Genomic DNA, 72,089 nt, shown 5'->3' with positions numbered 1-72,089 from the left:
ATATATATATATATATATATATATATATATATATATAATTTTGTAGCCGACAATGAATAAAATTTGTAAGGATGTCAAACATATAAAGGACGTCAAATTAACAGGGATCAGCACACACTTGATCATGAGTGAGGTGGATTATTCCTACACGTCTGTCAGAGTCTGAAGATGGCGTAGTAAAACGCTGAAACTGGTTGTCCAATAAAATAAGGTTGAAAATTGACGGCTGAAAGGCGTTTAATTTGACATCCTCTATCAAACAGCCGACTCCTGCAACCACCGCTAAAAAGATGGACATACAGAGACCAAATGAATAAAAACTTTTGTTATTTTGCATGATTCTTAATAAATAAAATTTATTCAACATAGTTCTTGTCTACTTAGTGAGAACTCAATATACCGAGGCCGTTCTCCACTACATTCCCCTTAACAGATACGTAACACATTCACGGAATTTTCTGAACAAATCTGTCTTCGAGGAAACACTGAGAAGTAGAAAGTAGGAGTTGGCACGTAAGAGGAGTCTAATAGCACAAATGGTAGCGCAATGCCCCTGAAGGCCGGGGCTCCGGTTTCGAGCTCCGTTCCGACACTCACTTTCATCACAGATATATCTTTAATTCGTCATCGCAGCTACTTATTTTACCCGTTCGTTCCACTTCATATCGTTTCATGAACGTCACGATGTATCATTTTCCAGGAAACTACATCTGATGTCGTAAATTTCTTTTTATCTCGTTTATGAGGAGTTTGTCACTTTCTAGGAGAGCTTCAACTCAAAACACCACGTGAGGTTATAACATGGAACACAATGTCTTTTTTTACACCTATTTCCTCACTGCGATTAAAGAGCATCAGCTTTAGAAAACTTTATATGTAATTGAAAAAAATATTTACAGATTTAAAATGTTTACTGTAACGGTCTCGGTTACAAATAGTCACAGTTGATAACTGTCTTCACATCTGATTAATCACGCCTTGTGGAAAGTTAAAGCTCTTTTTAAAAAACATAAAATTTAAACTTTTCTAAACACGTGCTTAATTAGATCTGAATAACATCATGAAATAGAGTGGTTTCCAAGTCTTACTATTTGCAGGTAAGACTGTTGCAAAAACTATTTTCTGATATCTCTCGTGAGAATATATAGGAACTGAATTCGTTCGTGAAGTGATACAACGTAATAGCTGAGAGGAAATATAAATTACGAAATTAGTAGGAACGGTAAAAAAGGGAGAGATGAGAAAAAAAATTATCTGATAGGAAGAAATGATGCAGTATGATGTTGTTTCACGACTAGTTTCGATAGCGCTTATAATCACCTGGTCGAACGTAACTGAGTCAGACTATTGTTTTAGCAGCTGGTGATACTGCTGTCGAAGCAGTTGAATGTAGTTGTATTGTACCTTCCTGTTGACCATGTATCACATTTTCAAATGTAAAGAGGGCCCGAGTAAATCTAACCTCTGAGTATGTGTAGAAATGTCAGCAGTATGCAGTAAGCATCGGAGAGAGGTATTGTATTCCGGAGGTCATTTAGCCCTGTTGGTGTGAACGGAGAGAACACAAACTGCATCCAGCCGAACGCCTAACGAAATGGAAACACGAAAGCAAGTCGCGTCAGACTTCGTCGAGGTCAAAGGGTCCAGTATCAGTATGTGATTGAGATCAAGGGGGCAGGATGATCGGTAAACAGGAACTGAGTTTGTCACAATGTAACATTTCTGTTTGTACGGTGCTTAACTACACTGTACGTGGATGACCGCAGTCTTGCCTGTAAAATGTAACGGACCGTACAGCTCAGTTCACAGTACTGGAAATTTGTGAGAGTCGTGCTCCTGACTGTGTCGATACTTCCATGACATCTGGTGCGGTGTGGAATGGTGGCACGTATGCAGTTGCTTCGTCCCGAAACAACAAATCCCACATACTGCAATGGGTACGGTGACAGCATCGCTGGTTACATGGGTGACAAAACACTGTGTGTTCAAGCGAGTTCCCCTTCAGCAGAGTTGGCAGCGTAATGTTAAACGGTACCATGGTGACTGAAATATTCCAGCTTGCATTGTTTTACATGCTCACATATAGTTTTCGAACCACTCTGAAGTGTGTGGAACAGGGTACTTTTCATGCTACATACATTAATCTTTCTTCTCAGTCCGTCCAGAGAGGGGTCTTGAGAACTGGGGAAGGATGAGAGCTCGTACATCAATGTGCGAGCTATTGTTAGTGAAATTTTATCTTCATTGTCTCTACGGAATCAATATGAAGGGAGTTTGTTAGCGCAATGTTAGCGAATATGTAGATACCTCACTAACGAGATTTCTCTTTCGGATCGTCAAAATTTAGCATAAGGACTAACTGACAAATTACAGGGTCCACATTTGTCCCTAAGAATGACAATTTATCCCAATAAGAGCATGGTTAAATTTTAAGTCAAATTTATACGCTATTAGCAAGTGGAAATTTTGAAGCAGGAAGTGTTCCAGGTCTAAGGTTCACTATCCATTGGCGTAAGAAGGGTGCGCCACTCAGGGGGCGTGCCTGAGGCTCCAATTCCGTGGGTGCCATGTTTTGTAACTCGCGAAAAGAATTACGAGTGGCAACAGAAAATGTGGGTGTGAGGACGAAGTAGGGTTACGGGGAAGAAGAAGAAGAAAATGATGATAATGATGCCGATGGTGATGATGAAGTAGAAGAAGAAACGAAAGGACTGGAAGACATTAAAATAAGAAGAGGTAGAGTTGTATTAAAGGAAATGAGGAGGACATTGTGTTTGGACTCTACTGAACATCACTCCCATAAGATCTATCTTTCCCTCGTATGGAGGTACTTGTTTATTTTTTTCGGTTACTATATGGAGAAGAAAGAGGTGATGAAATAGAAGAAGAAGAGGGAAATGAATTGGAGGACACTAAAAAGGGAAGGGAGGAGAGATGTATGAAAGGAAGTGATGAGGTCTTTGGGATTGGACTGTGTTGAGCAACAGTTCCGTTAAGACTTATCGCACCCTCTTACAAAGACACCTGTCCCTTCTTTTCGGTTACTAGATGTTGAGCCGAAGTCATGGTTTTGCATTTATCTGCAGTGAACCAATGATGTATTTGCGTTATTGATGGAATCACAGCAACTTACGACTGTGTTCGTCCTTGTTTTGAACTGAATCATACAACCAAGATTTATCGTGTGATGTCAGTAACCGAATGTTGGCTGTTGGCAGGGAAAGGCTAGGATTAGGGTGGTGTGGTTGGGGTGGGGGGGGGGGGGAGTGCAAAGTCGAAGTTTACCCAGACGCCAGTTATCGAAGTTAGGCCACTGTCAATGTGTTTTCGGTTTTCGAACTTATTACGAAAACACCAGTCAATTTTTCCAGTCATGTCATAGTGGCGCACACTAACTTTATACGCCGCAAAGTGATTTTTTTTGTGTAAGTCCATAACCGAAGACGTGAATTGTTCTATCAAATCGCTTAACGTGATTTCGGAATTCTGAATAAATCACTCTGGTTCTCAAAATTTTGTAGTAAAAAGCCAAATATTGCTTGACAGTCACTTTATTGTCGTTTCTGGCGTGCACCTCGGGAACAAATTTTGGATAAATTCTGACACTTAAAATGGCTGACATCATCGGGAATATAAAACTTCCTCTAATGTCAACATTTACGGAATACTCGCAGGTTCATTACACATCAGTTATGTGTGGAGTCCATACCGTACTAATTCACTTTACAAAATTTTCTTCTGACGCCACCACTAGACTCACTTCCAGGGATAATTCCAGGTTGCGCGGAGCCCACAGGACTAAATGAACAGCGGGGTCCCCCATGAGCAACACGTGCTTTTATTTATTTTTTCATTACCCTAGCTAATCTGTAGCTACAGTTATATCCAGACCAGAGTTGTCAAAACAAGTAATTAAAAACCTTGTATCAATTTGCAAAAGATAAAATACGGTTTATTGAATTACAGGTTGATCCAAAGATGTGGAAAAACCCTTCTAAAACAGGAGCAGGTGGATAAAGTTCAACATAGTGTGAGATGTGAAAGGGCAGAAGGGAGACTTGTGAGGCTGTGTCATCAAGTATGTGGCGACATTGGAAGGCGTCATTTTTTATGCAACTCGTAATTCTCAAGTGGAAGATGGGTCAGCTGACATATTGAACACATAGAGAAGTAAGATTAATGATGTCTCTGATTTGAGTATAGCTTCATCAGTCCTCGACTAATATCGCATTTTGTACAGAACTAGACAAATGCTGTTGGTAACACATAAATTGTCATTTAACGTGTCTTGCCAATGTGACAAAAACACTCCTAGACAAAAAAAACAACGACGCATCATCTACATCTACATCTACATCTACATTTATACTCCGCAAGCCACCCAACGGTGTGTGGCGGAGGGCACATTACGTGCCACTGTCATTACCTCCCTTTCCTGTTCCAGTCGCGTATGGTTCGCGGGAAGAACGACTGTCTGAAAGCCCCCGTGCGCACTCGAATCTCTCTAATTCTTCATTCGTGATCTCCTCGGGAGGTATAAGTAGGGGGAAGCAATATATTCGATACCTCATCCAGAAACGCACCCTCTCGAAACCTGGACAGCAAGCTACACCGCGATGCAGAGCGCCTCTCTTGCAGAGTCTGCCACTTGAGTTTATTAAATATCTCCGTAACGCTATCACGGTTACCAAATAACCCTGCGATGAAACGCGCCGCTCTTCTTTGGATCTTCTCTATCTCCTCCGTCAACCCGATCTGGTACGGATCCCACACTGATGAGCAATACTCAAGTATAGGTCGAACGAGTGTTTTGTAAGCCACCTCCTTTGTTGATGGACTACATTTTCTAAGGACTCTCCCAATGAATCTCAACATGGTACCCGCCCTACCAACAATTAATTTTATATGATCATTCCACTTCAAATCGTTCCGCACGCATACTCCCAGATATTTTACAGAAGTAACTGCTACCAGTGTTTGTTCCGCTATCATATAATCATACAATAAAGGATCCTTCTTTCTATGTATTCGCAATACATTACATTTGTCTATGTTAAGGGACAGTTGCCACTCCCTGCACCAAGTGCCTATCCGCTGCAGATCTTCCTGCATTTCACTACAATTTTCTAATGCTGCAACTTCTCTGTATACTACAGCATCATCCGCGAAAAGCCGCATGGAACTTCCGACACTATCTACTAGGTCATTTATATATATTGTGAAAAGCAATGGTCCCATAACACTCCCCTGTGGCACGCCAGAGGTTACTTTAACGTCTGTAGACGTCTCTCCATTGATAACAACATGCTGTGTTCTGTTTGCTAAAAACTCTTCAATCCAGCCACACAGCTGGTCTGATATTCCGTAGGCTCTTACTTTGTTTATCAGGCGACAGTGCGGAACTGTATCGAACGCCTTCCGGAAGTCAAGAAAAATAGCATCTACCTGGGAGCCAGTATCTAATATTTTCTGGGTCTCGTGAATAAATAAAGCGAGTTGGGTCTCACAGATCGCTGTTTACGGAATCCATGTTGATTCCTACAGAGTAGATTCTGGGTTTCCAAAAACGACATGATACTCGAGCAAAAACATGTTCTAAAATTCTACAACAGATCGTCGTCAGAGATATAGGTCTATAGTTTTGCGCATCTGCTCGACGACCCTTCTTGAAAACTGGGACTACCTGTGCTCTTTTCCAATCATTTGGAACCCTCCGTTCCTCTAGAGACTTGCGGTACACGGCTGTTAGAAGGGGGGCAAGTTCTTTCGCGTACTCTGTGTAGAATCGAATTGGTATCCCGTCAGGTCCAGTGGACTTTCCTCTGTTGAGTGATTCCAGTTGCTTTTCTATTCCTTGGACACTTATTTCGATTGAGTTATGATTGAGTTATGCAAATTGGCCACAAATTAATATTCATACAGGGATCGATGGAACGTGCCAAACTGTAGTGGATGAATGTGTGACGTTGCAGCGCAAATTCACTGTGCCGTTGGCAAGGATAGTAAACAGGGCATAAAGTCTTTGCGAATTTCATTTCATGCCCTCATTTAGACCATACATATGCCTCACAGACAGGCGCGTCAACAATACACGCAGATTTCTGCGTGTGAGAGAGGACGTGTCTCAAAGAACCCATTTGGAGTAATCGGCAAACCGTTCTGACATTTGAACAGGAGTGATGCCACCATTCTACGATAATGACAGGAAAGGGGTGAACGATGACCAAACACGTCCCTGCGAAGGAAGAGGTCGATCTCGAGAGCCGACAGAACGTAATGACGCAGTAATCGTTAGAGAGGAACTCATTACCTCGGATTCATCATCAGCGATCCGATGTGCAACCGGTGCTGCAGTGACTACAAGGACCTTTCTTTAATAGGCGGCTCCCAGAAAGGGGGCTGAGCTCACAGCGCCGACTACCGTTGATTTCTGTACACCAACACGCCCGTCTGCAGTTGTGTCTGCTACATTCGGCCTGCAGTGCCATTGAATGGAGTCGAATTGTCTTCGGTGATGAGTCGTACTTCGTACAGAGCGACGATAGCCAACGAAGACGTGTGCGGAGATTCCCAACACAGTGACGGGACACCAACATGAATGTCACTCCTCGTACGGCTTGGTAGCCAGGAGTGATTCTCTGGGTGTTGTTTATTTTCGTAGCAGGGCCACTTTGGTTGTCATTCGTGGCACCCTTACAGCACAACTGTAAGTCGACGAAATTCTGTGTTCCGTTTTGTTGTCCTTCACTGCAAGCCAGCCTGGGCTTACATTACAAAAAATGGTTCAAATGGCTCTGAGCACTATGGGACTTAACATCTATGGTCATCAGTCCCCTAGAACTTAGAACTACTTAAACCTAACTAACCTAAGGACAGCACACAACACCCAGTCATCACGAGGCAGAGAAAATCCCTGACCCCACCGGGAATCGAACCCGGGAACCCGAGCGTGGGAAGCGAGAACGCTACCACACAACCACGAGCTGCGGACAATTTTTTTTTCAGAAAATATAATAATTCTCTTGTCTGTATATGTACATCACATCTACCAATTATAGTCCCATTCGGATAATTCCTACGTGCTGCGTCCCTTTATTTTCTTGTCTCAGAGTGTAACTTGACAAGGCAAACGTTCATTATTTAAAGAAAAGGGATAAACATAAAATTGGAGTCGAATCTTTCAACGCTCGTGACAATATTGCTTATCGCGCGTTTCAGATATCAGAAGTTTTCAATAGGTACTACGGAACATCACACACACATCAGAAAAAGGTTTTCATCACCCCGGTTCCCAGAACTCCTGAAGACAGTCGTTGACTGTGGATATTGTATCACAGACACAGTCCCTTTCACTGTTCAGAGATGTCACTAAACCCGTCCAAAGATATAAATAACCATGCATGAACAGCGAGTATTAGATGGAGGGGGTCCGACAGCCGATCAGTTCCAGTCATTCCACCAAGAAGGAGGCACACGCCTTGTGTTGTCTGTAGTTGAACCGTGCCAAGACGGTCAATACTGCGGTTGGGATTGCGACCGCATTGTTACTTTGTGCCAGGAAGGGCTCTCAGCAAGAGAAGTGTCCAGGCGTCTCGGAGTGAACAAAAGCGATACAGAGAGACAGCAACTGTCGATGACATGCCTCGCTCAGGCTGCCCAAGGGCTACTTCCGTAATGGATGACCGCCACCTACGGATTACGGCTAGGAGGAAACCTGCAGCCACAGGACGTCGTGTTACGACTCAAACTGTGCGCAATAGGCTGCATGATGCGCAACTTCACCCCCGACGTCCATGGCGAGGTCAATCTTTACAACCACGACACTATGTAGCGCTGTACAGATGGGCCCCAAAACATGCCGAATGGACTGTTCAGGATTGGAATCACGTTCTATTCACCGATGAGTGTCGCATATGCCTTCAACCACACAACCGTTGGAGACGTGTTTGGAGGCAACCTGGTCAGCCTGAATGCCTTAAATACACTGTCCAGTGAGTGCAGCAAGGTGGAGGTTCCCTGCTGTTTTGGGGTGGCATTATGTGGGGCCGGCGTACGCCGCTGGTGGTCGTGGAAGGCGCCGGTAACGGCTGTGGGATACTGAATGCCATCCTCCGACCAATAGGATGGCATATTGTCGAGGCATCCGTCTTCATGAACAACAATTCGGGTCCCCATTGTGAATGACTTCCTTCAGACATAAACACTATCCAACAGACCTGGGATGGATTGGAAAGGGCTGTTTATGGACGACATAACCCACCAAACCAGTCTGAGGGACCTACGCCAGATCGCCGTTGAGGAGTGTGACAATCTGGATCAACAGTGCCTTGGTGAACTTGTGGATATTACGCCACAAAGACTACAGGCATGCGTCAGTGCAAGAGGACGTGCTACTGGCTATTAGGGGTACCAGTGTCTACAGCAATCTGGACCACCACCTGTGAAGATCTCGTTGTATGGTGGTACAACATTCAATGCATGGTTTTCATGAGCAATAAAAAGGGCGGAAATGATGTTTATGTTGACCTCTAATCCAAATTTCTGTGCAGGTTCCGGAACCCTCGGAACCGTGGTGATGCAAAACTTTTTTTTTATGTGTGTATTTTCTTGGCCTTGGCGATACATGTGAAAGTCGTCTCAAGTTTAAAAAAAATGTAATATGTTAGCTCTATTTTGTATGCAACAATATGCGATCTAAAATTCATTAAACGCAAACTTATAGTGACTTCCATTTCATTTCAAACTATTCGAATTTCGTAGAGTACCTTTCTAATATAGACATATCACAGGAAGTAGGCAGTTCATTATGAAGCTGACGAATGAGGCTGTGAGGTACAACCACTCTCTTAATTGAGAACAATATTATCAGGCTTATTCTCATATAGGGGAGATTTGATCAATAATATCGGAATCAATTAATAACGTTAAAAAGTTTAATTAAAACTGTTGATATATAATCTATCATCAGAATAAATCCCGCAGCAAGTCAACGCTTCAGGGAAATCAAAGAGGGTTTAACGCGACTACGTTTGTTTCTAAATTTTACTATATAAACTGTGCAGGGGTATTGTTAGTTCTCTTGCCTTGTTTTCTGCGCTTTGAACGATTTTATTCTTATTAAATGTTGTTAATAAAAAACTAAAGTGATTTCCACACTAGCCCGCATCTCGTGGTCGTGCGGTAGCGTTCTCGCTTCCCACGCCCGGGTTCCCGGGTTCGATTCCCGGCGGGGTCAGGGATTTTCTCTGCCTCGTGATGGCTGGGTGTTGTGTGCTGTCCTTAGGTTAGTTAGGTTTAAGTAGTTCTAAGTTCTAGGGGACTTATGTCCACAGCAGTTGAGTCCCATAGTGCTCAGAGCCATTTGAACCATTTTTGATTTCCACACTAGCGTGTGTATTAGTAAATAATAACTAACATCCAAAAACGTTATTAGCTATCTTGTCTCCGGTCGCCGTTGCAGTGAAGATGTTAAACCACTAACATCTTAGGTGTAGATATAACGAAAAGTCGGGAATATACAGTAGATAACATCAATAGAGGGTCTATACAAGGGCGATGTACTTGAGGAGAATATTATGAAAATGGAAGAGGATGTAGATGAAAATGAAATGGGAGATATGATACTGCGTGAAGAGTTTGACAGAGCACTGAAAGACCTGAGTCGAAACAAGGCCCCGGGAGTAGACAACATTCCATTAGAACTACTGACAGCCTTGGGAGAGCCAGTCCTGACTAAACTCTACAATCTGGTGAGCAAGATGTATGAAACACGCGAAATACCCTCAGACTTCAAGAAGAATATAATAATTCCAATCCCAAAAAAAGCAGGTGTTGACAGATGTGAAAATTACCGAACTATCAGTTTAATAAGCCACAGCTGCAAAATACTAACGCGAATTATTTACAGATTAATGGAAAAACTGGTAGAAGCGGACCTCGGGGAAGATCAGTTTGGATTCCGTAGAAATATTGGAACACGTGAGGCAATACTGACCCTACGGCTTATCTTAGAAGCTAGATTCAGGAAAGGCAAACCTACGTTTCTAGCATTTGTAGACTTAGAGAAAGCTTTCGACAATGGTGACTGGAATACTCTCTTACAGATTCTGAAGGTGGCAGGGGTAAAATACAGGGCGAGAAAGGCTATTTACAATTTGTATAGAAACCAAATGGCAGATATAAGAGTTGAGGGGCATGAAAGGGAAGCAGTGGTTGAGAAGGGAGTGAGACAGGGTTGTAGCCTCTCCCCGATGTTATTCAATCTGTATATTGAGCAAGCAGTAAAGGAAACTAAAGAAAAATTCGGAGAAGGTATTAAAATCCAATGAGAAGAAATAAAAACTTTAAGGTTCGCCGATGACATTGTAATTCTGTCAGAGACAGCAAAGGACTTGGAAGAGCAGTTGAACGGAATGGATAGTGTCTTGAAAGGAGGATATAAGATGAACATCAACAAAAGCAAAACGAGGATAATGGAATGTAGTCGAATTAAGTCTGGTGATGCTGAGGGTATTAGATTAGGAAATGAGACACTTAAAGTAGTAAAGGGGTTTTGCTATTTGGGGAGCAAAATAACTGATGATGGTCGAAGTAGAGAGGATATAAAATGTAGACTGGCAATTGGTAGGAAAGCGTTTCTGAAGAAGAGAAATTTGTTAACATCGAATATAGATTTAAGTGTCAGGAAGTCGTTTCTGAAAGTATTCGTATGGAGTGTAGCCATGTATGGAAGTGAAACATGGACGATAAATAGTTTAGACAAGAAGAGAATAGAAGCCTTCGAAATGTGGTACTACAGAAGAATGCTGAAGATTAGATGGGTAGATCACATAACTAATGAGGAGGTGTTGAATAGGATTGGGGAGAAGAGAAGTTTGTGGCACAACTTGACTAGAAGAAGGAATCGGTTGGTAGGACATGTTCTGAGGCATCAAGGGATCACCAATTTAGTACTGGAGGGCAGCGTAGAGGGTAAAAATCGTAGAGGGAGACCAAGAGATGAATACACCAAGCAGATTCAGAAGGATGTACGTTGCAGTAGGTACTGGGAGATGAAGAAGCTTGCACAGGATAGAGTAGCATGGAGAGCTGCATCAAACCAGTCTCAGGACTGAAGACCACAACAACAACAACAACAACAACATCAATACTTTACGTCAGAGAAGGCGACTACAGCAGACCGACGGAGAGCGGCTACAGTGGTTTGAGAATCTAATTTTATTTTTTTATTTTTACTGAAAAGTTTTTTGTTTTGTTTTAAATCATTTGAGATATGTTACAGTCAAATGCCGTACACACCAGAGACGCGCACGTAGACCCAGCCGTGGGCTGCGGCCACACTCGGCTACAACGGTCTCGGACAAAGCGAGCTCTTGACGTCACCGCGGGGGCGAGCACTGCCGTGCACTAACAGCGGAGTACCACGGGCTCAGGAGAGTCGCGCATAGAACAGAGGCGCAGCCCGCGGGCAGCGGCAATACTGCTTCGCTCTGAGAGAGCCCATGACGTCATACCACCTGCTGGCGAGGCCCACGAGAAAGACAGGCCGCGGCGCGTACGTCGCGAAGGTAGTAGGCCTGAACTCGCTCGCTATTATTGCTATTTATCGGCATGTTCTTCCCGTTTCGTGGTGGAATACTACTAACCACCTCTGTTTAAAAGTGCTGTTTGTACCTCTACAAACCATTGTATACAAACACACTTGTGTTTCCTTTGAGCTCCCCAGGTAATGACTGACATCGAAGGAAGCAACAAACAACAGATATATGAACACTGACACTGTTGCCAACATTTGTCCCAATACTTTTGAAATGCAGAGTTTCATATCTCGAAGTAATAAATGGGTCTTGTTCGTGATTGCCCTTTTCATTGCCCATAATTGCATGTACAACTTGCAGACGTACACTCTTAGACATAAAAACTGGCCGCCACAGAGACTAAGTCCGAGTCGTTTACTTAAGGTGGCCAATAAAACTGACCGCCCCCGACAACTCTAAGCCCGGCCATCTGCACACTCTGGCAACACTGTAAGATGCGGAAGTGTTAGGACGAAGTGTTGTCTATTTCCGAGTTGATACGGATGGAGTGAGCCCGTGGCCTTGCGGTAATCGTCGTACATTCTAAACTTAGAGTCTCATGTTCGCATCCAACAGCTTTTTTTTTCTTTTTTTTAACACATTTCGGTCTAAAGTTATGAGTCTGATTGAACATCTAAGACAATTCGCTTCACATTCTACCCACCCGCAATAATAAGTATTCCAGAAACAATTCCGCAGGACAGCTCGTGGCTGCGTCGCGATCATAACAGCTTACGCTCGAGCGTTTCCTCGCGCTGTAGCGGCTACCGCCCACCGGCCAGACGCCACCCGCCGCCTGAAATCCGGCGCCGCCCATGTGAAGGCGGCGCCACACTGTCAGTGTATGTATCATTGCCATTTTCGAATTTGAAGTTCTAGTTATCTTCTTGGAGTTAAGCATTGGATTTTGCATACCTGAAAATCATGAACTACAGTTAAGCATTGTTAAATTTAGTCGCAAGTGGAAAAAGATGGAACATCTGCAACACAACTTTTACTTTTGCTATAACAGAGGGGTGAATGTAGAGGAGGCAGCTAGAAAGATTTGAACCGTGCGTGGAACGAGTGCTTTTGGGAAAAATACGCTAGAAAAAGATATTCTTGTTTCAACAAAGATCGTTCTGGCATGAATGATTTTCCACATTAAGGAAGTCTCGACTACTGATATATGTGACATTTTACCATTTTACCATCATGCTGCATTTGCATTCAACAGGCAAAGTTCAGAAGTGACTATTATTGAACGTCATCAGGTCGCTCATTGAGCATTCCTTTGCAGTACTGTTACTGGTGACGTGTTATGATGCCTTTATCGTTAACTTCCTAAGAAAAGCTAAGCCCCACCAAAAGACGCTCACTAGAGCAAAGAGTAGTGTGAACATAGTATTTTACATTTGATAGCTCCATAAGTGCGATTTGGACTACGAATTCTGCCCCAAGGAGTGTGTGCTACACAGCTGGAATTTGTTGTCAACAACTGAGAGCAACAAAACTACATCACCTGTGCTACTGCATGATAACTCACTCTGTTGATTTGAGAATCAAAACTATCCACGAGATTGATAGGAAAGTCGTCTCTCAGACACTTGTATTGATAGGGAAGTCCTCTCTCAAGCACTGGTCCCTCTCGTCACATATTCGTAAAAATTTACCTTTCCCGCTCTTGATCGATCAACCGTCAAGGCAATTCACTTCTAGACGAAAATACTTTTGAAACTACACTGGTTTAATGACATCGTGAGAATCAGTGGTTTTCTACAAACGTAGAATTTGCAAACAACTTTAGCATAATTAGATTGTTGTAGATATCGTGAAAGAAAATTCAGCTGCAGATTAATTTCTCTTTGATGATTAATGTTGCGATCAGAAAACTAATGAAAATGCAATTAAAATATTCACTGTGCCAATACAAATTAAATTCAGCTTACTACAGAAACATCAAAAAATGGCTCTGAGCACTATGGGACTCAACTGCTGAGGTCATTAGTCCCCTAGAACTTAGAACTAGTTAAACCTAACTAACCTAAGGACATCACGAACATCCATGCCCGAGGCAGGATTCGAACCTGCGACCGTAGCGGTCTTGCGGTTCCAGACTGCAGCGCCTTTAACCGCACGGCCACTTCGGCCGGCACAGAAACATCACGACGGCAATCTATCTTAATAAAGCATTATGTGTCTGTAAGACGATTGAGCCTATTTTAACACGAATTGGCAGAATATTACCGACTTTTGACTTCGAAAAGATCTGTATTTACTTCATTTCCTGTATCATTCGCAAGTATTATGAAAATGTGGCATTTCATAGATAAAATTATGTATTCACAACAACAAAAAATGTGTCGGCAGAAAACAAAGTGGTATTATGAAATTGGCAGTACCGTAAGGTTTCCGATCTGACACTAAGGGTTACTGTAAGTAGCAAGCCGAATTTTGCTCGAGCGTTATCTTACGATTCCCTTACTGAGTTTGTATCTGCCTGCCCTTAGCTCAGCTACAAAAGAATTAAAAATCTGGCATTCAGTGAGTCTCGAAAGGCGAACGAAAGGAGCTTGCACCTGGTAGTAAAGCATGTTCCCCCGGTAACTGTTTTTTTCTAAAGTGGGAAGACATCCTTTTGTAGTTGAATTGTTGGCAAATGTCAGTCAGACGTGTGCCGTTGGTCTAAGCGTTTCGGTATGTTGGATTTGTACCAATGATTTTTCTACAGGTTTTTTCTGTTCCAAATAGAGAGTTTTAGTCTCCCTTTAGTATTTTCACATCATCTTGGTGAATTTTTCTCATAGTATTTTCGAGTATGTTCCAGAAGTTTTCGACATTTTTGGTGTTTGTCTTATTTTCGATGTTGGTGGGAGCATGTGCATTGATGAGTGTATATTTTTTACTGGCGCTCTGAATGAGCACAGTCATAAGTCGATTGTTGATGGGTGTGATTTCTTTGACAGAGTTGATGATAGATCTGTGTTCGAGAAAAGCAATGCCGAAGATTGGTACGCCTTTCGCTACCTTTTGTTGTATTTTGCTCTTGAAGATGCAATGGTTTTGAAACGGCCCCTTTAGAACAATTATACATGACTGTGCTTAAACTGATACACAATATGTTATTTCGATTCTTTTGTAAAGCCTGCATTACCACTAATGTTATCTGTATTGTTATGTTCTTTAATGATGTATTTTGTACCTTTGTAATTGTATTCTTATGTTATAAAATTGTAATTGAGACCAGTTCATCGTATTATTAACTTGTAAGTTACATTTCACTGCACACGTTTCTGTTGGTCATAGTATATGGACAATATGTGAGAAGTAGGGACTGTTAGTGTTTGCACGTGTGTTGATATTTCAGCAAGGGACTGGATAACAGCATTACTGGGTCTAAGGACATTCCAAATACTTCGTGCATGCACAAGTGGTGGTTTATGGACTTGCTATATTCTCCGCAAGACTCTTCGATGGTGATAGTGCACCTGCACAGTCGCAACAGATGGCTGCTGGCCGTCTCTACAAGGACTACAGTGGGTCTGCATCTTTGATGGCCCACCAATACCATTATTTCTACAAGGACTGCACTGGGTCTGCACCTCTGGTGGCCCACCAATACCGTAATCTCTACCAGGACTACAGTGGATCTACTCTGTGATGACTTACCTACCAATATTCTTCAAAACTTCGACTGACTCTGCTGTGGGTTTGCTCTGTTGTGGCCCATTACCTGTCTGCATGTCAAGAGTCAGCACTGTCTTTCCGCTAGAAGGACAACACTACTTCTTCAAGACTGCATGGAAATCCACTATTTCCGTGTGCATTTTCTTTTACTGCTCAGACTTTGAGAAAAACACTGCTATTTTACTGTGATGAACGATCAGGACTGTCTTTATGGACTGTGAGAAAATTTTAGCTTTTGACCAACATTGTATCAATCACTGTGTGCATTTGATATCTTTGTTATTGTAATTATGAAAAATTTTATCAAATCATTACTGGCCACTGCCCAAAACAATTTGTAAAATTTTTTGTGGGGAGCATGGGGGCTATGTAAGTAGGCTGTTTAGGTTTTTTTATTGGTAACGCCACGTAGCGCTCTGTATGAAAATCACTGGCTGTGCTGTGTGCAGTCTGTGGCTGGTTTGCATTGTTGTTGGCTATTGTAGTGTTGGGCAGTTGGAGGTGAGCCGCCAGCAGTAGTGGATGTGGGGAAAGAGATGGCGGAGTTTTGAAATTTGTAAGACTGGATGTCATGAACTGCTATATATATTATGACTATTAAGGTAAATACATTGTTTGTTCTCTATTAAAATCTTTCATTTGCTAACTATGCCTATCAGTAGTTAGTGCCTTCCATAGTTTGAATCTTTTATTTAGCTGGCAGTAGTGGCGCTCGCTGTATTGCAGTAGTTCGAGTAACGAAGATTTTTGTGAGGTAAGTGATTTGTGAAAGGTATAGGTTAATGTTAGTCAGGGCCATTCTTTTGTAGGGATTATTGAAAGTCAGATTGCGTTGCGCTAAAAAATATTGTGTGTCAGTTTAAGCACAGTCATGTATAATTGTTCTAAAGGGACGTCATATGAAACGTCCCCTTAGAACAATTATACGAGGGCGGTTCAGAAAGTAACCTCCGATTGGTCACAGTGCGGGTTGTGGGGGGAGTAGCGACGCCATCTGTGCGTCCATGCACTCAACAGGTCAGTCGGCATCAAGCCGTGGTCGAGTGAACGTCGTACCTGCGCTAGTTTAGTTTTTGTGGCAGTTTGAAATGTGTGCTGCAATAGAAAACCCCGCCAAATGTGAAGTCCGTGCTGTCATAAGGTTTTTTACAGCCAAAGGATATTCTGCAGCAGCTATTCATCGTGAGCCGTGTACGGACCAAGAGTGAAGGAGTTGTCAGTGAATGGGTACGTTTATTTAAAAGTGGACGAGAAAACGTTCATGATGAAGAGAGGAGTGGTAGACCATCATTGGTGACTGACGAACTCGTTCAGACAGTTGATGCAAAAGTTCGTGAAAATCGACGTTTCTCAATGTCGGAGTTGTCTACTGGTTTTCCACAGATTTCTAAGACTCTCTTGTACGAGATAATGACAGCACGATTGGGTTACCGTAAGTTCTGTGCACGATGGGTGCCCAAAATTCTTACCGACCACCACAAAACTCAAAGAATGGCCTCTGCATTAGACTTTCTGTCACGTTATGAGGACGAAGGAGAACCATTGTTAAACAGAATCGTGACCGGTGACGAAACCTGGATTAAGTACGTGAACCCTGAGACAAAAGAACAATCAAAGATGTGGGCACATTCAAATTCGCCTACCAAACCAAGAAAAGCCTCGCAAGATTTTTCTGCCAGAAAACTGATGGCAACGGTGTTTTGGGATGCCAAAGGGGTGTTGTTGGTTGAATTCATGGAACGTGGTACGACCATTAATCAAGACGTGTACTGTGAAACAAAAAGTTACGACGGGCTATACAGAACAAACGCCGTGGTATGCTGACTTCCGGTATCGTTTTTTTGCACGATAACGCCCGTCCTCACTCTGCTCGCAGAACAACGGCCCTTCTTGAGTCCTTCAAGTGGGACGTTATCAACCATCCACCTTACAGCCCAGACCTGGCGCCAAGTGATTATCACCTGTTCATGCATTTGAAGAAATGGCTCGGGTCACAGCGGTTTGATGACGACGAAGAGCTCAAAGATGCGGTCACAGGCTGGCTCCAGGCACAAGCGGGTGATTTTTATGCAGAAGGAATTTTAAAGCTTGTGAAGAGATACGATAAGTGCCTCAATCACTATGGAGACTATGTAGAAAAATAGTGCAAAGATGTAGTTGTAAGATGTACATATTAAAATATTTTTATTTAACTTGGTGTATTTTTTTAAATCAACCGGAGGTTACTTTCTGAACGGCCCTCGTACATGACTGTACTTAAACTGACACACAATATTTTTTAGCGCAACGCAATCTGACTTTCAATAATCCCTACAAAAGAATGGCCCTGACTAACATTAACCTATACCTTTCACAAATCACTTACCTCACAAAAATCTTCGTTACTCGAACTACTGCAATACAGCGAGCGCCACTACTGCCAGCTAAATAAAAGTTTCAAACTACGGAAGGCACTAACTACTGATAGGCATAATTAGCAAATGAAAGATTTTAATAGAGAACAAACAATGTATTACCTTAATAGTCATAATATATATAGCAGTTCATGACATCCAGTCTTACAAATTTCAAAACTCCGCCATCTCTCTCCCCACATCCACTACTGCTGGCGGCTCACCTTCAACTGCCCAACACTACAATAGCCAACAACAATGCACACCAGCAACAGACTGCACACAGCACAGCCAGTTCAAATGGCTCTGAGCACTATGGGACTCAACTGCTGAGGTCATTAGTCCCCTAGAACTTAGAACTAGTTAAACCTAACTAACCTACGGACATCACAAACATCCATGCCCGAGGCAGGATTCGAACCTGCGACCGTAGCGGTCTTGCGGTTCCAGACTGCAGCGCCTTTAACCGCACGGCCACTTCGGCCGGCACACAGCCAGTGATTTTCATACAAAGCGCTACGTGGCGTTACCAATAAAAAAACCTAAACAGCCTACTTACAGTTTCCATAATGCAAGGTTTCACTGTCAGTTAGTCGTGGTTCGTTAACGGCAAGGATGAGAATTTTTTGTTGGTCGATTTCTTTTGTGAGGTTATTTAGTTTTCGTGCTTGGATCAATGTACCGATGTTTAGTTTTCAAATGCATGTTTTCTACTTGTGGGGAAATTTACCAGAGATCTTCGATATTCTCTGCCGTGCTAACCTGGACTCCCCAGAATCCGAAAATCCAACTGCCGCCAGTCGACAGCCAGGTTGTGTACCACCTGGGGTAAAATCGACTTTGCTTGCACAGTTCATGTTTTCTTGTGTTTCATTGATTTGGCCTCGGTGATTCTAGGACCCGACAGGACAAGAGGGTGTTGAAGCCTTTTGAAGCAAATATTTTCAGCCGAGCTCATTGAGCTAACAGACGGTGACCAGACTAGCGGTGATTTTCACTCAGACGTGTGTGGATTTTGGGTTCAAAGGATTGAGTAGCCGTTAAGGATTGTGTTAGTATTTGGTTCACCCCAAGTATTTGATTTCCTCGGTACCAACCGTATGGGGGAGGGTTTCCCCTATCGGCCCCACGGGATTATTATTATTATTATTATTATTGTCATTCTGTCATCAGAAAATCCGATATGGTGCATCTTCGCACCACTGAAATAGATGTGCATTGTTCGACTCAGTATTTCCATCACATAAATATTGGTTGTAATTACGTTACATTGCTGCTAGTAGACATATTTATCACTTTTTCTTGGGCAGTTGCTACCTGTTACTCCATCATAGGAATTTATGTGCGCAGCATTGTTGCAATACAGACGTTCAAATTATCCGATTTCTGTAATTTCATTTCGATACCAGATCGTTCTAATCGGATTCAGCCAGTCAGGCTTAATGTGGATATCCGAATACGACTCTCATCATTTGATAGAGTGGGTAAACCACATTCTTAATCGGATGGTTGAATCTAGATCACTTATTTATGACAGAGCCTGAATTCTTAAACACTGTGGAAAATAATAATACAATGTGCTTATTACTAATGTGTTATTCAAATATAAATATATGAACGAACGAGATAGCAGTTTATTTACAGGAGCAGAGCCCCATCCATCATAGCAGAGCAGTGCGAGATTGGTTCCAGGGCCAAGAGAGGATAAAGCTGTTGCCGTTTGTTCCACGATCACCGAACATCAACCAGATAGAGAATATGTGGGCAGAGGTAACAAGGTCATTGCCATGTGGACCTAAAAATGCAAGCGACCTTTGGACGAATATAGAATACGTATGGTGGGAAGTAAACCATCACGCTACACTGTCGACGACTTAATGAAATCAATGCCCCTACGCCTTCGAGAAATCTTACGTAATGATCGTGGGTGGGTTGGTTACTAAAAGTATACACGTCCACAAAACCCATGTGGACAATTATCTGATAGTCGGTCAAGCTTTGCTTTGTCGCAGCTGTTTAGATACAAGCCCATTTACTTTCAGTCTCTTCCTTAAAATTCTTGCAATGCAAGGTAATTGAAAAATCTCATCCACTCGACGCCAACTGAGGACTTGACTGATGCATGTGTTGTTCAACACAAAGTAAATGTCACCCTCACTGGAATCAATGACTGTGTGTGAGTGTGTGTGTGTGTTTTCGTGTTCACGCACAATCTGAATCAATACTATTAACATTAGAGAGACAACCGACAGTAAATATTGCATCAAATATGACTGTAAAGTATTTTAATCCGATGGGAAGTTATAAACTGAATTTTTACCCACCACATGACCTGCATATTACGTTACGTTAAGTAAGATGTATTAACTCCATAGTATCGTTAGCAGAGACAGTGCGCTCTTGTTGTCGAGGCTCGCGACAAGTGCAGCGATTAGCAGTGCCCAATGCCGCCGCGATCTGTTTATGTTGGCTGAGCGTGGACACTGCAGCAGACGCTTCGCCATAAACAGAAAGAAATCACCTTGGCTCTGACTGCAGTGAGCGGATATCACTGCCTGCGTGATCTTATAGTAACCAACGTGAGACTCTACTCACAGGTGCCATGGAGCAATTGCAACGGGTATCATGGCATTAGTCATCAGAATACTAACCAGTGACGAAATGTCCACTCTATTTGAATCCCAAGAAAATAGGAACCTTCTCACAAAGGAATGTGAGGTGATATCGAAATTTATCCAACATACAAAAATTAACTGCAGGGCTTTCATGTATGCAGTAGTAGCACACAAGGAAATATTATGTCATGGAAGCATATATTTAATTTTCTCTTCTCAAAGTAGCGCCCTTGTTTTAGTATGAAGTGAGAAAAAAAAACACGAAAAACTAAAGTTCCTGAGAAGCATATCAGTCATTTCCTCTTCTCATATCATAACTTTTATTTTAGTATGAAGTAAAAAAACAAACAGTTTATGGTTGTGAAGCATACTTGTATACTTCATAAAAGGTTCATATGGCTCTGAGCACTATGGGACTTAACTTCTGAGGTCATCAGTCCACTAGAACTTAGAACTACTTAAACCTAACTAACCTAATGACATCAGACACATCCATGCCCGAGACAGGATTCGAACCTGCGTCCGTAGCGGTCGCGCGGTTCCAGACTGTAGCGCCTAGAACAGCTCGGCCACCCCGGCCGGCATACTTGTATACTGACCATCAGTTATTTGACTAAATATGAACTACAATCTGATTCGCTTATATATGACATGGGTTAGCGCCGGCACAAAGCAATGACTAAGGGTTGGATGCCGTTGAAGTCCCGTTATACTGATGGCAACACAAATGTTCGCAAATTACGTCTATTGCCTCAAAAAACAATTGCATCATAAATATCGAAGGACCGACGTCCACACTGTCACAGCGAGTTGAAAAGCAGCTAAGACGGCAGATGAATATTTTTGACCGACTGGGCTTTGAACCTGGACCTCCTGCTTACTAGACAGACATGCTGATCACTGCTCTATTATTTTTTTAAAAAGTTTTATAAGACTTTCAGCACCAGGTAGGCGTAAGCAAAGAAGGCAGGAGTCGAAGATCCGAAGCCTGTTCTCAATGCCTCCCCCATACCTGTCACTGAGCAGCTGCATTATTCCCATGTATTCCATGTTTGCACCCATATATACTTTTAAATTGTGGAACAAAATGGAAGTAGTAACTAAGGTAAAATAAATTACAGATTGCCGCCTCCAATGGCGTGCGTTCCTTTTAGAACATAACTTATAACAGTGAAAAGGGTGACGGAAAAATACATAACAAACATTCATTCAGAAATATATTCACAATTTAAGGTATTTTGAACTGGATGCATATGAGGTCTGTAAGGAAGCCATATATTTTTCCACAAACGAAAAAAATTTCGTAGCCGGAGGGTTTTTGTCAATTTAGAACAGTTCTGATTTTAAAACCAACGTAAAAGAATATTCCAGGAATAAAAAAAAGTGAAGGCACAGTATTCTGCTTCTAATAAAAAAACTGTCCACCTCTTCGTAGTCCACATAAAGCAATAGATAAAAAAATTTTGAAACTATTCCTTATATTTGTTATTCTACTTCAGCGTAAAATGTTCTTCTGCAGTATAAAACATGTACTCTTCTAAGTTCTGTTTGTTACGACGTAAAACTCAAACTGTCCCAGAAGCCACGAATAACTTATTCTTTGCGGACGGGTAACATTTCCAGTCGGGTTGTAAAGCTTCAGTTATCGGTATATGACTTTCTGCGCTTCTGTTGATAGTGCTAATTTCTTCCTAGTCCAGTTCCAAATTCTGATTCTATTTTCACATAAGAAGATGTGCGCTACAGTTGCTACAAGCCGACATTTCTCGCAATATGGAGATGGTCTCAATTTGAATTTCCATAATCGTTCCGCTGAGGGTATGATTTCGTTTACAACGTCGCACCATACGGCACTGACTCAAGTTGGTAGAATTTTATTGTTGATTTTTTCCAGACGTTCCTCCAGTTTTTTGTAGGTTAATTTACCGGAATTGGTTTGTGAAGACGATGTGTAGTAATATAATCATAGACGGTTCTAGTGTTGGTTTGTGCTGGTGGAAGCCTTATACAGCTCCAATCGCCATTGTGCTTTCGGACGTAATATAGGCTGGTATGCTACATTAACAGGAGCGTTCCTATCCCCAGGATCTAACGAGAGAAACAGAAGTTTCGTGATTCCTGTCTTAGTGGCATGTATTAGTTTAAAAGCACGTCTTTAATTCCAAGTCCTCCATTTTGCCCCTGCAAAGTCGCCGTGTGGAGGGATACTTCGAAGATATTTTGTTTCCACACATACCAAGAGGCTACAGCTAATATTTTATGTGCAGTGACCTGCAGTATCGGTAAGACTGCTGCGACATGATATATTTTGCTAAGTATGTATGTATTTATAAAGTGAACTTTCTGCAGTCGGTCTAACAATCGCATGTCATGGTCCTTCAACAAGGTTCCGATGACATTAAGTTTCCGCTCCCAATTCTTCGTGGCCATGCCCTTGGGATTCGCCCTTAACCTCAAGCCGAGTTTGAGTCTCTCTTCAGTTACATCCAACCAGTGCGCACCTGTTGCACTATTGTAAGAACCGAGATGCAGGTTCATTTGGCTACAAGAATGCGTATGTTCCTCCAGCATGACGGGGCTCCTACACATTCTAGTCCTTAGGTGACAGATTATCCAAACCTAACATTTCCCGGAATGTGGATCATTAGATATGGGCACTTTTCTTGGCCTTCAAGGTCCTCGGACCTTATCTCTTTGGATTTTTGCCTGAGGGGATGGTTAAAGGCGAAGTCTACAAATGAAAAGTAAACCCAAGAGCCGATTTGATCGTTGGGGTTATGAATAGCGCAGCCCTCATAAAAGAACGCAAAGACGACCTCAGTAAGGCTACACGTGGTGCTTTCAAGAGAAGTCAAATGTGCATTGAAGTTGGTTGGTGAATTTTTGAAAATCAGCTTTGAATGTCCTCATTTGCCTTTGCTTTGAGATTGTTAGCGTTACGTACTAACAGCTGTATCTCCGTACTCAATAAAAAGTGGACGCATTTATATGGAATTTTTTTCGTCTATACTACCACCCGCTAAAATATGTACTATTCCTCCTGAAACACCCTGTATATGGATACATGTGTGGTGTCTGTTCTTTCGGACATGTCCGAAAGAAAATGCTTCATGGCATTCTGCAACGACCTTCGATCTAGTTGCAGGGGCTGATACAGATTTCAGAGCTGCTTGGCTGTCTGAATAAAAGTAGATGCTACGATTTTTGTAGGGTCTACTCTAATTTTCCGCCGTGCACATGCTGACAGAAAAAAAGTGTAATACTGTGGATATCTTCCCTAAACAGATTCGAGGCAATACACCAGACCTGGTACTTTCATCTGTTTTCGACCTGTCAGTAAACCACTATATTATGTCTCCTGCACGGTGTTGTGGTTCGTTTTTCCACTGCTCCTTGCTTCCAACTGTTACATTGCAAAGTTTATTGAAACAGCTAGAAGTTATTGTGTAGTTAGTCGGCATTTCCCCAGCCAGCGCCTTACTGATTTGGGATTCCGTATGTTCTAACTACACTCCTGGAAATTGAAATAAGAACACCGTGAATTCATTGTCCCAGGAAGGGGAAACTTTATTGACACATTCCTGGGGTCAGATACATCACATGATCACACTGACAGAACCACAGGCACATAGACACAGGCAACAGAGCATGCACAATGTCGGCACTAGTACAGTGTATATCCACCTTTCGCAGCAATGCAGGCTGCTATTCTCCCATGGAGACGATCGTAGAGATGCTGGATGTAGTCCTGTGGAACGGCTTGCCATGCCATTTCCACCTGGCGCCTCAGTTGGACCAGCGTTCGTGCTGGACTTGCAGACCGCGTGAGACGACGCTTCATCCAGTCCCAAACATGCTCAATGGGGGACAGATCCGGAGATCTTGCTGGCCAGGGTAGTTGACTTACACCTTCTAGAGCACGTTGGGTGGCACGGGATACATGCGGACGTGCATTGTCCTGTTGGAACAGCAAGTTCTCTTGCCGGTCTAGGAATGGTAGAACGATGGGTTCGATGACGGTTTGGATGTACCGTGCACTATTCAGTGTCCCCTCGACGATCACCAGTGGTGTACGGCCAGTGTAGGAGATCGCTCCCCACACCATGATGCCGGGTGTTGGCCCTGTGTGCCTCGGTCGTATGCAGTCCTGATTGTGGCGCTCACCTGCACGGCGCCAAACACGCATACGACCATCATTGGCACCAACGCAGAAGCCACTCTAATCGCTGAAGACGACACGTCTCCATTCGTCCCTCCATTCACGCCTGTCGCGACACCACTGGAGGCGGGCTGCACGATGTTGGGGCGTGAGCGGAAGACGGCCTAACGGTGTGCGGGACCGTAGCCCTGCTTCATGGAGACGGTTGCGAATGGTCCTCGCCGATACCCCAGGAGCAACAGTGTCCCTAATTTGCTGGGAAGTGGCGGTGCGGTCCCCTACGGCACTGCGTAGGATCCTACGGTCTTGGCGTGCATCCGTGCGTCGCTGCGGTCCGGTCCCAGGTCGACGGGCACGTGCACCTTCCGCCGACCACTGGCGACAACATCGATGCACTGTGGAGACCTCACGCCCCACGTGTTGAGCAATTCGGCGGTACGTCCACCCGGCCTCCCGCATGCCCACTATACGCCCTCGCTCAAAGTCCGTCAACTGCACATACGGTTCACGTCCACGCTGTCGCGGCATGCTACCAGTGTTAAAGACTGCGATGGAGCTCCGTATGCCACGGCAAACTGGCTGACACTGACGGCGGCGGTGCACAAATGCTGCGCAGCTAGCGCCATTCGACGGCCAACACCGCGGTTCCTGGTGTGTCAGCTGTGCCGTGCGTGTGATCATTGCTTGTACAGCCCTCTCGCAGTGTCCGGAGCAAGTATGGTGGGTCTGACACACCGGTGTCAATGTGTTCTTTTTTCCATTTCCAGGAGTGTATATCCAGTTATTTCCAATTTTTATCCTTTATGTCCCTGCCGCTGCCTCCATTTTAAGCCACAGGTGTAAGGCGGGCATGTCTAGCATAATATCCATTCCAAGAGTGGATGTCCAGCTAATTCCATCTGTTTGTGAAAGCAGGCCAGTCTCTGCACTTTGCCAGACTCCCTAGCAGCCACCTTCTGTTCGACTTTGTTCATATTATAGGTCAATAAATTATCATTGGTCTTTTTGCAGGGATGTATATCCAGTACGTACTGGGTTTAGACCCCAGTTTACCCTACAGCAGCTTCTAGTGCTTATAAGATTAACTTTCGCAGTGGAACATATTATTTATGTGAGGTGTTCATAATACTTTTTCATCCAGGGCTACCTCTAGATACACTGCAACCCTCTCTAAAGTTTCATCGAGAAACATAATTTTTCAGTATGTGTGCAGTACATGCTTCCCCATAAATAATACTACACCAATTTTCGTGGGGATCGTCTTTAAATACATTTTCACAATGTTCAGTGCACATAGGTTTAAAAGTACTAGCAAATTTTCCAAGTCTTACTGTGAATAGATCGTCTGCTTATTCTTTTCGAGAGTAGTCTCCCGCATTCAGCTCATCTATGAGTTCATTCACCACTAGGTTCTTCATCTCTAACCATTTACTCGAAGGTCGTATTACTCGACATCCAGGAAGAGACAGAGAGCATCCAGAAAGGGTAGTGCTTTTTCCACCTTCCCAACAAGTTGGTGAAGTGTTACTTCACATGATTTGCTTCGCAAGTATTATGAAAATGTGGCAGTTCATAGATAAAATTATGTATTCACAGCAACAAAAAATATGTCGGCAGAAAACAAAAACGTGGCATTATGAATTTAGCAGTACCTCAAGGTTTTCGCTTTGACACGAAGGGTTATTAAAAGAAGCAAGACGAATTTTGCTAGAGCGTTGTCTTACGATTGCCTCATTGAATTTGTGTCTGCCTGCTTGTAGCTCTGCCACAAAACAATTAAAAATCTAGCTTTCGGCGAGGCTCGAAAGGCGAACAGAGGCAGCATGCACCTGACAGGCAAGCACGTTACCTACTTTTTCTTTTCTTTTTTTTTATGTTCCCTGTTGGGTCATAGCACTATTCTTCCCGAATCACGCAAATATTTTGGAAGTCGAACACGAGTAATTTTGAACAAAATGTTTTGAAAAAAAAATATGTTCCGGAAGCAAGGTAATAGTAAATAATAATAAGAAACCAAGTGACTTAATTTTCTTCTGTTCGTTCTCGTTCAAGGTGTTGTAGTGGTTCCACATATTTAACCAACACCCATTCTTTCAAAAATGATCTTCAGCATGTTCCCGTAGTGCTTCTCGTGGTTGCGATACGTGCTGATTTTTGCATATTCACACTTCATGTAAACGCGGAATTCTATTTCGTTGTCCGACCCAAGTGTGTGGATGACATAACTAACATATTTTCCCAGTAACCAGCTAATGGCGTTGGTTTTTAATTTCGGACAGTATGTCATGTCTGGTCTCAGGAGGAGCGATGGCGTTATACATTCCGTAGAGGATCTGGTGAGAAAGGCGATTTGTTGCCTGATCCAATTCCAGTTACGCACATTGCCACCACAGGTGAATCTGTGGCTGAGTGTATCCACCAGATTGCATTTTCCACAAAGGTGTGTCTGGTTTAAACCGATCCCATATAGTCTCTCGTTGGTGGTGATGACATTATTAACTGTTTTGTACCATGCGGAAATAGCGTCTGTAGATAGCCCGGCATAGTTGATGTTCCGCCATACAGCTTTCAATTTTGTTTCTACCCTCATTTAACTTCCTTTCAAGTATGATGTCGCGCGCTGTGATACGTGTGTTGCTTCTGATTTCGTCACTAAGATAACTTGCTTCGAGGAAAAAGTTCCTCACATACTGCGGACGGGCATTAATCCTTCGCACATCAATCGGTGCTTGCAGGCTATGGGGTGTCACAGCCTCAAAGAGCTATGCGGTTATACATTGTGGAAGTTCTCTGAGTATATGGAAAGTCCGTTTGAGGAACAGAGCAGACGTTTTATTGCGAATATCCACCAAACCGAGGCCCCCGTTTCTGACATCCAGTATAACGGTAGTCGCACCAACCCTGAATATGTCTCCTCGCCATAAATAATTAGTAACAGTGGACATGATCCCTTTCGCTACTAGTTTAGGGATTGGAAATACCTGCGCAGTGAAATACGCTTTAGACAAAACGCAGGAGTTGATGAATCTGACTTTTTGCACCAGGTCCATAGTTCGATGGTTGTTCTCCATTACAGCACCATGAACTTTCCTCCTAGTTTCCGTCCAGTTAAAAGCAGCCATCCTCATCGGACATGCCATTAAGGTTATTCCCAAAGTTTTATGTTTGTTGTCTTGTTTTGCCCATGCCAGTCGAAGGTGATCTAGGCCCCGTAAATTCAATATTTGACTTTTGTTTTCATTTGCTGTCGCTCCCGACGCTAGACAACACCTTTGGATTTCTCTTTCCAGTGTAACTGTCTCCTCCTTGTTCCTTATTACAACGCCCACGTCATCAGCATAAGCTCGTATGACAGTTTTCTCACCACTCAATGTTATGCCTGTTAATCTTGCGTGGACAGTGCGGAGGAAGGGCTCTAAAGATACGGAAAATAAAAACATAGATAAGGGACTGCCCTGTGGAACCCCTCGCCTTATCTGTATGGGTTTAGATGTTTGGCCATTGATTGCTATTTTCGCATTTATACCTGTTGCAATATTCCTTAGCATGTTCACAATCTGGGGGTGGAAAGCCATTCTTGACAGCGTCGCAAAGAGGTATCTATGACTAACGCGGTCAAAAGCTTTGTTGAAATCTATAAAGATTAAAGGACATTTTATACTTGTCACTGAGGTAACTGCAATGACGTCTCTGTAAGCAGATAGACTTTCGAATATCGTTCTGGTCGGAGAACAAGATTGATGATGACTCAATATTTTGTTGGAAAAGGCAGAGAGTCTTTTGTTGATAATACGCGAAATTATTTTTTAATCAGAATTTAGTTGCGAAAGAGGCCGAAAATTGTTTACGTTGGTTTTGCCTTTACTCTTAGGAATCAGTACTATTTTACTTTCCTTAAACTCTGCAGGGACCGGTTTTCCGTTCAGGACCTCATTTGCCATGGAAGTGATCTTGTCCCCAATTATAGACCAGTAGCGGGCATGAAACTCCACAGGGAGGCCATCAAGTCCCGGAGATTTTTTGAGAGGTGAGTTACGCACTGCCTCATGCACTTCATCTTTAGTAATAGGTGACAGGATGTCAGCGTTGTCTGTTCCCGACAATTGTGGACCTAAAATAGTGAGAAAGTCCTCGAGAGCTGCATCTTCCAGTGTGGTAGGGGCATATAAGGTTTCATAGTACCTGTGGACTTCGTCCAGTATTTGTTTCTGGCATGTGAGCCTCGTACCAGTATGCGTCTGGACTTCATCAATTAAAGTTTTTAGCATGCCGCACCAAGTGATACAGAGAAGCTGTTTCATCTGCTACGACTGGTGTGGCTTTCGATTTAATTTTGAGTCCCTCCATGTGTTGCCGTTTAATGCTGAATAACTTGGCTTTTATTTTTTTGATATCATTCAGACAAATTACGTCATCATGGGCCTGTTGATATGTTGTTGTTGTTGTGGTCTTCAGTCCTGAGACTGGTTTGATGCAGCTCTCCATGCTACTCTATCCTGTGCAAGCTTCTTCATCTCCCAGTACCTACTGCAACCTACATCCTTCTGAATCTGCTTAGTGTATTGATCTCTTGGTCTCCCTCTACGATTTTTACCCTCCACGCTGCCCTCCAATGCTAAATTTGTGATCCCTTGATGCCTCAAAACATGTCCTACCAACCGATCCCTTCTTCTAGTCAAGTTGTGCTACAAACTTCTCTTCTCCCCAATCCTATTCAGTACCTCCTCATTAGTTACGTGATCTACCCACCTTATCTTCAGCATTCTTCTGTAGCACCACATTTCGAAAGCTTCTATTCTCTTCTTGTCCAAACTGGTTATCGTCCATGTTTCACTTCCATACATGGCTACACTCCATACAAATACTTTCAGAAACGACTTCCTGACACTTAAATCTATACTCGATGTTAACAAATTTCTCTTCTTCAGAAACGATTTCCTTGCCATTGCCAGTCTACATTTTATATCCTCTCTACTTCGACCATCATCAGTTATTTTACTCCCTAAATAGCAAAACTCCTTTACTACTTTGTCTCATTTCCTAATCTAATCCCCTCTGCATCACCCGATTTAATTTGACTACATTCCATTATCCTCGTTTTGCTTTTGTTGATGTTCATCTTATATCCTCCTTTCAAGACACTGTCCATTCCGTTGATATAAGTCTCTTAAAACTTTATATTAAAACTCGATTGTATTCCTCAACTCCCTGTGCCTCGCTGCACTATACTGCATGACAACTTTCCGCAGCCTTGATTTAGCCCTCCTAGTCCACCAGTCAATGAATGTTGGGTGCTTGTCTACTGTGCGGAGGCACATAGTCCACGCTACTCTTATTTCCTGTTCCAGTTCTTCGTCAGTTAAAACAGAGATATTTAAATTCCACTGGCCTCTGAATCGACGGGTTGGCTGTACACTTAAATTAAAGCAAGTTGAAAGTGTACTGTGATCGCTAAAATACACGGGAATAGTTTCAACGTTTAATAGATAATTTTGCAAATTTGGTGACACGTAAATTCTATCTAGTCTGCTGCGGGAGTGGCTGGTTATATAAGTGAACCCGACTGACGTCGGGTGCTGAAGTTCCCACACATCCTTAAGATGTAGATCACTTACTAACTTTTTTAACTGTGCGAGTAGTTGAAGTTGGGTTGTTGATCTTTCTGGTTTAAAACACAGTTAAAATCTCCACCTAGTATAAGAGAACACGGATTTTTCGTCAATAAATAAATCAGTTCATCTTGAAAAAACTTCGCACGATCCAATTTGTGGGAATTTCTTGATGGGGCGTAAAGGTTAAGCACTGCCACATCGAAAATTTTTATGCCTATGGCTCTTCCTGATTCTAGTCGTTCGATTTCAGTCACCGGAATGCCTTCCCTTATAAGAATGGCTGTACCAATATTGGCTTCCGTAGAAACAGTAACAATTTCAAAAACGCCTGAGATCCGAATTTCCGTTATCGCAACTTCTTGTAGCAACGCGATATCTATCCTGGACTGGTACAAGAATTCTTTTAGTGCTGCCAATTTCAAGGGTGACTGTATTTTATCAATGTTAATAGTAGTAAAGCTATAAGCTTGCATCACAGACATACCAGAAGAAGCTATTTGGGATGAGGATCGGTATGATTATAGCAGCAACGTGCTTCCCTACAAGGCACGATCTTTACAAGCTGTGTGCCCATTACATGTACTAACTTCCTAGAAAAATTTGCACTGCTTTTAAACAAAGAGCTTGAGAAGAAAAGTATCCTGAAATCCTGACAATGCATTGCTATAAGTCACTGGAGGCACCACCTTATCGTAGCACTGTCCGTGCGGGTGGGAGAGTTTGCGTGTTCCTGTGATGCTGAGAGCTATACCGGTGGTAGCGTAGCTACTGGCAGGTTCAACCTATCCGGTCAGGTCTCAGCAGAGGGGCCAGACGAAGTGTGCCTCACAACGACCTACCGTCCTTTCCTCCCTTTCCCTTCCAATCCCTTCCCTTTCCTTCTTCCCTTCTGTCAGTCTCTTCATCGGTGTAGGAGGCGGGTAATATCGATAGGTAAACACTCACGGCATCTGTACCGACGAAGCAAGGCACCTTGATGTGCCTTAAGGGCGTATGTCAGGATACTTCCAGTGGCATATGGCCATTCACTGCATCCCCTGCCTCTTGCCAGTCGTATCGGCCCTACGATCCACTGCCAACCAGAGGCAGAGGACGAGAGAGTGGATCTGCATCTGCGCAACTGCTTGTCCACTTTAAATACCTTCACGCGCAGATGACTCCGGCAAAGTTTCAATGGACTATGAGCTTTGAAAGTCCTGCGGCGATGGAGTACTGATGGTGAGGCAAGGGTTTGGTGTACCTGAACCTTAGTTGGTGCTCTGCACGTTAGGCGGTCAGACGGTGATGGTCGTTCTGGTACTCGTGAGAGACGGGAGGACTGGTTCGGCAGCTCGTCAGACGACAAAGCAGCCCTATTTAGGATCGCTCTGCTTTCCCTAATCCAGGGAGGGGCCTAGAAAAGGTGGCCTAAACATAGCCCGTCTCAACCCAGCACAAGTGGCAAACTGCGGTCACTTGTTCACTAACATATGCGGTCAAAAATATAATAAAATAAACAGTTACCTTAAATATCTAATGATCGGAACGTCCGTACTTTACAGGATAACGACCATAATCAGTGCCCAGAGAGAAAGACAGGACTTATCGCAAGGGAATTGGCTAGATATAACATCGACATTACCGCCATAAATGAAACACATCTTAGTGACTCAGGACAGTTACGTGAACCGCTCGGAGGTTATACCTACTACTGGAGTGGAAAATCATCCACTGAAAGGGCGGAAAGTGGGGTAGGCTTTGCCATACGCAATAAATTGGCATGTTCACTAACAGAACTCCCAAAAGGTATCAGTGACAGAATAATAACACTCAGACTTCGCATGGCATCCAAGAAATATCTTCACTTGATTAATGTATACGCACCTACATTGCCGTCTCCGGATGAAGAGAAGATCAAGTTCTACCAAGACCTTCGACATGTCTTTAGGGATATTCCTTCTGCAGATAAACTTCTGTTACATGGTGATTTTAATGCTCGTGCGGCCATGGGATTGGAAAATGCAACTCGAATGGTTTGGATCTTCTATGTGCCGAGTTTTAACTCTGTCTGACAAATACATATTTTCGTCTGCCTGAAAAATATAAAACGACATGGATGCATCCGCGATCTAAACACTGGCACCTTCTGGATTATGTGATAGTACGGAAAAAAGATCTTGGTGACGTACTGGTCACATGAGCAATGAGAGGCGCTCAGGGATGGACAGACCATCGACTCGTGAGGTCCAAATTAAAGATAACTTTGAAGGCACCACGCCGAGCTTCACACAAAATACCAACAAAATTGTCCTGCAAAATCTTGGCCAATGATCAGACTATGAGAGCAAAACTGCATGAAAAATTTGGTGTCGATGGCCTTTTGATATCTGAATCTGCCCCTGTAGATGAACAGTGGAGTGCATACGCTAGCAGACTGCGTGGCTGTGCTTCAGAAGTCTTGGGAAAGCCTCAGAAGAAGCACCAGGACTGGTTTGACGACTCAGATCCAGAGATCAGAAAGCTAATTAATGATTTCAGAACCTCTCTTCGCACCCCTGATGATAACAGGCGTAGAGCAGCGCATTACAATCTGAAAGTGAAGGTACGTGCTCTCAAAGACAGTTGGTGGGCAAATAAAGCAAATGAAATACAGTTATATGCCGACACACACCAAACGGGCAGATTCTTTGAGTCCCTGAAAACTATCTTTGGTCCAAGAGTTGGGAAGATAGCACCAGTCTATAACAAAGATAAAAGTTGTCGGCTGACGCAACAGAGTGACATCCTGTCTCGGTGGGCGGAACATTTTAATGACGTTCTTAATCCCGACCATCAGACAACCGATATTCCATATATAGAAGCACTTGAAGACCTGCCAGTTGAGGAACAACTTGCGGATGCCCCTACCTACGATGAATTCATTTCAGCACTGGCTAAGCTGAAAAATGACAAAACAGCAGGATTAGATAACTTGCCATCAGAGCTATATAAATATAGGGGGCCAAACATCAAGAAACCATTGTTTGCTCTGATCTTAAGGATTTGGGAGTATGAAATGATTCCACAAGACTGGAAAGATGCTTGCATTTCCAAGATCTATAAAGGCAAGGGTGACATATCAGACTGCAGCTCCCACAGGGGCATTTCTCTTCTCTCAGCAGCGGGAAAAGTCCTTGCCCACATAATTAACACCCGGTTAACACACTTTGCAGAAAAACTGCTACCAGAGACCCAGTGTGGCTTTCGCCCAAACAGAGGCACAGTGGATGCCATATTTGTTGTCAAACAAATGCAAGAGAAAAGCTTAGAGCAACATCGGCCTTTGTTCATGTGCTTTGTAGACCTGGAAAAAGCTTTTGATCGTGTCCCACGGGAAGCTCTCTGGATCATACTAAAGAAAAATTGGGTGCCCTGACAAAATTGTCAGTTTGATTCGGCAGTTTCATGAAAACATGATGGCAAAAATCCGCCATGAGGACAAGCTCTCAGAACAGTTTCCCGTGACATGTGGTGTAAAACAAGGCTGTGTTCTGGCTCCCACACTCTTCTCACTTTACTTCGCAGTTGTTATGAGAGACGCGACCAAAGCCTGTAGTAATCAAATTAGTCTCGACACAAGGACAGACAAAAGTGTCTTCAACATCTCTCGCCTCAGAACAAAATGTCGCGTAACCAAACTATCCATCTTAGAGATTCTCTACGCGGATGATGTATGCATGATGGCTAATTCTTGCGAAACTCTTCAGACTTACATAAATCTGCTAAATGCCTCCTGCAGAAGATTTGGCTTAGCCATTAGCATCACTAAGACGCAAGTTCTCAAACAGCCACTTAGAGGTCTTAATGCAGATGACTCCAGTATTGAGATAAATAACAAACCCTTGCAAAATGTGTCAAATTTCAAATACCTGGGAAGCCAAATTAGAAGTGACAACAGCTTGACAACGGAAATCGCAGCGCGTATAGCCAGCGCAGCCTCAGCCTTCGGTAACCTTAATGACCGAGTATGGAAATCACAGGATCTCAAACTACAAACAAAAATTGCAGTCTACAAAGCAGTAGTATAATCCACCTTACTCTATGCCTCGGAAACCTGGTGCTGTTACAAAGCTGACATTAAGAAGCTAGATAAATTTCATCTTCGATGTCTGAGATCAATTCTGCGCATCAAATGGGAAGACCGTGTCCCAAACACGGAGATTTTGCGCCGCGTGAAACTGGCTGGTATTGAAGCTTTAATAATGAAACATCAACTGAGATGGAGTGGTCACATAGTGCGCATGGATGACAGTAGGCTACCTAAAGCGGTGTTCTACTCGCACCTCTCGTGCGGGAAGAGGAGGAAAGGTGGTCAACACCTGCGATATAAAGACACCATTAAACGCCACCTTGCAGCCTGTGGCATTCCAAGCAACCGTTGGGAGGAGCTAGCATTGCGCCGATCGGAGTGGCGATCAACTGTACATAAGAGCATCGAACAATTCGAGCAAAAGCGTCTAATGAACCTGGATGCTAAAAGAGAGCTCCGAAAATCTCAGCTCAAGCCTGTCTACACGTATACTTACAACTTTGCTGGTCAACTTCACTGTGCTTCATGCAACAGGATATTCAAAGCGAAATTCGGATTCGCGAGCCACATCCGAGCCTACCACAACAAGGACAGAGAAGACTGACGGAGTCGCCGTCGCCGGACACGGCGAGGAGGACATCATCATCATCATAAGTCACTGTGGCCGTTCTCTTTCTCCTCGTCAGCGTTGGCCCTGATGACTTCATATTTCATATTCTTTTTCTTGATGTCTTTCTTCTCTGGTGTGGCTTTCGCTTGATGACGCGTGACAGCAAGACCCGGTGTCGGTAGCTGCCGCCGGCGGTGGCTGAATGGGGCAACGGCCGTGGCTTGGGAGTCGTCAATATTTGGTTCCGGCGTGGTGTCTGTTGTGTTGTCTCGCTGGCGAGGCGGTGATGCTTGTTTTTTTCCTCCTTCGGCGCGGCGTTGCGCTTCGGAGTCAGCAGGTTGTTTACTTGGTACTTCCTCGTACTGTTCGCACTGTATGGGCTGTGCACTTGATGCGGTTATTTCAGCCGTGACCTCAGGCTCAAGGTCACATTTCCGTGAAAGGTCACTACCAGCTGCGTCACTATCTGTTCGTGGCGGTATAAGTCCTTGTGCGGAAGTGGGAGCCACATCGACCTGCATTCCATCTCCTTTTTCCACTTCCAACAGATCTTCAGGACTGGGCTTCGGCATCCTGGCAACGGGTGTTTCACAGGAAGAGTCCTCATCAACATTTTTTTCAGTGTCCTCTAGAGGACGCTTTTTAGTGGGAAACTCGCTGTCACGGGACGGAATTTCAGCAGTTAATGCAGGTTTTAAAGACGGAAAGTCATTAACATTAAGTGCAACATTTTCAGAGGTAGTAACAGGATCCACGACAGCCGCCGGCTCTGTTGTATTACTGGCTGGCAACAAATCGTTGAGTGTTAATTTCCGGCGTTGCGTAAGGTTATTTGTTAGCACAAAAACACAGCGAGGGCAGTCCTGACGGAGGTGACCAGACTCGTTACATACATGACATGTAGGGGTTTGCCCTGAGTACATAACATGCGCCTTGTGCCCGTCAACAAAGATGTGGGAGGGAATGTTTGCCTTCACTTCCATCTCCACGGAGCGAATGCCGTTAAAGCACTGCAGCTTGAAATGCGAAGCCCACCTTTCGTTGACTATTTGCCTGACAACCCCATACTTTGAAAGGACATCTTTAATTTTCGAGTTGTCTACTTCTATGGGAATATTCAAAACCCTAACATTCCTAATTACAGACTCGGAATTCCGGAGTTTGACAGTACTTTTAGTACCATCACGGTGTATAAATTCCGTTTCATAACCAAATTTTGCCAGAAAGCGGTCTACACTCGCGGAATCGTTAAACTTTACAAAAATGCAGTATTCATCAGAGTCTAGCTGCATGGTATGAACAGATTCAGAATGAAGGCCAATTACCTCGGTAATCCAGTCGTGTATTTCAAATGCAGAGGGCTGTACTCGACGGGTGTACTTGTCGAAGGTGAAAATCACGGTGTTTTTTCTCACGGAGTTTGCCATGGTGTTCTGCAGCGAAGAAATCTCGGACAACGCCGAAATCCCAACGGCACTACCTAGAAAGATGACACGAACGAAGACCAAATGCTCAATTGATAACGCTTAATTCACGTACAAAACGCCAATAAAACGATCACGAAACACGAAAACACTGGCGTAAACTCTGAACGTTCACGGAGCAAACTTGAGGAGCGTGCGACCGCTGCGACAGCTAAAGCCAGACTACTGAACGAGCTTGTGAATAGGCGCGGTGTCTTCCACTTACTTATTGACCCAGTAAGCGCTGTGGCAGATAAACCGCAACATAAGAGGCGACAGTAGCATTTCTCATGTGGAACGACTTTCGTGGACTCAAAAGGATTAACTGATATCCTTATGTCACGTCTCAAGCGAAAATCACTCAGTATTAAATTGAAATGACACGATAATATCAAGTGAATTTAGCAGGATAGTTCTGTGCCATCAAGGAAGTAACTCGTCGGTCACAGAGTTGCCAAACATATTCTGCGCTGTTGCCAAGTTTCAGTTACACCGCCAGGGAGGATACCAGCTGATGTGTTCTGTGAGTGACCTCGGAAGTGGCTATAGCTTCATTTGGAAGTTGCGGGTGGCAAGGGCCGCAAGATCCTCATTATATGTCAATGAGTCTTATTCGCATTTCTGTAACTAGGTTTAGGGGCAAGAGTGCAATTACTTGTAATACATCGATGCACTGAATGCAAACTAAATATCAAAAATTAATAACTGCGGCAATTATTTGTGTTTTACTGACTTAATCGGACAGAAACCTTGAAAGCGTATTCACCAGACGCGATTCACAGTTTTGGAACTTCTCCAGTGGTTGAGTTGGCAATGTACACTCCTGGAAATGGAAAAAAGAACACATTGACACCGGTGTGTCAGACCCACCATACTTGCTCCGGACACTGCGAGAGGGCTGTACAAGCAATGATCACACGCACGGCACAGCGGACACACCAGGAACCGCGGTGTTGGCCGTCGAATGGCGCTAGCTGCGCACATTTGTGCACCGCCGCCGTCAGTGTCAGCCAGTTTGCCGTGGCATACGGAGCTCCATCGCAGTCTTTAACACTGGTAGCATGCCGCGACAGCGTGGACGTGAACCGTATGTGCAGTTGACGGACTTTGAGCGAGGGCGTATAGTGGGCATGCGGGAGGCCGGGTGGACGTACCGCCGAATTGCTCAACACGTGGGGCGTGAGGTCTCCACAGTGCATCGATGTTGTCGCCAGTGGTCGGCGGAAGGTGCACGTGCCCGTCGACCTGGGACCGGACCGCAGCGACGCACGGATGCACGCCAAGACCGTAGGATCCTACGCAGTGCCGTAGGGGACCGCACCGCCACTTCCCAGCAAATTAGGGACACTGTTGCTCCTGGGGTATCGGCGAGGACCATTCGCAACCGTCTCCATGAAGCTGGGCTACGGTCCCGCACACCGTTAGGCCGTCTTTCGCTCACGCCCCAACATCGTGCAGCCCGCCTCCAGTGGTGTCGCGACAGGCGTGAATGGAGGGACGAATGGAGACGTGTCGTCCTCAGCGATTAGAGTCGCTTCTGCCTTGGTGCCAATGATGGTCGTATGCGTGTTTGGCGCCGTGCAGGTGAGCGCCACAATCAGGACTGCATACGACCGAGGCACACAGGGCCAACACCCGGCATCATGGTGTGGGGAGCGATCTCCTACACTGGCCGTACACCACTGGTGATCGTCGAGGGGACACTGAATAGTGCACGGTACATCCAAACCGTCATCGAACCCATCGTTCTACCATTCCTAGACCGGCAAGGGAACTTGCTGTTCCAACAGGACATTGCACGTCCGCATGTATCCCGTGCCACCAACGTGCTCTAGAAGGTGTAAGTCAACTACCCTGGCCAGCAAGATCTCCGGATCTGTCCCCCATTGAGCATGTTTGGGACTGGATGAAGCGTCGTCTCACGCGGTCTGCACGTCCAGCACGAACGCTGGTCCAACTGAGGCGCCAGGTGGAAATGGCATGGCAAGCCGTTCCACAGGACTACATCCAGCATCTCTACGATCGTCTCCATGGGAGAATAGCAGCCTGCATTGCTGCGAAAGGTGGATATACACTGTACTAGTGCCGACATTGTGCATGCTCTGTTGCCTGTGGCTATGTGCCTGTGGTTCTGTCAGTGTGATCATGTGATGTATCTGACCCCAGGAATGTGTCAATAAAGTTTCCCCTTCCTGGGACAATGAATTCACGGTGTTCTTATTTCAATTTCCAGGAGTGTATATTTGCTGTACAATATTGTTATTGAGATCACTGTCATTAGCACATCCACTAGAAAACTGGCATGGCCTGGCTTATTGTTGTCAGCTTTCCTGACGGATATTCTGCCTTTGTTCGAAACGTGAAGACTTAGGGTGAATTCGAACATTCCATATAGCGAAAATTTGATGTTTCTATTCTTCCAGCTCTAACATTCAAATAACAGTTACAATAAGCGGCAAAAAAGCGCCTGTGAATCAACAGTTAATAATGCAATCATAATTAGTGGAATCTGACAAATTCCATCTGTCATCTGTTAATTGTGAAAAACTAATTTTTTCGTCTTCACAGCACCACAGTATGAACTCAAGGGTTTCATAGGATACCTATACTTCATTTCGTTGTGAGCGTTTTCTACGACAGTACGGGAGGAGCAAAACCATCTTCTGACTTGAATCATACTTTTCCAGCGGGATCTGAATCTTTGGCTACAGTTGCAGTAGCACGTCCAGTGAGGTGTCAAGAATGTGAGCAATCACTCATTGCTATAGAAGAGGCTAGGGCAGAGAGAAGCAAGTTTCCGACAAAGTAAACGATGAGAGACACTGTCGCTGTCGCTTATTAAACAGGAATCGTTCAGAAAATTACAACTATATCTAGTGAAATGAGTAGGTTGATGCAGCTCCAGCCCGGCACTATCACTGAGTTGCCAAACATTTACCGAATAGCACTTAAGATAAAAATGTGTATGTGTGTGTGTGTGTGTGTGTGTGTGTGTGTGTGTCTGTTCTTTCGGACATTTCCGAAAGAACAGACACTACGAATCGAAATAGACAGCCTTGTTAATCAATTAAAGATTGAAGGACAGATGTCCAGGCTGTCATGCGCATTAAACTAGAACAACGGCGTCAGATGAAAATTTGTACCTGACCAGGTTCGAACCCGGATTCGTAGTGTCTTTCCTTTCGGACATTCCCGAAATAACCGCGCATGTGGTATGCCGCAAAGATGGGAATTCGCGTCTGACCAGGAGCGTGTGTATATAGGTGCTGAAAAGAGGTTGGCTGCTGCGTCCCGACAATGCGCACCGTTGGAGGTTCGAGTCCTCCCTCCGGCATGGGTGTGTGTGTTGTCCACAGCGTAATTTAGTTTAAGTTAGATTAAGTAGTGAGTAAGCTTAGGGACCGATGACCTAAGCAGCTTGGTCTCATAAGTTCTGACAACGAACTTACAAAATTTAAAATCCAAAATACTGCATCTCGGTTCTTACAATAGTGCAATAGGTGCGCACTGGTTAGCTGTAACTGAAGAGAGACTCCAACTCGGATTGTGGTTAATGACATAATAACTTAAAATGTGAATATATTTCTGAATGAATGTTTGTTATGTATTTTCCGTCAAAAAAAAAATGGTTCAAATGGCTCTGAGCACTATGGGACTCAACATCTGTGGTCATAAGTCCCCTAGAACTTAGAATTACTTAAACCTAACTAACCTAAGGACATCACACACATCCATGCCCGAGGCAGGATTCGATCCTGCGACCGTAGCAGTCGCGCGGTTCCTGACTGAGCGCCTAGAACCGCTAGACCACCGCGGCCGGCATTTTCCGTCACTCTTTTCACTGTTATAAGTTATGTTCTACAAGGAACGCACGCCATTGGTGGCGGCAATCTGTAATTTATTTTACCTTAATTACTACTTCCATGTTGTTCCACAATTTAAAGGTATATATGGGTGCAAACATGGAATACATGGGAATAATGCAGCTGCTCAGTGACAGGTATGGGGGAAGTATTGAGGCCAGGCCTCGGATCTTCGACCCCTGCATTCTTTGCCTCCGCCTACCTGGTGCTGAAAGTCTTCCCAAACTTAAAAAAAAAATAATAGTGCAGTGATCAGCATGTCTGTCTAGTAAGCAGGAGGTCCAGGTTCAAAGCCCAGTCGGTCACAAATATTCATCTGCCGTCTTAGCTGTATTTCAACTCGCTGTGACAGTGTGGACGTCGGTCCTTCGATATTTATGATTCAATTGTTTTTTGAGGCAATAGACGTGATTTGCGAACATTTGTCTTGCCATCAGTGTAACGGGACTTCAACGTCATCCAACCCTTAGTCATTGCTTTGTGCCAGCGCTAACCCATGTCATATATAAGCGAATCAGATTGTAGTTCATATTTAGTCAAATAACTGATGGTCAGTATACAAGTATGCCGGCCGGGGTGGCCGAGCTGTTCTAGGCGCTACAATCTGGAACCGCGCGACCGCTACGGACGCAGGTTCGAATCCTGTCTCGGGCATGGATGTGTCTGATGTCATTAGGTTAGTTAGGTTTAAGTAGTTCTAAGTTCTAGTGGACTGATGACCTCAGAAGTTAAGTCCCATAGTGCTCAGAGCCATATGAACCTTTTATGAAGTATACAAGTATGCTTGACAACCATAAACTGTTTGTTTTTTTTACATCATACTAAAATAAAAGTTATGATATGAGAAGAGGAAATGACTGATATGCTTCTCAGGAACTTTAGTTTTTGGTGTTTTTTTCTCATTTCATACTAAAACAAGGGCGCTACTTTGAGAAGAGAAACTGAAATATATGCTTCCAAGACATAATATTTCCTTGTGTGCTACTACTGCATACACGAAAGCCCTGCAGTTAATTTTTGTATGTTGGATAAATTTCGATATCACCTCACATTCCTTTGTGAGAAGGTTCCTATTTTCTTGGGATTCAAATAGAGTGGACATTTCGTCACTGGTTAGTATTCTGATGACTAATGCCATGATACTCGTTGCAATTGCTCCATGGCACCTGTGAGTAGAGTCTCACGTTGGTTACTATAAGATCACGCAGGCAGTGATATCCGCTCACTGCAGTCAGAGCCAAGGTGATTTCTTTCTGTTTATGGCGAAGCGTCTGCTGCAGTGTCCACGCTCAGCCAACATAAACAGATCGCGGCGGCATTGGGCACTGCTAATCGCTGCACTTGTCGCGAGCCTCGACAACAAGAGCGCACTGTCTCTGCTAACGATACTATGGAGTTAATACATCTTATTTAACGTAACGTAATATGCAGGTCATGTGGTGGGTACAAATTCAGTTTGTAACTTCCCATAGGATTAAAATACTTTACAGTCATATTTGATGCAATATTTATTGTCGGTTGTCTCTCTAATGTTAATAGTATTGATTCAGATTGTGCGTGAACACGAAAACACACACACACACACACACACACACTCACACACAGTCATTGATTCCAGTGAGGGTGACAACTACTGTGTGTTGAACAACACATGCAGCAGTTGGCGTCGAGTGGATGGGATTTTTCAATTACCTTGCATTGCAATAATTGTAAGGAAGAGACTAAAATTAAATGGACTTGTATCTAAACAGCTGCGACAAAGCAAAGCTTGACCGACTATCAGACAATTGTCCACATGGGTTTTGTGGACGTGTATACTTTTAGTAACCAACCCACCCACGATCATTACGTAAGATTTCTCGAAGGCGTAGGGGCATTGATTTCATTAAGTCGTCGACAGTGTAGCGTGATGGTTTACTTCCCGCCATACGTTTTCTATATTCGTCCAAAGGTCGCTTGCATTTTTAGGTCCACGTGGCAATGACCTTGTTACCTCTGCCCACATATTCTCTATCTGGTTGATGTATGGTGATCGTGGAACAAACGGCAACAGCTTTATCCTCTTTTGGCCCTGGAACCAATCTCGCACTGCTCTGCTATGATGGATGGGGCTCTGCTCCTGTAAATAAACTGCTATCTCGTTCGTTCATATATTTATATTTAAATAACACATTAGTAATAAGCACATTGTATTATTATTTTCCACAGTGTTTAAGAATTCAGGCCCTGTCATAAATAAGTGCTCTAGGTTCAACCGTCCGATTAAGAATGTGGTTTACCCAGTCTATCAAATGATGAGAGTCGTATTCGGATATCCATATTAAGCCTGACTGGCTGAATCCGATTAGAACGATCTGGTATCGAAATGAAATTACAGAAATCGGATAATTTGAAAGTCTGTATTGCAACAATGCTGCGCACACAAATTCCTATGATGGAGTAACAGGTAGCAACTGCCCAAGAAAAAGTGATAAATATGTCTACTAGCAGCAATGTAACGTAATTATAGCCAATATTTATGTGATGGAAATACTGAGTCGAACAATGCACATCTATTTCAGTGGTGGGAAGATGCACCATATCGGATTTTCTGATGACATAATGACAATAATAATAATAATAATAATAATCCCGTGGGGCCGATAGGGGAAACCCTCCCCCATACGTGTGGTGCCGAGGAAATCAAATACTTGGGGTGAACCAAATACTAACACAATCCTTAACGGATACTCAATCCTTTGAACCCAAAATCCACGCACGTCTGAGTGAAAATCACCGCTAGTCTGGTCACCGTCTGTTAGCTCAATGAGCTCAGCTGAAAATATTTGCTTCAAAAGGCTTCAACACCCTCTGGTCCTGTCCGGTCCTGGAATCACCGAGGCCAAATCAATGAAACACAAGCAAATATGAACTGTGCAAACTGTCGACAGGCGGCATTTGGAATTTCGGATTCTGGGGAGTCCAGGTTAGCACGGCAGAGAATACTGAAGATCTCTGGTAAATTTACCAACAAGCAGAAGACAGGGATTTGAAAACTACAGGGCTATTACAAATGATTGAAGCGATTTCATAAATTCACTGAAGCTCCATTCATTGACATATGGTCACGACACACTACAGATACGTAGAAAAACTCATAAAGTTTTGTTCGGCTGAAGCCTCACTTCAGGTTTCTGCCGCCAGAGCGCTCGAGAGCGCAGTGAGACAAAATGGCAACAGGAGCCGAGAAAGCGTATGTCATGCTTGAAATGTACTCACATCAGTCAGTCATAACAATGCAACGACACTTCAGGACGAAGTCAACAAAGATCCACCAACTGCTAACTCCATTCGGCGATGGTATGCGCAGTTTAAAGCTTCTGGATGCCTCTGTAAGGGGAAATCAACGGGTCGGCCTGCAGTGAGCGAAGAAACGGTTGAACGCGTGCGGGAAAGTTTCACGCGTAGTCCGCGGAAGTCGACGAATAAAGCAAGCAGGGAGCTAAACGTACCACAGCCGACGGTTTGGAAAATCTTACGGAAAAGGCTAAAGCAGAAACCTTACCGTTTACAATTGCTACAAGCCCTGACACCCGATGACAAAGTCAAACGCTTTGAATTTTCGGCGCGGTTGCACCAGCTCATGGGAGAGGATGCGTTCAGTGCGAAACCTGTTTTCAGTGATGAAGCAACATTTTTTCTTAATGGTGAAGTAAACAGACACAATCTGCGAATCTGGGCGGTAGAGAATCCTCACGCATTCGTGCAGCAAATTCGCAATTCACCAAAAGTTAACGTGTTTTGTGCAATCTCACGGTTTAAAGTTTACGGCCCCTTTTTCTTCTGCGAAAAAAACGTTACAGGACACGTGTATCTGGACATGCTGGAAAATTGGCTCATGCCACAACTGGAGACCGACAGTGCCGACTTCATCTTTCAACAGGATGGTGCTCCACCGCACTTCCATCATGATGTTCGGCATTTCTTAAACAGGAGATTGGAAAACCGATGGATCGGTCGTGGTGGAGATCATGATCAGCAATTCATGTCATGGCCTCCACGCTCTCCCGACTTAACCCTACGCGATTTCTTTCTGTGGGGTTATGTGAAAGGTTCAGTGTTTAAACCTCCTCTACCAAGAAACGTGCCAGAATTTCGAGCTAGCATCAACGATGCTTTCGAACTCATTGATGGGGACATGCTGCGCCGAGTGTGGGAGGAACTTGATTATCGGCTTGATGTCTGCTGAATCACTAAAGGGGCACATATCGAACATTTGTGAATGCCTAAAAAAACTTTTTGAGTTTTTGTATGTGTGCGCAAAGCATTGTGAAAATATCTCAAATAATAAAGTTATTGTGGAGCTGTGAAATCGCTTCAATCATTTGTAATAACCCTGTACATGCCGCGCGGGATTAGCCGAGCGGTCGAATAACCTTGGAACACACTCGAAAATACTGTGAGTAAAATTCACCAAGATGACGTGAAAATACTAAAGGGAGACTTCAACACTCTATTTGGGACAGAAAAAAACCTGTAGAAAAATCATTGGTAGAAAGTCAATACACCGAAACGCTTAGACCAACGGCACACGTCTGACTGATATTTGCCAACAATTCAAACACAAAAGGATGTCTTCCCACTATAGGAAAATACCATTTCTCAGGTAATATGCTTGGCTACCAGATGCAAGCTGCTGTTGTTCCCCTTTCTAGACTCGCTGAAAGCCAGATTTTTTTATTCTTTTGTAGTAGAGCTACAAGCAGGCACATACAAACCTAATAAGGGAATCGTAAGATAACGCTCGAGCAAAATTCGGCTTGCTACTTACAGTAACCCTTAGTGTCAGATCGGAAACCTTACGGTACTGCCAATTTCATAATACCACTTTGTTATCTGCCGATATACATATATTTTTTTTGTTGTGAATACATAATTTTATCTATGAAATGCCACATTTTCATAATACTTGCGAATGTTACAGGAAATGAAGTAAATACAGATCTTTTCGAAGTCAAAAGTCGGTAATATTCTACCAATTCGTGTTAAAATAGGCTCAATCGTCTTACAGACACATAATGCTTTATTAAGATAGACTGCCGTCGTGATGTTTCTGTAGTAAGCTGAATTTAATTTGTATTAGTAAAGTGAATATTTTATTTGCATTTTCAATTAGTTTACTACAAGCAACAGTAATCATCAAAGAGAAATTAATCTGCAGCTGAATTTTCTTTCACGATATCTACAACAACCTGACAATGCAACAGTTGTTTACAAATTCTACGCCGGTAGAAACCGACTTGTTTTAACGATATCATTAAACCATAGTAGTTTTAAGAGTATTTTCGTCTAGAAATGAATTGCCTTGACGGTTGATCGATCAAGAGCGGGAAAGGTAAAATTTTACGAATATGCGACGAGAGGGACAAGTGCTTGAGAGAGGACTTCCCTATCAATACAAGTGTCTGAGAGACGACTGTCCTATCAATCTCCTGGATATTTTTGTTTCTCAAATCAACAGAGTGAGTTATCATGCAGTAGCACAGGTGATGTAGTTTTGTTGCTCGACTTTCTTACACTGCGACCGAAAGGTGTCTCAGTTGTTGACAACAAATTCCAGCTGTGTAGCACACACTCCTTGGGGCAGAATTCGTAGTCCAAATCGCACTTATGGAGCTATCAAATGTAAAATACTATGTTCACACTACTCTTTGCTCTAGTCAGCGTCTTTTGGTGGGGCTTAGCCTTTCATTTCTTCTGAGGAAGTTAACGATAAAGGCATCATAACACGCCACTAGTAACAGTACTGCAAAGGAATGCTCAATGAGCGACCTGATGACGTTCAATAATAGTCACTTCTGAACTTTGCCTGTTGAATGCAAATGCCGCATGATGGTAAAATGGTAAAATGTCACATATATCAGTAGTCGAGACTTCCTTAATGTGGAAAATCATTCATGCCAGAACGATCTTTGTTAAAACAAGAATATCTTTTTCTGGCATATTTTTCCCAAAAGCACTCGCTCCACGCACAGTTCAAATCTTTCTAGCTGCCTCCTCTACATTCACCCCTCTATTGTAGCAAAAGTAAAAGTTGTGTTGCAGATGTTCCATCTTTTTCCACTTGCGACTAAATATAACAATGCTTAACTGTAGTTCATGATTTTCAGGTATGCAAAATCCAATGCTTAACTCCAAGATGATAACTAGAATTTCAAATTCGAAAATGGCATTGATACATACACTGACAGCATTGATACATACACTGACTGATTTCAGGCGGCGGGTGGCGTCTGGCTGGTGGCCGGTAGCCGCTGCAGCGCGAGGAAACGCTCGAGCGTAAGCTGTTATGATCGCGACGCAGCCACGAGCTGTCCTGCGGAATTGTTTCTGGATACTTATTATTGCGGGTGGGTAGAATGTGAAGTGAATTGTCTTAGATGTTCAATCAGACTCATTACTTTAGAGCAAAATGTGTTAAAAAAAAACAAAAAAAAAGCAGTTGGATGCGAACATGCGACTCTAAGTTTGGAATGCACGACGATTACCGCAAGACCACGGGCTCACTCCAGCCATATCAACTCGGAAGTAGACAACACTTCGTCCTAACACTTCCGTATCTTACAGTGTTGCCAGATTGTGCAGATGGCCGGGCTTAGAGTTGTCAGGGGCGGTCAGTTTTATTGGCCACCTTAAGTAAACGACTCGGACTTAGTCTCTGTGGCGGCCGGCCGGCGGTCAGTTTTTATGTCTAAGACTGTGCGTCTTTATTTCCGTATTAATCATAATAAATTATTTCAAACCCAGACATGCTGTGCACATTGTTTCTCCCGAAACTTATGAGAGGCGCTGTATGTGGACATGCGGGCTAGAGAAAACTATTAGCTGACATATACTGTCTCCTACTTTGTTGTTTGGTCTCGCGGTTCTAGGCGTGCAGTCCGGAACCGTGGGACTGCTACGGTCGCAGGTTCGAATCCTGCCTCGGGCATGGATGTGTGTGATGTCCTTAGGTTAGTTAGGTTTAAGTAGTTCTAAGTTCTAGGGGACTAATGACCACAGCAGTTGAGTCCCATAGTGCTCAGAGCCATTTGAACCATTTTTTTTGTTGTTTGGAGTCCCAGATCTCCTGTTTTGTTTACAACCCAGTTTCCAGATGAACCAAAAACGGGCGATAACATTCGAAGAGAACTGTTGAGCCCATGTATATCCTTTGGTATCCACTACTTGCATAAATACGCGGTTGATGATGTTGGAATCGGTAGAAAGACGATATTCGGCTTCCTGCGCAAAGCTCTCTCAGAATGGAGAAATACATTGTACATACAATCATCTAGCTCTGCTTCTGTCAGAAATTTTAGTTCTGACGGTTTTATACTCAACGCAAGATACTGACTTTTACACGAGTACAATGTTGATGATTTTCTTTTTATTTACAGTAATACCGAAACAGATGAGTGAGAAAATATGCTGAAACGCTTTTCGGTCAATATTTTTTTCCCGTGCTTGTTGTGGTAGAAAGGATTTTGTTTATTGCACATTTTCTTACGTATGTTTGATTTACGTACACTGATTTTCAAGTTAGTTTTGAATTTTTGAAATAAAATAAAAATCAGTTTATTTCCAAATTATTGTTGACCATCAGGTCCAATATTGGCAGCATTATTTCAGCCTCAACATATGTTTTATATTTAGTACTTAGAAATGTATTTCATTTTACTCACAACTACACTGACGAGAAAAAATCACAACACTAAGAAGGAGTTTTGCGTCATAAACGAAAATTGCTAGGCGTGTTTCTACATGTTGTGTGACTAGGGCCTCCCGTCGTATAGACCGTTCGCCGGGTGCAAGTCTTTCGATATGACGCCACTTCGGCGACTTGCACGTCAATGGGGATGAAATAATGATGAGTAGGACAACACAACACCCAGTCCCTTAGCGGAGAAAATCTCCGATCCAGCCGGGAATCGAACACGGGCTGTTAGGGTTAACATTCTGTAGCACTGACCACTGAGCTACCGAGGCGGACTTTATACATGCGAAACATGATGTGTATTCAAATTTCGCGCCAGCCGCTTAAGAATGACGCCAGTAGCGCCCCTGTGAGGTTGTAGATCAGGTCTGCTTTCAATACAGGCTGTAACGGTAGTGAGCGTTAGTTGTCTTTGAGATTGGACGTGGTGACTTGATATCAGTCAAGAATGGCTTTAATGCGACAAAGATGCCATCATCAATACCACTAAGTTTGAGCGAGATTGCAGGAGGACCGGTCTCTGGTAGGTCACGTGTCATTACAGAGAAGAAACCCCTCGTGTTCGGTGTAAGTCTCTGGCGCATCGCACTGTATCTGCAACAGCAACACGAGCAGCAGTCGGTACCACAGTGACAGCTGCGTGCACTCCACTGACACCGGTACCACAGTGACAGCTGCGTGCACTCCACTGACACCAAAACCACCACGATTTGCTACTTTGGAACTTTAGTGCGTTAAACAAGAGCTCATTGGAGGGCAAGGTGAATGTCTTTGTGTTTTGCGATGAAAGTTTGATTAGAAGGAGGCCAGTTAATTAACTGCAGCCAGCCTATCTGACAAGGAAACCTCCCCATCGCACCCCCATCAGATTTAGTTATAAGTTGGCACAGTGGATAGGCCTTGAAAAACTGAACACAGATCAAACGAGAAAACAGGAAGAAGTTGTGTGGAACTATGAAAAAAATAAGTAAAATATACAAACTGAGTAGTCTATGCGAAGATATGCAACATCATTGACAACAAGAGTTAAGGAGCGCCGTGGTCCCGTGGTTAGCGAGAGCGGCTACGGAACGAGAGGTCCTAGGTTCAAGTCTTCCCTCCGGAGTAAAGTTTAATTTTTTATTTTCAGTTTATGTCACAAACACTTACGTTTTCATCACTTTTTTGGGAGTGATTATCATATCCACAAGAAAACCTAAATCGGGCAAGGTAGAAGAATCTTTTTACCCATTCGCTAAGTGTACAAGTTACGTGGGTCGACAACATATTCCTGTCATGTGACGCACATGCCGTCACCAGTGTCGTGTAGAATATATCAAACGTGTTTTCCTGTGGAGGAATCGGTTGACATATTACCTTGCGATCAAATGTTTTCGGTTCCCATTGGAGAGGCACGTCCTTTCGTCTACTAATCGCACGGTTTTGCGGAGCGGTCGCAAAACACAGACACTAAACTTATTACAGTGAACAGAGACGTCAATGAACGAACGGACAGATCATAACTTTGCGAAAATAAATAAAGTAAAATTTTCAATTAATGGAAGACTTGAACCAAGGATCTCTCGTTCCGCAGCTACTCACGCTAACCACGGGACCAGGGTGCTCCTGAGCTCATACGCTCCTTGTTGTTGCTTATCTTGCGCATGGACTACTCAGTTTGTATATTTTGCTTATTTTTTTTTCATAGTTCCACACAATTTCTTCCTGTTTTCTCGATTGATCTGTGTTCAGTTTTTCAAGCCCTATCCACTGTGCCAACTTATAACTAAATCTGAGGGGGGGGGGGGGGGGGGGTGCGATGGGGAGGTTCCCTTGTGAGTGCTAGACACATTGGACTACACCAGTATTGCGATTTCGTATGACACTCACACTGTCATCCCACTCAACCTAACTGCAAATTTACTTACCAATCTGGAGAAACGAGATGCTGTGCTGTCATTTATGGAAAACGTACCAGGGGATAATAGTCTTCTCGGGAATGCAGCCGGATCATTACGTCCTCATGACACAATATTTCCGCGGTCCCACTGGCCGCCATCTTCAGGTGAGAGTGCTGGTGCACGATCTCGCCGGAACTGACTTACCAGCGCAAGCGGCGGCCCCTAATAGGCCGCAGAAGACCCACAACGCGTGCGCGAGAAGGTGCCGTAACTGCTCTCTAGCGCAGTAGACATACCCCGCCGCCAGTGGTGGAAACAGGCGAAATCGAGATATCGCTGTCAAAAATTAAAAAATTTTATTCCGACGATCGAACCAGAGACCGTTGTTTTTTAATAACACCGGGTCCCAAGTCTTACTTAAAAGACAACCCTTGTCTCTATTAATATGATTGTCAGATAAACGAATCTCTATAGATTCTTTTAAAACACAGTCCCAATAGCGAGATGCAGGGGCAACCAATTGTGTCTCGTCATATAGCATTCTGTGTCCCTCGGTGAGACAGTGCTCCGCCACTGCAGATTTCTCCGGCTGAAGGAGCCGTGTGTGCCGCTGATGCTCAACACATCGGTCCTGAATGGTCCGGATTGCCTGACCAATATAAGCCTTCCCACAGTGGCAAGGGATCTTGTACACACCGGGATTCCTCAAACCCAAGTCATCCTTAACAGAGCCAAGGAGCGCTCTTGGCTGGCGGACGAAAAATACTTTTGATATGATATCTTTTCAAAATCCTTCCTATCTTCGAGGAAATGCTCCCAGAAAAAGGCAGAAAAGCCACCAATTTGCAAGTATCTTCTGGTGGTTCAGGCGAAGGTCCAAACTGGAAAGCACGACGGATCTGTTTATCTGTATAGCCATTCTGCTTGAACACAATCTTAAGATGGTCCAATTCTTGTGTCAAGCTTTCTCCATCTGAGATGGCATAAGCTCTTCTCGCCAACGTCCGCAGGACCCCCGTACGCTGGAACGATGGATGACAGCTAGAAGCATGTAGGTAACTGTCCGTGTGCGTAGGCTTTCGATAAACACTGTGTCCCAGTGTCCCATCATCCTTTCTGTACACCAGAACATCCAGAAACGGAAGCTTTCCATCACTTTCCACCTCCATGGTAAACTTGATGCTAGGATGCAGGGAATTAAAATGATCTAGGAGGCGGTCAAGAGCTTCTCTCCCATGAGGCCACACCATAAACGTATCGTCAACGTACCTCCAAAAACAGGTTGGTTTTAAGGACGCCGTGTTCAGCGCCATGTCCTCAAAATCTTCCATAAAAAGACGTAATGATCCGGCTGCATACCCGAGAAGAATATTATCAATTATTACGCCGGGAAAGCCTTCGTAGTCGTACCAGGGGATGTTTTTCAGCATAATAACACTCACCCATATACCGCTATATGTTCTGCAGGGTCTCGACAAGTCCTTTTGGCCCGCTCGATCATCGGATCTGTCTCCATTCGAGAGCATATTGGACATCACCGTACTACAAATTCAGCGACGTCCACAACCAGGTTCAACCGTCGTTGATCAACCAAGTGCAACGGACATGGAACTCTGTCCCACAAAATGACAACAGTCACATGTACAACAAAATGCATGTGCATTTGCATGCTTGAATCAAACATTCTACCGGTTATTAAATTGGCTTATCTCGAGCTTACATTAGCCTTGATACTGAAGAGCTAAATAAACTGGTACACCTGCCTAATATCGTGCAGGGCCCCCGCGAGCAGACACAAGTGCTGCAACATTACGTGGCGTGGACTTGGCTAACGTCTGGAGTAGTGTTTGAAGAAATTTACATCACGAACCCTGCAGGGCTGTCCATATATCCGTAAGACTACCAGGGGGTGGATTTCTCTTCTGAACAGCGCGTTCCAAGGCATCCCGGATATGCTCAGCAATATTCATGTCTGGGGATTTTGGTGGTCAGCACTAGTGCTGAAACTCAGAAGAGCGCTCCTGGAGCCATTCTGTAGCAATACTGGACGTGTGGGGTGTCACATTGTCCTGCTGCAATTGCCCGAGTCCGTGGAAATGCACAATGGGCACGAATGGATGCAGGTGATCAGATGGGATGCTTACGTAGGTGTAACCTATCAGAGTCGTATCTAGATATGTCAGGAGTCCCATATCACTCCAACTACATACGCCACACACCATTAAAGAGCCTCCACCACTTGAACAGTACTCTGTTGACATGCAGGATAATGGATTCATGAGTTTGTCTCCATACTCGTAAACGTCCGTCCGCTCGATACAATTTGAAACGAGACTCGCCCGACCAGGCAACGTGTTTCCAGTCTTCAATAGCACAATGTCGGAGTTGTTGGGCCCAGGCGAGGCGTAAAGCTTTGCGCCGAGCAGTCATCAACGGTGCGCGAGTGGGCCTTTGACTCCGAAAGCCCATATCGATCATGTTTCGTTGAATGCTTCGTACGCTGACACTTATTGATGGCCCAACACTGAAATCTGCTTTCTCTTCAGTCGTCGTTGTTCCCGTTCTTGCAGGATCTTTTTCCGGCCGCAGCAAAGTCGGAGATTTGATGTTTTACCGGATTCCTGATATTCCCTGTCACTCGAGAAGTGGCCATACGGAAAAATCCCCACTTCATCGCTATCTCGGAGATGCGGTGTCCCATCATTAATACGCCGACTATAACACCACTTTCAAATTCACTTACATCTTGATAACCTGCCATTTTAGTAGCAGTAACCAATCTGACAACTGCGTCAGACACTTGTCTTCCATAGGCGTTGCTGACCCTATTCTGCCTGTTTGCATATCTCTGTATTTGAATACGCATGGCTACACCAGTTTCTTTGGCGCTTCAGCCTATACAGGGTATTACAAAAAGGTACGGCCAAACTTTCAGGAAACATTCCTCACACACAAAGAAAGAAAATATGTTATGTGGACATGTGTCCGGAAACGCTTACTTTCCATGTTAGAGCTCATTTTATTACTTCTCTTCAAATCACATTAATCATGGAATGGAAACACACAGCAAAAGAACGTACCAACGTGACTTCAAACACTTTGTTACAGGAAATGTTCAAAATGTCCTCCGTTAGCGAGGATACATGCATCCACCCTCCGTCGCGTTGAATCCCTGATGCGCTGATGCAGCCCTGGAGAATGGCGTATTGTATCACAGCCGTCCACAATACGAGCACGAAGAGTCTCTACATTTGGTACCGGGGTTGCGTAGACAAGAGCTTTCAAATGCCCCCATAAATGAAAGTCAACAGGGTTGAGGTCAGGAGAGCGTGGAGGCCATGGAATTTGTCCGCCTCTACCAATCCATCGGTCACCGAATCTGTTGTTGAGAAGCGTACGAACACTTCGACTGAAATGTGCAGGAGCTCCATCGTGCATGAACCACATGTTGTGTCGTGCTTGTAAAGGCACATGTTCTAGCAGCACAGGTAGAGCATCCCGTATTAAATCATCATAACGTGCTCCATTGAGCGTAGGTGGAAGAACATGGGGCCCAATCAAGACATCACCAACAATGCCTGCCCAAACGTTCACAGAAAATCTGTGTTGATGACGTGATTGCACAATTGCGTGCGGATTGTCGTAAGCCCACACATGTTGATTGTGAAAATTTACAATTTGATCACGTTGGAATGAAGCCTCATCCGTAAAGAGAACATTTGCACTGAAATGAGGATTGACACATTGTTGGATGAACCATTCGCAGAAGTGTACCCGTGGAGGCCAATCAGCTGCTGATAGTGCCTGCACACGCTGTACGTAGTACGGAAACAACTGGTTCTCCCGTAGCACTCTCCATACAGTGAGCTGGTCAACGTTACCTTGTACAGCAGCAACTTCTCTGACGCTGACATTAGGGCTATCGTCAACTGCACGAAGAATTGCCTCGTCCATTGCACGTGTCCTAGGTCTTCCCCAGTCGCGAGTCATAGGCTGGAATGTTCCGTGCTCCCTAAGACGCCGATCAATTGCTTCGAACGTCTACCTGTCGGGACACCTTCGTTCTGGAAATCTGTCTCGATACAAACGTACCGCGCCACGGCTATTGCCCCGTGCTAATCCATACATCAAATAGGCATATGCCAACTCCGCATTTGTAAACACTGCACTGACTGCAAAACCACGTTCGTGATGAACCCTAACCTGTTGATGCTACGTACTGATGTGCTTGATGCTAGTACTGTAGAGCAATGAGTCGCATGTCAACACAAGCACCGAAGCCAACATTACCTTCCTTCAATTGGGCCAACTGGCGGTGAATCGAGGAAGTACATACTGACGAAACTAAAATGAGCTCTAACATGGAAATTAAGCGTTTCCGGACACATGTCCACATAACATCTTTTCTTTATTTGTGTGTGAGGAATGTTTCCTGTAAGTTTGGCCCTACCTTTTTGTAACACCCTGTATATACACCGGCGCCTATAACTTTGACTCTCTGTAGCGCATTTTCATGACGTTCCCTGACATGGGTTCCTACCCAGGATGTTACGTACTCACTCCCCTCTATAAGTGTTAGAAGTCTGTAACGGGAATTTCCGGGACTTTGTGGACATCCTGTACAGAGAACAAGAGTGGTCGTATCACACTACCCTTGAGCACTCTCGACATTTATATTCTTCGAGCGGTCGATAATACACATTGTTTCCCTTCGATAAAAAAAAAACAATCTGGTCAGTGCTGCGGTGGGGTCGCTACCCTTAGCATTTGATACAAGGGTAAACCGCCTGTGTTTACTTTACAAACGTATGTAGTGCTTCTGCGCCGTGACGATGTCCATGTACACGATCGACCTGCGAGAGCCCGAACAAAAATACCAGAGGGACGATAGGTACCGCACCCGTACCGATCCCCCCCCCCCCCCCCCCCCGCCCCTATCCTTCGTTCCGCCGATGGTGAGCATACGCGGTAGGCACACACCTACAAACCGTTCTCTACGGCGTGGGTCTGTTAGCGGGCGCTGGGAGTTCGGCTGGCTTAGCGGCCGCGCAGCCGCCAGCGGCGATTACAACGGAGCCCACCTGCCACTCGCCAGCCCGGGCCGCCGGCTAACGAGATGTGCGCCCAGGCGCGACGCCGGAAATTGGTCCAGTCTGGCCTTTCGGCGCGCTGCTATTGACGGCCGGCGCTCCGCCTCCGGCTCACACAGTCGCAGCCGACACGTTCGACGCCGTGTCTCCCCACGCGACACATTCTCTACATAGTAAAGTAAGTGAGGTAAACACCATTCACGGATTACTCCCTTTTATCAACTATACGAGGACTTTACTTGCTTAAGTGTGTAATCCAGCGGAGCATAAACAAGGCGATACGTTTATTGTTAAGTGCTGTGGTTACGCTCAAACATAGTGAGATTACTGGTACAGAAGAGGCCGACAAAAGGTTTGGAAAGCTAGAATAGATCTTTATACGTAGCCCAGTGGCCCAGTAGAATGCTTACCAGTGGGAGGCCAGGGAGAAATATCAGACAGCTCTCCGTCCTCGTAGTGTCACCTGTTTAGCTGGCCTAATGGCGCTAAGGAACATGCTGCTATCTTACGTAAAGCAGTATCAACATGTACAATACCAATAGTATGCCAGCTTGAACTTCAGTCAATGCAAAATTATTATGACCGTCACGAAACACTAACACACAACTGGCCATTAAAATTTCTACACAAAGAAGAAATGCAGATCATAAACGGGTATTCATTGGAGAAATGTATTATACTAGAACTGACATGTGATTGCATTTTCACCCAATTTAGGTGCATAGCTCCTGAGAAATCAGTACCCAGAACAACCACCTCTGGCCGTAATAACGGCCTTGATACGCCGGGGCACTGAGTCAAACAGAGCTTGGATGGCGTGTACAGATACAGCTGCTCATGCAGCTTCAACACGATACCACAGTTCATCAAGAGTAGTTGGGTTGGGTTGTTTGGGGAAGGAGACCAGACAGCGAGGTCATCGGTCTCAGCGGATTAGGGAAGGTTGAGAAAGGAAGTCGGCCGTGACCTTTGAAAGGAACCATCACGGCATTTGCGTGGGGCGATTTAGGGAAATCACGGAAAACCTAAATCAGGATGGCCGGACGCGGGATTGAACCGTCGTCCTCCCGAATGCGAGTCCAGTGTCTAACCACTGCGCCACCTCGCTCGGTTATCAAGAGTAGTGACTGGCGTATTGTGACGAGACAGATGCTCGGCCACCATTGACCAGACGTTTTCAATTGGCGAGAGATCTGGAGAATGTGCTGGCCAGGGCAGCAGACGAACATTTTCTGTATCCAGAGAGGCCCGTACATGACATGCAACATGCGGTCGTGCATTATCCTGCTGAAATGTAGGTTTTCGCAGGGATCGAATGAAGGGTAGAGCCACGGGTCATAACAAATCTGAATTGTAACGTCCACTGTTCAAAGTGCCGTCAATGCGAACAAGAGGTGACCGAGACGTGTAACCAAAGGCACCCCATATCATCATGTCGGGTGATACGCCAGTATGGTGATGACGAATACACGCTTCCAACGTGCGTTCACCGCGATGTCGCCAAACACGGATGCGACCATCATGATGCTGTAAACAGAACCTGGTTTCATCCGAAAAAATGACGTTTTGCCATTCGTCCTCCCAGGTTCGTCGTTGAGTACACCATCGCAGGCGCTCCTGTCTGTGATGCAGCGTCAAGGGTAACCGCAGCCATGGTCTCCGAGCTGAAAGTCCATGCTGCTGCAAACGTCGTCGAACTGTTCGTGCAGATGGACTTATGCAGATTTCTTGTGAACGTCCCCGTCTGTTGACTCAGGGATCGAGACGTGGCTGCACGATCCGTTACAGCCATGCGGATAAGATACCTGTCATCTCGACTGCTAGTGATACAGGCCGTTGGGATCCAGCACGGCGTTCCGTATTACCCTCCTGAACCCACCAGTTCCATATTATGCTAACAGCCATTGGATCTCAACCAACGTGAGCAGCAATGACGCGATGCGATAAACCGCAATCGCGGTAGGCTACAATCCGACCTTTATCAGACTCGGAAACGTGATGGTACGCGTTTCTCCTCCTTACACGAGGCATCACAACAATTTTTCACCAGGCAACGCTGGTCAACTGCTGTTTGTGTATGAGAAATGGGTTGTAAACTTTCCTCATGTCAGCACGTTGTAGGTGTCGCCACCGGCGCCAACCTTGTGTGAATGCTCTGAAAAGCTAATCATTTACATATCAGAGCATCTTCTTCCTGTTGGTTAAATTTCGCGTCTGTAGCATGTCATCTTCGTGTGTAGAAATTTTAATGGCCAGTACTGTAGATCATGTAGCACATCAGCAATCTTAGCAGTATCAGTATTCATATTATATTGTCTCGACATCTCAAACAATCTTCTAAATAGTTGGACACCAACAGATCACACGACACACATGGCGACATCTCGGCAAATGAATAACAGCGCTAGGGTGGTACTTCTGTAGCAAAGCGCCAGCTGGATGACGCAAGCAGACCGTGCTCCAGAGACTTAAATCCTGACTTTTGCACTGCTGCGCCAGTGGTGCCCTAGTGGCCCAGTGCAGCTATCAGCGGCCGAGGTCAACTTGCCGGAAGAGCGATTTGTAACTCTTTCTATCAAGGGTAGTGGAATGTCTATGAAATTTAAGTTTTTCGCGATATGACTGTTATAATAGTTTTTAAGGTCTGTAGTATCAGCCGAGAACTGAGCAAGAGTACGTCGAGAACCTGTAGACACAGAGTATGTAACAATTTCTTTAATAAACTACGCAGATCGTGTCAGAAACCGAGAAGCGACTTCGTTTCTTCGTTTCTTTTGTAGCCCTGAGCTCAATGGCTACACGATCTGTTGCCAAGGGGCTTTTGTGGGCTGTTGACCTTGCCTGCTGATGGCCGGGCTGCGTCACTAGGGCACTCTTGGCGCAGCGGCGCAGAAGTCGGGACTTAGTTTCTGGCCCACAGCTTGACTGTATCATCCCGTTGACGCTTTAGTATGTAACTAATCGTCTGGAGCTGTAACTCACTCCCAGAGACTCCTCGCAGCAGTGTGCATCGTCTATTTCGTTGGCGTCCAACTATTTACAAGACTATTTTGGCTGTAGAGACTGACTAACGTGAATGCTGATACTGCTAACGGCAAGATTATTGACTACGTCGTCCATCAGTTTTCGGTGGTGACCATATTGATTATGCATTTACTAATGTTACAGTAAAGCTGGTAAGGCTTCGCTTACTATTGTTCATGTTAATTCTGCTTGTTGGTCCCCATCTGATCATGGCAGTATGGTCACTTGCTAAAATATTGTACCCATTCGAGAAATACATCTGGTCTTTTACACATCAACTATCAAGTATTTCATCAAAATTTATATGCCAGGTGAAGCTGAAGAATCACGCCATATACCTGTTTGCGGCAGAGATGAATCGCAGCACGAAAAGGATTGACAAGCTGCGCCACTGGTGGAGGCGTTTGCTTCGAGCCTTCGTATTCATTCCGAAAAGCCACGAAGAACGTGTGTTACCGGACTTTGCCAAGGTAACACGTCATAAGAACTCGGTGGCACCCAGAATAAGCAAGAAACGTGAGAACCTAGCCATGGTATGGGAAAGAGTGTGATTGACCCGTAGGTGCTGGATTAGATTAACGATTCAAATTACATATACTGAGCGTGAGTGATGTGTCACATGGGGAACTGCAAACTCCACACAGAGCAAGGCTACCAGATGTCAAACATCAAAATTCGAACATATATCAGAGAGCCAACCCCCTGATTCTCCCTTGAAGACTTTCGTCAATCTCACGGCCAAGCATCTAGATGACAAATGAACGCTACAGTCGCAGGTTCGAATCCTGCCTCGGGCATGGATGCGTGTAATGTCCTTAGGTTAGTTAGGTTTAAGTAGTTCTACGTTCTAGGGGACTGATGACCTTAGAAGTTAAGTCCCATAGTGCTCAGAACCATTGGAACCATTTTTGGAACAAATGAAATATTGTTGGCGAGGGCCTCGAGGCAGGTAGACCTGATAGCCTGGTGCAAGTCTTTTGATGTGACGCCACTATGGCGACTTTCGCGTCAATGAGGATGAAATGATGATGATGAAGACGACACAAACACCCAATCCCTGAGCGGAGAAAATCTCCAACCCAACCGAGAACTGAACCCCCCCCCCCCCCCCCCCGGCATGACAAGCCGGCGCGCTGTCGACTCAGCTACGGTGGCGGACAGCAGCTAGCTGATCACGCGATTTTTGCTCTTGAGAAGCGACTTACTTTTACACCCATTCCTAAATCCACACCCATCACTGACTCCACCAGTACATGAAGTCAAAGCGGATGGAGGACTCCTCTTTGTGGGTGTCCTGGTATAAGAAGAGTGGAGGGCACATTCAGCCACAACTTGTGCTGGAAGGAGTGAAAGGTGGCTACACTGAGCCACAGCGCCAGAGATCGCGCTAGAGAGTATTGTTCCGCCGCCTCCACTGGCAGTGATTATTGAGATATCGTAGTGGGCAGTGCCTGTCGAGGACTCGTGGTAGTCAGTTCCTGTTGAGAGGTCGTGGTGGAGTGTGCTTGTCGAGATGTTGTAGTAAGGAGTGCTTGTTCCATGTTTTATGCAGTTGTTTGATGGGCTAGACAGCAGATGTTATTCGAATGGAAATATTGTAGTGATCAGAGTGCTTTTCGTCAATATATATGAAGGTAAAATATTCCGTGTTTTTTTTGTTTTTCATTATTTCAGTGTCTTAAATAATGCGTCATTACAGGTTCAGTCAACAAAGCATCTGGCTTGTGTTCTTGTATTAGAGTGTAATTCTGGTTTTCTTGAGTAATTATGGTATTTCTATTTTCTTTAATTAATTCAGTATAAATGTTATTTAAAATTTCTTGTGTTATTGAAGAAGAACCGTGCCAGATGCGTACGTTGAGCCACACTTCCACACACAGAACAGTTATACTTGTGCTTTGGTTTCGTAGGTTTTATAGTTGCTGGGGACTTAATTAATTAATTGTGTTAATGAAAATTTCCATTTCATTCTTTGTTGTTGTTCTATGCAGTCAGATAGCGTAATAATACTAGTCAGGGCCAACCGTTTACGAGACTTCGTGATCGGACAGACAGCTACTAAATCAAAAAATTAAAATTATTTGCATTTTATAATAATTAAGCCCCCATGCACGTGGCGACCGCTGCTTCGGATCGTCCCTTGGATTTCTTCTGATTGCAAAAATAGTAGACAGTAGTATTGTTGTAGTAATTTGTAGTTTAGTAATTGTAGTCTATATTGCATGTGTAGATTTGGTAATTGGCATCTTCTAATGGTATTTTGCAAAATTTATTTTTTTTTGTTGTCTTGTCAACGGGTTTGACAATTTAGTGCAATTATTTCAATTGTTCGTTAATCGTGTTTGAGGGAAACATTTCGTGTGAATGGTATTGTTGGAAATATAGTGTCATTGTGTGTAATTTTCATATAGTGACGAGTTTTGTACGTTTTGTAAATGATTACGCGATCGATGAAACAGGCAAAAATGATGAATAGTCAGAATAACGAAATTGTTGACATGGCGAACTCGCCAACACAGGAGAACAGGATGATGAATAATGAAGTGGAAAACAATTTAATAAGTCGGGAAAGTAGTCCGGAACCATTTCAAAATTTTTCTCAATCAGAAAATTCACAGAATACGAGATTAACGACAGAAGATATGCAGCAGTTGATGGGTGTAATATTAAATTTGGGATCTGAATTAAAACAGTGGCAACACGGTTAGACTCACAAAAGGGAACAATGGAATCACTGGGATCACAGATGGGAACTTTGCGATCTGAAATTAAAACTGATATAGGAACAATTAAAACAGAGATGGGAACTTTACGATCTGAATTAAAAACTGATATGGGAACAATGGAAACACGGTTTGGATCTGAATTAAAAACAGAGATGGGAACTTTGGAAACACGGTTAGATTCACGAATAGGGACATGTTTCAAAAATACGAAAGATGAATTAAAGAAAGAAATCAGAGAAGAAGTACAACCGATTTTGAATGCTCACAATAATAGATTAATTGCAGTAGAGATTAGACAAAGGGAACAGGATAGAGAACAGGAAGAAAGAGATCGCGTGATAGTACAAAAATTTTCAGAGTTAAATTTACAACGTGCACACGATAAGGAAGAAATATTTGAGAGAATTGAAGAATCCGTACCAAGTGACAGAATAAATAATCTAACACAACAATATGAACAGTTAACTACCAAATGTGTCAATACTGAAACCCGAGTCGCGACACTTACGAAAGACGTAAATAAACAGAAAGAAAAAATAGGTGACTTATCGGAAAGAGTTGAGGAGATTTCAGATAAATTGACAAATCTTAGTTTACATGGGGACAGAGATTCGGATGATACAGCTCCATTACCATTTGCAGAAACCGAAGAGTACCAGAACATAAATAAGCATGTTGAAAATCAGGGAAAATTTAATGAACGCGTGAAAAGGGAATTTGAGGCATTAAAAAAGCAAGTCAAACAATTTGAAGGCGAAATCGTAGGAAAAGACAGCAAAACAAATTTAGAATCACAGATACCAGGGGGGTTTGAAGAAAATAATTTGTTTCATTTACGGGATGCAACAAGAGAGCGCCAGGCGCGCGAATTTAACAATAATCGTCATTGTGACTGGGACAGACGCGGTAGGTCTTTGTCGCCACGAGGCGAAAACTTTGACTACAAACACTTTTTGACTGTTCGGAAATTGAAGATCTTTCGTAATTCTAAGAATGACATACATCCATGTGCATGGTTAGATCAATTTATGTACGCACTTCCACCAAATTGGCCACTAAGTCACAAACTGAAATTTATGTGCAGCTATTAAAGTCCTCAGGGGATTCACTACACTAAGTGAATATGTGCCGTAGCGCTCACAGGGCCCCGAGCTGTAGTGGTGCTATTTCCCTTTTAGTTTTCTGCACCGCTGCCTACTCTTTCACTATTCTTTGTATCTATAAAAAACAATTCTTCTACTATCCATCTATCTAGACAGTAGGTAAAGATTAACCGAATATGACTGTTTTACCCAAAAGTGACTTCGGAAATTACCGTTTGGACTTACTATATTTTCTGCAGCATTCATTCGTAGCTTAAATGAAATTTTACCTGTTTATCTTCGTGACAATATTACTTCATATGTTGACGACATTCTTATTGCTAAACGTTCTTGGAGTGAGCATAACAAAATTTTGGATTCATTATTACGTATTTTTGCACGAGTTGGCATTACAGTGAATTTGGAAAAATCTGAATTTGGTCGTTCTCAGGTGAAATTTCTCGGTCACATTATTTCTACAGAAGGTATTCTTCCTGATCCAGAGAAACTAGACGCTATTCGTAATTATGCTGTTCCTTCCACAAAACGTGATGTTCGTAGTTTCCTTGGTATCTGTAATTTTCTTAGACGCTTGTTAGATTGGATGATTTGGCCACACCTCGTTTACACATTTCAGTTATGCACATTTTGGTCCCAGAAAATGCTTTCATAAATTGCGAGAAAATTGCTACTTCAGTAATATGGAAAAACGTATTCGATCTGTTCTTGCCAAATGCAAATTATGTCAGAAGGCTAAGCCGCCAACTGTTTCTCACAGAGCACCGTTGTTTCCTATCATTCCAGCGAAATTAAAGGACATGGCTGCAGTCGATTTGTTTGGTCCAGTGATTCGTTCTACTAATGGTTTTGCGTACATTTTCGTAGCAGTGGAATTGACATCAAAATATGTGTGTTTTACACCTTTACGCAAAGCAACAGCTCGTTCAGTATCTAATGCTTTCATCAAACATTTTCTTAAAGAAGTTGGTCATGTTGATAAGGTTATATCAGATAATGGATCACAGTTTCGCTCTAAAATTTGGCTTCGTACTCTACGGCGTCGTAAGATTAAACCAATTTTTATTTCACTTTTCCACCCTCAATCTAATGCTTCAGAGAGATGGATGAAGGAAATCAATAAATTGTGCCATCTTTATTGTCATCAGAATCACAGAACTTGGGATCAGTATCTTCATATTTTTCAAAACATTCTGAATGAACTTCCTAATGACTCAACTCCTTTACCGCCTCTATTGATATTAAAAAATAAAGTACCAACAAATCGCATTTCTGAAATCGTTCCTTTTCCGCCTTCACGGAAACTGCGGCATTCTGAAGTTGTGAACCTGGCTCTGCAAAATATTGCATCTGCGGCTGCTAGAAGAGAGAAATCAGCGAAACGTCTTGGTCGTTTAAAAACCTTGTCAGTTGGTCAATAGGTATTAATTAAGTCTCACCGTTTGTCTCATAAAGGAAAAGGCTTGTGTCGCAAATTTTTTCTACTTTATAACGGTCCATATAGGGTTCGCAAAATTATTCATGATAACACTATTGAAGTAGAAACTCTTAAATCTCGGCGCTCTAAGGGAATACATCACATATCAAACGTTAAAATTTTTGTGGAATGACATACTTGTGAGAAACTAACAGCTACGTAAACATGCGGAGAATACAAGGATACCGCGCTGTGTTTTGGCGGCGGCACATACTCAAAGCAACAGTCAGTCTGCGCGCCGCACAAGGCAGTCGTTGACCGCAAACAATCACTTTCTACGTCACGCGTCTACAGCTGATCGAGCGCTCAGTGCGAATGCACTGACAGACGTAAACAAATACACAGTCTAATTTCTCCGACTAAATTCTGTATAAAGCTATGGTGACTTTATAAATTATGTTATTAACGTTCAGTATTTTTCAGGATACGGTTGTGTAAAATATTTAAGACCTTCAGGTAAATTCTGTGCGTGTCCGACGTTAAGACGACTTGCTATGGAGAAAATTTCAGGAAGAATGTAATTTCAAAAAAAAAAAAATGTAATAAACTAAAAAGGGTAACTATTAATTGAGTTTATTTTTCAGGTAACATAATTCCACTTAGGTACGTATTTTAGATGTAATTTGCTGCTCGCGATTACGTGATTCATACTTTGTGCTAATTTCATGTTCTATGAATTTACTTGTGAAGCGACGTGCTTGTGTACATTTGCTGATTTTGACAATTATTGATTAATGAACAGTGTTGTTACTTATGTATATTATGCATCGCTTGGCTGCTATGCTTTTTCACTGATGTCATATTTTTTCATTATGTTCCTGCTGTGCTTATTTATTTAAATTGTAATTGTCACCTAATTAGTTGTGCTGATATGGTTATGTATGTAGGTTATACTTTGTGATGTATTTGCTTGCGCCTTCGTGTTTACTTATTAAGATTACATATGAACATTTATTTGCTTAGGCTGATATGATGCTAATGACCTGTTTATTAAGTAAGATATATGTTTGCTGCTGTGCGTATGGATTGCATATTAACACATTTCCTTTTGTTGGCATAACTACTCTTTAATTTGGTGTATAGAAATGCTGATATATTGTGTACGAACATGGAGTTTAGGTCATACTGTGGTGTTAATTATACACTCCTGGAAATGGAAAAAAGAACACATTGACACCGGTGTGTCAGACCCACCATACTTGCTCCGGACACTGCGAGAGGGCTGTACAAGCAATGATCACACGCACGGCACAGCGGACACACCAGGAACCGCGGTGTTGGCCGTCGAATGGCGCTAGCTGCGCAGCATTTGTGCACCGCCGCCGTCAGTGTCAGCCAGTTTGCCGTGGCATACGGAGCTCCATCGCAGTCTTTAACACTGGTAGCATGCCGCGACAGCGTGGACGTGAACCGTATGTGCAGTTGACGGACTTTGAGCGAGGGCGTATAGAGGGCATGCGGGAGGCCGGGTGGACGTACCGCCGAATTGCTCAACACGTGGGGCGTGAGGTCTCCACAGTACATCGATGTTGTCGCCAGTGGTCGGCGGAAGGTGCACGTGCCCGTCGACCTGGGACCGGACCACAGCGACGCACGGATGCACGCCAAGATCATAGGATCCTACGCAGTGCCGTAGGGGACCGCACCGCCACTTCCCAGCAAATTAGGGACACTGTTGCTCCTGGGGTATCGGCGAGGACCATTCGCAACCGTCTCCATGAAGCTGGGCTAAGGTCCCGCACACCGTTAGGCCGTCTTCCGCTCACGCCCCAACATCGTGCAGCCCGCCTCCAGTGGTGTCGCGACAGGCATGAATGGAGGGACGAATGGAGACGTGTCGTCTTCAGCGATGAGAGTCGCTTCTGCCTTGGTGCCAATGATGGTCGTATGCGTGTTTGGCGCCGTGCAGGTGACCGCCACAATCAGGACTGCATACGACCGAGGCACACAGGGCCAACACCCGGCATCATGGTGTGGGGAGCGATCTCCTACACTGGCCGTACACCACTGGTGATCGTCGAGGGGACACTGAATAGTGCACGGTACATCCAAACCGTCATCGAACCCATCGTTCTACCATTCCTAGACCGGCAAGGGAACTTGCTGTTCCAACAGGACAATGCACGTCCGCATGTATCCCGTGCCACCCAACGTGCTCTAGAAGGTGTAAGTCAACTACCCTGGCCAGCAAGATCTCCGGATCTGTCCCTCATTGAGCATGTTTGGGACTGGATGAAGCGTCGTCTCACGCGGTCTGCACGTCCAGCACGAACGCTGGTCCAACTGAGGCGCCAGGTGGAAATGGCATGGCAAGCCGTTCCACAGGACTACATCCAGCATCTCTACGATCGTCTCCATGGGAGAATAGCAGCCTGCATTGCTGCGAAAGGTGGATATACACTGTACTAGTGCCGACATTGTGCATGCTCTGTTGCCTGTGTCTATGTAGCTGTGGTTCTGTCAGTGTGATCATGTGATGTATCTGACCCCAGGAATGTGTCAATAAAGTTTCCCCTTCCTGGGACAATGAATTCACGGTGTTCTTATTTCAGTTTCCAGGAGTGTAGATTGTTCGCTTGGCAGAGCCTCGTTATAGGGATTGTGCTGCATCCACTTGTTGACATTATGTTCTCTACTGGTATATTTACTCGCTATTGCATGTTTTGCTTACGCTCAGTGCCTTATATTTTTAAGATAAGAAAATGAACTGCTATAATTCTACTAACGACATTGGTACAAGAAACTGCATAGAAGTCACATGAGCTGGAGGTTTTATGGAAGCTGTATAAATTTATGCTAATAGGAAGGAAGCTAACGACATGACATACCAACACTAGGTTAGACCATTGACAGTTATTACACTGCATTTTTCGTGAGTAATTGAAATAGGAAGTGACACTTGACACAAGAAATACTCCACATGTTTGCTTCTGTTTGCCATGATTCTTGAAGTGGTGTACACACTGTGAAATATTGTGATCATTCACACTCCGTAATCGTACTTAATTACTGAGAGTTATTCGAACTAAAGTCTGTTAGAGGTCATGTATGCATTTCTTTTATTTAATGATGGACAAGGAACCAAAATGTATCTTATAATTTATAATGAGTAGAAGATTTGGGTCAGATGGATTACACAGAGGTTGTGTGTGGACACTGTGTCTTCAGATTGTATGGGATGCCGAATTGAAGTTTGCACTAGGATTTTGTCTGTACTTGTTCGAGGAGACTGACTGGAGGAAAGAGTTGTTATGGAAGTGAAATGATATTGGTGCTGAGGTTTATATGTATCGACGTATTGAAGAGGTATTATTGAAGTATTAAGATTAAGTGATGATGATGATTATTGGAGTTTTAGTGGACAAGAGGTAAGGTAAATGATATTGATGATAAGGTTTATATGTATCGACGTATTGAAGAGGTATCATTGAGGTATTGAGATTATGTGAAGTTGATGATTATTGGAGTTTTCGTGGACAAGAGGTAAGGTAAATGATATTGATGATAAGGTTTATATGTATCGACGTATTAAAGAGGTATTATTGATGATAAGGTTTATATGTATCGACGTAAGAGGTATTATTGAAGTATTGAGATTATGTGATGCTGATGATTATTGGAATTTTGATGGATAGGAGGTAAAGTAAGTGAGGAGCATATTTTTTTTGTTGGTCTATATGGAACAAGGAGGATGAAGATGGCAGACTAGAACACGCAAGTAGAAAGAAGATTGTCTACACACACACTTTGTTAAATCACTAAGCAGTATATACTTTTTTTTGAAAAGAGGAAGTAATTGCACATCTTGGCTCACTGACAGTTGTTCAGCAACCGTACATTTTGATCTGGCTTGGCAAACATCGGTCTTGACATGATGACTATGACGTTGACTAACTATTATTGACTGTTATACATTGCTGCCACTACTACTTGATACACATGATGAACATAAAATTTTGACAGAATTGCATTTACACAGTTAACACTATTCAACTACACAGTAGCACTAAATGTGGATGAAAGATGAGTGAGTGTGTTTTGTGTGTTTTCCTTTTATAATCCCAGAGAAGTGATCCCAACCTATCTCCTAAATATTATTTTACTTGTTTGTTGTGGCTTGCACTGACGCCCATAAATATTATAGGTTTACTGCTATTTGTGTATTGTAATAGTTAATATGACAATTATCTGATATCATTTGTGTGTTTATTATTATTTGTATGATGAACTGTCTAATTAGTGATAGTGAATATTATGGACTGTTACCTGCACTTATTCAACATGGTGGATGCCACCTGGACATGTTTAATTTCTGCTGATGAACTGTGTAATTAGTGATAGTGAATATTATGGACTGTTACTTGCACTTTTTCTACATGATTGGTGCTACTAGGACATGTTTAATTTCTGCCGATGAACTGTGTGATTAGTGATAGTGAATATTATGGACTGTTATTTGCACTTTTTCTACATGATTGGTGCCACTTGAAAATGTTTAATTTCTGCTAATGAACTCTGATGAACTGTCTAATTAGTGATAGTGAATATTATGGCTTGTTACTTGCACTTTTTCTACATGATTGGTGCCACTAGGTCATGTTTAATTTCTGCTGATGAACAGTGTGATTAGTGATAGTGAATTTTATGGACTGCGGTCAGCACCTATTCAACATTACTGGGTGCCACTGATGGACTGCTTCTACCGAAATGATGTCACTTTTTGGTGTCGGCACCTGCTCAACATTGCTGGGTGCCACTGATGAATTGCTTCTACTGAAAAGATGTCACCTGTTGATATCTGCACCTGTTCAACATTGCTGGTGCCATTAATGGAACTGCTTATACTGAAATGGTGTTACTTGTTGATGTCTGCACCTGTTCAACATTACTGGGTGCCACTGATGGACTGCTTCTACTGAAATGATGTCACTTGTTGGTGTCTGCACCTGTTTAACATTGCTGGGTGCCACTGATGGATTGCTTCTACTGAAAAGATGTCACCTGTTGATATCTGCACCTGTTCAACATTGCTGGTGCCACTAATGGAACTGCTTATACTGAAATGGTGTTACTTGTTGCTGTCTGCACCTGCTCAACATTGCTGGGTGCCACTGATGGACTGTTTCTACTGAAAAGATGTCACCTGTTGATGTCTGCACCTGCTCAACATTGCTGGTGCCACTAATGGAACTGCTTAAACTGAAATGAAGTCACTTGTTGGTGTCTGCACCTGCTCAACATTGCTGGGTGCCACTGATGGACGGCTTCTACTGAAAAGATGTCACCTGTTGATATCCGCACCTGTTCAACATTGCTGGTGCCACTAATGGAACTGCTTATACTGAAATGGTGTTACTTGTTGGTGTCTGCACCTGATCAACATTACTGGGTGCCACTGATGGACTGTTTCTACTGAAAAGATGTTACTTGTTGATATCTGCACCTGTTCAACATTGCTGGGTGCAACTGATGGGACTGCTTCTAGTGAAGATGTCACTTGTTGGTATTTGCACCTGTTGACCATTGCTGGGTGCTACTGTTGGAACTATCAACTACTTGTTTTTTCTAAATCAAAAGCGTTTATGTGAAAATTTGTATAAACTGATTTTTTGTGTATTACTGTTTGTGAAAAGTTATGAGACTCTTACCTGCACATATTCGTCATTGCTGACGCTATTGATTGAACTGTTTAACCACATAATACTTGTGTAAACTATTATGTAATGTCACATGTATGAAAGAATTTGTATTGCTTACTGTATTTTATATATTAGGTTATTGAAAGGTCAGTGCAAAGCCAAAATTTTATCTAGTTATATGATATTTACGCATTAATATTATCTTTTATTTTTGTCTGTATTTTTTGACGAATTTGGTGGTATTTTCACCACCAATGCTGCCAAAAATACCATCAAATTCTAGCCCGTGGAGGAAGGGCATATGAAAGGTGGCTACACTGAGCCACAGCGCCAGAGATCGAGCTAGAGAGTATTGTTCCGCCGCCTCCACTGGTAGTGATTATTGAGATGTCGTAGTGGGCAGTGCCTGTCGAGGACTCGTGGTAGTCAGTTCCTGTTGAGAGGTCGTGGTGGAGTGTGCTTGTCGAGATGTTGTAGTAAGGAGTGCTTGTTCCATGTTTTATGCAGTTGTTTGATGGGCTAGACAGCAGATGTTATTCGAATGGAAATATTGTAGTGATGAGAGTGCTTTTCGTCAATATATATGAAGGTAAAATATCCCGTGTTTTTTTTTTGTTTTTCATTATTTCAGTGTCTTAAATAATGCGTCATTACAGGTTCAGTCAACAAAGCATCTGGCTTGTGTTCTTGTATTAGAGTGTAATTCTGGTTTTCTTGAGTAATTATGGTATTTCTATTTTCTTTAATTAATTCAGTATAAATGTTATTTAAAATTTCTTGTGTTATTGAAGAAGAACCGTGCCAGATGCGTACGTTGAGCCACACTTCCACACACAGAACAGTTATACTTGTGCTTTGGTTTCGTAGGTTTTATAGTTGCTGGGGACTTAATTAATTAATTGTGTTAATGAAAATTTCCATTTCATTCTTTGTTGTTGTTCTATGCAGTCAGATAGGGTAATAATACTAGTCAGGGCCAACCGTTTACGAGACTTCGTAATCGGACAGACAGCTACTAAATCAAAAAATTAAAATTATTTGCATTTTATAATAATTAAGCCCCCATGCAGGAGAAGCAAACCAAACGAAATCTTTTTGCAGAGAGCTGCCATCAACAATCGCAGATGAACACGATGCTCAAAGCGTTGGTGCATATGGTTCGCATCATCTCCAACAGAGGAAGTCTCAACCAAGAACTTGAAAATCTGAGGACTGTGTTGCGGAAGAACGACCACACAGAGTGACAAATTCAGAGAGCCCTGCATCCCACTGTACAACCGGTGGAAACAGAAGATGAACCTCAGGAGGATGTTGCCATTGCGTTTACTTTGTTTTGTGGTGCATTCTCCAGAAAGATAGCGCAAATTCTCTGAAAATACCAAATGAAGACATTCTTCCACGCACGACCTCGGACTATGGAAATCCGGTATCTATCATATACCCTGCCGCTTTGGATAGATCAGAGTATGCCTCCGTAACTGAGTGGTCAACGTAGACGGCTACCAAGTGGTCGATCTGGGTTCGATTCCCAGTACTGCCTTGGTGAGATGACCTGTACAGGTTCCACTCAGCCTCGATTCCAGTTGAGAAGCTACTATAATGAGTAGTAGGAGCATCGAGGTTCGGTAAGTAACAATACGGCTGGGAGAGTGGTATGCTAATCACATAACTCTCCATACTGCAATGGCACGATGTCGAATGGCAAAGGATGACACGGAGGCTGGTGGCCATCTGTCGAGCCTTCAGAGTTTCTACGAGGAGTTCTTTTATGTGTAGCTCAGACGACATGTACAGTTCTAGGCCGCTGCCTAGAATACCAACAGCACAGCAGATTACCGAAGCCTAAAAAATCGGCAGTTGCGGAACATTGCTTATCGGAACTACACCGAATAAATTACACCCATACTAAGGTTCTGACGCAGATGTATCACTTCTGGGACTGTATCATTAAGTATGGAGTAGAGATTCGAGTAAGGGAGCCGCTGATCGATCTTGACAATTGTTATATCCATAGTAAGGCCTCGTTACCCGCATTTCGTCTGATTAAGAAGAGGAATAAGATATCCCACAATGAACTGACTTCGGGGAAAGACAGAGCGACAGCAGAGGTGGTGCCAGCACGCATTTGTGTTCGCGAACCGAGGATAGGATGCAGCATCATGTCAGAGAAAAGACGGGGAGCAGATGCTGGCCGCAGACAGTGGAGAGAGCTGCAAGTCGGCAGGAAAGAGCGGTGGGGGAACGATACGTATCTCTAAAAAGGGCACCCACACAAGCTGGAAAGAAAAGCATAGGTACAAAGAAGGTAAATGCAAAGAAACCATGGGTAAGAGAAAAAATACTTCAGTTGATAGATGAAACAAGCATGTAAAAAATTTCCAGGGAAATTCAGGAACACAGAAATAGAAGTCACTTAGGAATGAAATAAATAGGAAGTGCAGGGAAGCTAAATCGAAATGGTTGCATGAAAAATTTGAAGATATCGTTAAATGTGATTGTCAGAACTATCGCCTCGGCATATACAAAGGTCAAAACAACCTTTGGTCAAATTAAAAGCAATCTTGATAACATTAAGTGTGCAATGGAAATTCTGTGGTTAAATCCAGAGCTGAGAGCTAATAGGTGGAAAGAATTCACTGAGGGCCTGTATGAAGGGGTCTGCAGGGGGGGGGGGGGGGGCGGCTTGTCTTGTGACGTCATAGAGGACGAAACAGGAGTCGATAGGAATGGGGTCAGGGATCCAGTATTAGTGTCAGAATTTTAAAGAGCTTTGGAATAATTAAGATCAATTCTAAAATCACTGGGGGGGGGGGCGGGGGGGGGCGGGGGTAAGTGACAAAAAAACGATTATTCACATTGACGTGTAGAACGTATGAGACTAGAGGTACAGCATCAGACATAATCCACACAATTCCGAAGATAGCAAGTGCCAGTAAGTGCGTGAATTATCATACAGTCAGCATAACAGCTTATACATCCAAGCAGTTGACAAGAATTATACACATAAGAATTGAAGAAAATAAAGTATCTGCTAGATGACGACTAAGTTGGCTTTATGGAAGATAAAGGCACCAGAGAGGCAGTTCTGATGTTGCGGTTGGTACTAGCACTAAGACTAAAGAAAAACAGAGAAATATTCATAGAATTTGTTGACATGGGAAAAGCACTGGATAATACAAAATGATGAAATACGTTTGAAATTTTGAGAAAAGTATGGGTAAACTATGTGGGAAGATGGTTGATATACACTCCTGGAAACTGAAATAAGAACACCGTGAATTCATTGTCCCAGGAAGGGGAAACTTTATTGACACATTCCTGGGGTCAGATACATCACATGATCACACTGACAGAACCACAGGCACATAGACACAGGCAACAGAGCATGCACAATGTCAGCACTAGTACAGTGT

This window comes from Schistocerca nitens, chromosome 2 (assembly GCF_023898315.1).
Source record: "Schistocerca nitens isolate TAMUIC-IGC-003100 chromosome 2, iqSchNite1.1, whole genome shotgun sequence".
NCBI lineage: Eukaryota > Metazoa > Arthropoda > Insecta > Orthoptera > Acrididae > Schistocerca > Schistocerca nitens.
Note: the sequence above shows the minus strand (reverse complement) of the source record.